Genomic DNA, 57,061 nt, shown 5'->3' on the forward strand with positions numbered 1-57,061 from the left:
TGGGTTTTGCAAGCTTTTGCTATATTCAAGAGGGTTTAGTGTTCTCCCATGTCCTCAATCAAATCCTCCAAGATAAGCCAAAAGAGAACTTGGGTATCATCAAACATAACATTATATTCTACAGAACTTAAATTTCAGCAGGAATGATATCCAATTTGTTTTAAAGGTTTGAAGAATCATACAATAGAGCCCAATAAATCAAGTACTAGAAATCAATAGGAAAGCTGGGTATTAGAGGCTTGATAAAATACAGGCGAATAAATCATGCAAAGGCAAAATGGAAATTTGGGTATCATCAAACATACTAGTACATTCTATAATTATAGAAAGAAAGAAAAAAGTTCTTTCATCAATGCTAAATCGAAAGAGAAGAATCATTGCCCTAGAAATCAATAGGAAAGCTGGGCATCTGAGATATAATACATTTGGGCCAAATAAATCATGAAAAAGTGAAAAAATAAAATCATGAAAAAGCAAAATGGTTAGTTTGGTATCATCAAACATAATAGCATACTCTACAAATATAGAAAGAAATCAAGTTTTTTATCCATGAGAAAAGGAAAATCATACAACAGAGACCAAGAAATCAAGCACTACAAATTAATAGGAAAACTGGGTATGTGAGCAATGAAAAGACTGTGCCAAATAAATCATGAAAAGACAAAATGGGGAGCTGGGTATCATCAAACATGCTAGAAAATTTATGGAATCTTTTACAGATCAGAGGGTTAGGATCATCCTATGGAAATGATTTTTGGGGTACAACCTATTTAAGTTCTGGCCTAACAGATGGAAGGTTTGGACCATCATATGGAGTGGGTGGTACCATACTTTCCAGACTTCATGTATTTTCACGGCCACCCATCATATAAATTCTCAAGCGCCTGGAATTTAGGAGACTCTTTATGCAAAAATCCCCCCCTCCCCACTACCGCTACAGTTGAAAGTGAAAGGGGCAAAGTCTTCTCCGACTAAGGGGGGTATTCTCCAAGTCCAACGTAGTACCCCGAAGTTGTACCCATTTATAATTCTTGATTTCCCCCTTGAAACAAGGTACGGCATATTTAACTGACCAATTAGAAAAATAAGATCAAACCCATTTTTTTTAATGATAAGATCAAAACCAGTTAAGCAACGAATAGGTTTACACCTTGGAGATTTACTTGGGATTCACATGTATATATCCTAATAAGGGCATGTTGGGCAACCATTCCAATAGTAGTTTTCGCCTATTTTGTAGACGAAAAAAATAGGAAAATCCCAAAAATCTTGTTCGGCCCACCTGAGGAGACTCAAACAGCCGGAGCAAGCCACTGTAAACACACCATCTCCATGTCCTACCCATTCATTCTATAGCACCTCACAAATAGTGTTTTCCTAACAAACCATCTCCATACTATAATCCTAACTATTTGATATACATGCGCCTAATTTGTACCCATCCATTTTAAACCTCTACAAATCATAACCATAACCTATAATCCTAACCATAATCCTAACTATAACCTATAGAATGAATGGGTTGGATGAGTCAAACAACTATGGGAGATGGTGTATTTAGTGCGTGTTTGGCATACCGTTTAAAACACTGTTTTGGGGTAAAACGGCCGTTTGGGAGTTTTTGGGTGCGCAGCCACCGTTTGAAACGCCGTTTGAAACACCGTTTTGAAGGTCCGTTTGCAAAACGCCGTTTTGAACGGAGTTTTTGGGCTACGGGTTTTTACATGTTTGCCCTCACCAAAACCCATTTTTACATATGTGTGTGCGATTTTATGCGTTACGTCAAATATAAAAAAAGTGGGGGTGTTAATATCATTCTTGAGGACACAAATTTGTTAAATTGTTAATATTTAATTCAAAACAAGGGGCTGCTGATATCATTATATGATCTCTTAATTTTGATTTTTTAAAGACGAAAGAATAAAAAGAAACCCTAGTTTCATACTTTCTTCATCTACTTTGCAAAGTTGCAAATCCTCTCACGCCTCCACTCGTCCGTCAAATCCGGCAAATCCGGCCGTTGAGAAGAAGAAGGAGAAGAACCCCAAACGTATAGCCATTTTTTTTTTTTTTTTTGGCAATGATGTTAAATTTTAATAGTGTTTGAATGAGATCCTAATGACCTTTTAATATTGGGCTTAATGAGAGAGTAGTTGAGTTACATTGAAGCCAACCAAACAATGCCCTTTTTTGGTCAATTTACCCCTGTTTGGTTGCCGGGTTTTTTTTGTGCCTGGGAGTTTTGTGGGAGAGTAAGTTAAATTTTGGTTCCATCCCATGTTTGGTTGCCTTTTAGCACTAGGTTTATTTTAATCCCACTCTTGTAATGATTACTTGTGGGGTGAATTTTTTAATCCCACTTTTGTAATGATTGCCTTTTCATCCCATCCCAAGATAACCCCAGGAACAAAAATAAACTCAGGAACAAAAAATAAGCTTGAGAAGAATTTTTTTCTACCCAACAGTTCAAGCAACCAAACAAAGGTTTTTTTTTCTCCCACCATATCTCCCAGGGTATTTTTTTCTCCCACATAACCAAACATGGGATTTTTATTTTACCAGGATACTTCCAGGACTTTTTTTTCCCCACCTATCTCCCAGGGTATTTTTTTCTCCCACTTAACTCCTGGGAACAAAAAAAACCCGGCAACCAAACAGAGCATAAAACTCCGTCTTGGAGCATTTGCAACCAAACACACAATACCTCAGTTTGCCGTTTAAAACGCCGTTTTGATCTGGCCAACCAAACATCAAAATGCCGTTTGGCAAAACACTGTTTTGCAAAACGGAGTTTTAAATGCTATTTCAAACGGTACGCCAAACATTAGAGGGCTGCTCAGGCTGTGCGAAACCTCAGAAACCTTTTCCTGTTATAATATATACCGGCATGTTTATTGGAAAAACATTTATCCTAAAAAACGGTTTATCATTGTTAAATCTGTTTCCCCACTTCTAATGGTGGTGCCACACCATTTTACCTCATGTTTTGATGAGGCGGGGTCCACCAGCGATCTCCACCAAAACTCATGCATAAGGTGGGTCGTATCATTTTAAGCCTCATGTTCTGATGTGCGGGGTTACATATTTTCCGTTCTGCCACTTTTCCGCGAAACTAGGTTTTTTTCCGCGGAAATCCGATTTTTTTGGCGTTTTCCTGTTTTCCGCTTAAACCCTAAAATATTCTTCGAGCAAAGGTTGCAAAACCTCTCTCATCTCTTTTTCATCTCCGATCGGGCCTCGTTTTCTCTAACGGAAAAACCAGGTACAATCTCTCTCTCTCAGAAGCTTCGTCTCTATATTTCTCTTCCTTCTTAACCATCCTTGAATCTATTTTTTATCAGATTCATTTTTAGGGTTTTGGGGGGTTAGGGTTTACTCAATCTTATCTATTTTAATCTGATATATCTAGGGTTTTGCGAGTTAGGGTTTACTCAGGTAATGTGATCTATTTTAGCTGCTTCATTTTTTTTAACCTTTTATTGTCGATTTTAAACTGTAGATCGTTTTTGTGTTCTATTTCGAAAATTATCAATTCTATTCTCATGTTATTTCGAAGGTTTGATTTGGTTAATTAGTTTAGGGTTTTAAGTAGGGTCTTTCTTGGATTGGAGACTTATATAGATCTTGACAGGTTTTTGGTTAGGGCATTGTTTTGATGCGAAATTTTGAAATTGGGGTTTTGGGTTTTCTCTTTCCAATCTGTATGTCGTGTTTTTATTTGCAAAAGATAATTGTAATTCATTCCATTAAGATTTTTATTTTCATCTATTCCCTTTATATGAAAGCAACGTTCTATCTATTGTTCTTTTTTTTATTGTGATCCATTTTTTTTGGGTTGAGGAATTCTAGACTGAAGGGAGCCCTTGCAAAACAGAGGTGAAAGGGCTCCCCCATTGGCTGCACATCACCATCATGTTTGACTTTTCAGCCACTATTAATGCATGATGGTGATGGTAGCCAATAGGAGAGCCCTTTTACCTCTTTTTTGCAAGGGCTCTCTTCAGTTTAGATTTCCTCTTTTGGGTTTTGCTGTGTGTTTTGCATTCTAAGAAACTAAATAGCTAGGGTTTATTTCCTGATTAGGGTTAAAAATTAGGAAATAGTGGATCCTATTTTGAGTAGAGTTTTCTATTTCCTGATTTTTAGCCACTTCCCACGCTAGTTTACTGTTTTTTGTTTCCTGATTTTTAGCTACTAAAAAAAACAGATCCTTTTTTATGCCTGATTTGAGTGTAAGATTTTCCAAATTGCGTGACAAAATACCGTTATCTCATGGAAAATTACCAAACTATCCCTATCTCATATAAAACAGCCAAAATATTCCTATCCCATTTAAAATGTTAATGGAAATGAGAAAAATACCCATATCTCAGGGTAAATTAGAAAATACCCCTAAAATGGGGTGGGGATACCGTACGTCATTAAAAAAAAATAGAAAATGCTTTTATCTCATAGAAACTGATATAAAGCACTTTTCTGAGAGAGAGAGAATTGCTATATGATCTATTCGAAGCTGCCCTAGGTATGCGAATGGTGCATAATTATTTCCGATTTTTCTTATGCCTCTCAAGGCTATTGACAAAAATGCAGATATCTCATGGAAAATGACCAAATTAACTTCAAAGAAAATGACAAAATACCCATATCTCATGGAAAACGACAAAAGTACCCCTATCTCATAGAAAATGACCAAAATACCGCTACCAAAATACCTCTACTCATGGAAAATGAGATAGGGTTATTTTTGAACTTGATACTAACCCTTTGATATATTTGGTATAAAATGGACGACTGATAAAGTTCAAACATTTACGGAGGTAAAATTTGTGGTCAAAGAAACATCATAAAAAGTTATGTCCTAATTTACACCTGATTTTACTATTCACGAAGAAATAGCCAAAAATAATTTTAGGGTTGGAAAATCTTAACTCCATAAATCTTATCCATTTAAATTTTATTGTTACCATTTTCCGTCGAAAGAAATGGATTCTAATTGTTGAACTAATGATTTTTCATTTTCATTTTAAGTTTTATCAGGTTAGAGAGATGGTGAAGCAACAAAAGAAGGAGAAGAAGGTCAATGTGTCTGGAAGGCCAAAACATTCACTCGATGCCAACCGCAACGATAACAACAAGGACACAAGGAGTGCCGCTACGGTGCGGCGTCTCAAGATGTACAACACTCGTCCGAAACGGGACAAAAAAGGAAAAATCTTGAGACATGAATTGCAGTCCAAGGAGCTCCCATCAACGCGGATCCAACCCGATCGGCGCTGGTTCGGTCTCTCCCTCTCCCTCTCTCTCTATAGAATTCATGGAAATAAATTTTGTAGAAAGATGAGCTGGGATCCCCTTATGGATTACCGTTTCTTTTTATTAGTATTCTGGAACTGATATTGACACTCCTTTGTTTTGATTTTGGCCCCCCTATATTTTTGAACTTCTATGTAGCATTTGTCTGAAGTGATCTCTTGTATTGTGGTGCATTTGGATGTAAAACTAAATTTCGATTTTGGCCTTTTTAGATTGTAGCTTATATCCTTATTAGCGGGCTATATGTGTAAGTCACTGCTTGAAAGCTTATCAAGTCATCATTCAGTTTCCCAAGTCATCTTGTTTTTTACCCCATCTAGTCAATAAAAAAATTCTTTTGCCTTTCCCATTAAATAAAAATCCTCACCATTCCAACTACTAACTTGCCTGAGTCAACTTGGTTTTATCTTGGGTGAGTTATTGTCAGTGTAAAAGTTTTTAAATGTGGAATAAACATCTGAAAAAGCTAAATTGCACCCAAATTCCAATTTGGGTCTACACCCAACTACATCATTAATTTGTCTCTGAAGTATCTTGGCAACCTCTAGTGAGTTATTGCCTTGTCTCAGTTTTTAAATCTCAGTTTTTAAATATTGAATAAACTGCGTTCTGAAAAGGCTAAAATTGCACCCAAAATTTTAATTTGGGTCTACACCCAAATGGATCCTTAATTTGGCATTGATGTATCGTCGCTTGCTGACTTTGTTACTTTTATCTGTCATTTTCAAATATTGAAGGTAATACCCGAGTCGTAGGCCAGAAAGAGCTCGAGTTTTTCCGTGAAGAGCTTCAAAATCGGCTGTCTAGCAACTACAATGTCATCCTCAAGGAGAAGAAACTGCCCATGTCCTTATTAAATGATCATCAGAAGGTATATGGTTTTTCCATGCGAGTCGAATTAATTTTTGTTTCATTTAAAAGTCCCACATTTTTATTATTGATTTGTGAACTTGTCTTCCATGGGAATTGAAGTAGAGTATACGTGTCCCAGTTATTCATTAACAGAGGCAGTTATTCCATTTTGCTGATCTCTCTCTCTCTCTCTCCAGCAAGCTAGGGCACATCTTCTAGATACGGAGCCATTTGAAGATGCTTTTGGACCAAAGAAGAAAAGAAAGCGTCCAAAGCTTTTGGCTTCTGATTATGAATCGTTGCTCAAGAAAGTTGATGGGTCTCAAGGTATTGTAACCATTTACTCATTATACCTGTTAATGTTCAAGAACCAGATTTGACCCAGAACTTGTCCTTTCAATTTGCATGCTTGGCTTCGCCCGGACTGACAAACTAGCTGTCTAGCTGACCTTTTAATAAATTGAACTTTGGACTTGATAACTGGGGCATTGCCAAACCTAGTTGACCCAGCTGTGTTCAAATTGGACCATTGCGTTTTTTAATATTAGTAAAATCAGTTATTTATTTGTTTTTTATTTTTTTGAACATTGGAGCTAATTTTCTGGGTTGCTGTCTTGTTTCTTAGACATTCTATGTCAATATTTTGCTATTGAATCAAATTGGTAAGTCCGTGGGCCATATAGAATTAAATTTCTTTTTAAAAGATTGACCAAGTTTAACAGAAAATACATCCGTAAACAAGTGGGGTGGCCAAATCTGCCATATCATAACTTTTTTTTGAATAGTACCATATCATAACTTTCACTTCAAGTTTTAATATATTTATGACATTCCATAGCATCGTTCTGTACTAATGAGCCGTATAAGGTATCACAGCTACAGACATGTAGAACAAGTCAATCTTGGGTTGTTACTTACGAATGTGATCGTGTTCCATCACATTTCATTAGATGACTTATAAATAACTCACCCAGCGAATTTTATGATTCATGTGCTGTTTTTGTAAATTAATAGTCAAGATGAATTGACCTTCTCAAAAAAAGAAGAAAGGAATTCAAGGGAAATGTGGGTCATTTTCCATGTGAGTTGGGAACTGAATTTGACCATAGGATTTGATTAATAGATAGTAAAATTTCAGCCGAAATGTTTTGCAATTTTTTTTTTTGAAATGGTAATGTTTTGCAATTATTGACTGATATTTAAGTGCAAATGGCATGTTGCATCAGTTTTCTGATGGGACTTTAGTGACCAATGTATGTATTAATCACTTCGTTTTGCTTCAGTTGTTTTTTCTTATCCTCAACTGCAAGTATTCTGAATGTCTTTTAAAAAATCTACGCCAATTTTCTTTGTTTTTTCGTCTTGCATTCTTCTTGCTGTACTGCATAAATAAGAAACAAGGTATATGACTTGCACTTTCATTTTTTTTGGGCAACTGTGGTACCTTGTTTAGATATTTAACTGAGTTAGAAACAGAAACTTTTTTTTGAGTGTTAACAACATAAACCTTTTATATAAAGCATCGGAACCAATATAGCAGCAGTTGTAAATGAGGGACGAGATGTTCCAGCCCTTATACAACATCAGTGCAACAGAAACAATCCAAGTCAGAATAATGATTCCACGCCTGCAGCCATGTAGCTCTTTCGTAACCCAAGTCTCCTTATGCATCAAGCACACACCCTTTCTTTATGAACTGGTCAACTAGAGTGGAACATAATCACCTATTTGTAGCTCTGCTCTCTATGCCTTCCTTTGCCTACAATTCCTTCATATCGTTTGCAGATCTAGGTTTGTGCCGAAGCACTGGTCGTATTTTACTAACACGTGTAATATCTACATAATGATTCACACCAATATCCAAGGTCCCCTTTATTCTCTTTGCTCCCTTCAATTATTAAATTTTCAGTCAACGATGATGTGGAAATTTGAAGGCGACATAGGAGGGCCTTTTCGTCCGCTTCATTTGAATCACGTTCACCAGCTGCCTGGGGTATGTCTTTAAGGCCATGCCACTTGAATCACGAAAGACAATCCCCACTCTTGCTCATCCTGGTTTGCCTTTAGAATTGTGGGGGTGGTTCTCATTTATGTTTTGAAGTAGACTGTGATCCTTTTTCCCAAATTATGTTCCTCCAACTCCCTAAGATTTATTGAGTTGGATGCAAACGTGTGGACCTCAGAAAGCCCAAAAGGGTCTTGTTATTGTTTAAGCTGGTTCTTATATATATATATATATATATATATATATATATATATAGAGAGAGAGAGAGAGAGAGAGAGAGAGAGAGAGAGAGAGAGAGAGAGAGAGAGAGAGAGAGAGAGAGAGTTTATACAAACAAAAAAAATGCAGAGAACTACATCAATAATTTATTAAATTTTTTTTCGAGTCTCCTCCTCACACACCCAGACTAAATATTATTGTTTATAAGAAATATAATTAATATATTAGTGTAAAAGATACATTGAGCTAAGTCCATAATTAATGTATTAGTGTAAAAGATACATTGAGTTATGTCCAACACATGTTTAAAACATGTGTAATCAGCATAAAGGTGTTCTTGAAATTTTGTTATCCTCGTTGCATCGGTTTACTATGATGCTTTATATAGTTTACAATATTTTCTTTTCAATTTTTAGATGCCTTTGAAGAAAAGTCTGCTTCCAAACTTTCTGTGGAAGGAAGTGAAGAAGATGGTTTTAGAGATCTGGTCAGGCATACAATGTTTGAAAAGGGACAGAGCAAGCGTATCTGGGGTGAACTCTACAAAGTTGTTGACTCTTCAGATGTAGTTGTACAGGTCATTACTCTTTACTTATGAGGTCCAATCCATGAAATATTGACTGCTAAAGCTTATCAGTTTGTTGATATATTCCCTTAACACTACCTTCTACGTATCGCCTTTCACATAGTTATAAGCAATTTAAGGAGCTAGTTTGAACTGTTAGAGCCTGTTGTTCTGCATTCAATTGCAGGTGTTGGATGCTAGGGATCCTCAAGGTACCAGATGTTATCATTTAGAGAAGCATCTGAAGCAGCACTGCACGCACAAGCATTTGGTTTTTTTGCTAAACAAGGTTTGTTGTCTGTAGGCATATGACCATTTTATTCCCATGGATATAGATTTTTATATTTGTTGTTCTCTATGTTCCTTACTAAGCTACATGGTATATCTGATGCCGTTCTTTTTTAGTGTGATTTGGTTCCAGCGTGGGCTACGAAAGGTTGGTTGCGATTGCTATCTCGAGAATATCCTACTCTAGCGTTTCATGCCAGCATTAATAAATCTTTCGGCAAGGCAAGTCTCTAAATTACCTATCGGTTGGGGCGTCCGTGTGTCATTCCTATTTCTTAGATTTTTTTTATTTCTATTTGTTGGTTCTCAGGGTTCCCTGCTTTTATTCCTATTCTTAGATTTTTTTTTATTTCTATTTGTTGGTTCTCAGGGTTCCCTTCTTTCAGTACTGAGGCAGTTTGCCCGTTTGAAAAGTGATAAACAAGCAATATCTGTGGGATTTGTTGGGTATCCAAATGTTGGAAAATCATCAGTTATCAACACATTGCGCACGAAGAATGTAACTATCTTCTTTCACTTTAAATGAAGATGTTGTTGAATTTCTTTTAGTTACTTTATTAAGTTTTGTTGGTGATGAAATATGGCATATGAAATTGGCCTGATTAACAAGAGGAATCTTGAAACACATTTTTACTTATCTATATTTATTAAAACTGATATCCATGGGATTCATTGGGTATCTAATATTGTCAGTTATCATCACATTGCACTTGAGTAATCTAACATTCCTCTGTCATTTGATATAAAAATACCATTGGATTTATTTTAGTACATTACTGGAGTTATGTTGGCGATGAAATATGGTTTATGAAAGTGGGTTGATAACCAAAAGGAAACTTGAAATATGTTTACTTTCTTTTTCTTTTTTTGAATGGTAGCTGATATCATTAGAAAAAGACCGAGATGGTCATGATACAAGGAGATAAAACAGAAATAAAATAAAGAAAAGAAGATAAAAGAAAGAATCAAGGAGGCATAAAATCAATATATCACTATTTCAAAAAAAAAGGAGGCATAAAATCAAAAAGCTCTAAATCTTCCTTCTCCACTCCCTCTTTAGCCAATCTATTGGCCACTCCATTTGTGAAACGATGCACATGCTGAAAGACAATTGAAGAGTTCCCTACCCAATCTTGAATCTCGTCAAAGTATCTAGCAAATCTCCAAGGATAGGGGTGGAGGCCTTTGAGCCAACGAACCACATTTAGGGGATCCCCTTCAACGATCACTTTGTCAAGGCAATTTTAATCTAGCAACTTAAAGCCTTGATGCATCGCTCGAACCTCCGCTTCATTTGAATCTGCTACGCCAATGTGACCCGCGAAGGCCCAAATCACTTCCCCTAAATCATCGCTCGAACTTAAAAGCATGTTTAGTTTCTATATGTTTTAAAACTAATGTACATTAGTGATGTTGAACAATTCCATAGAATTGTACTTATGCCTACTCTATTCCAACTTTTGTGCTTAGTCAGGCTCATCATTTGTTTTTTTTTTTTAGAACAGTAGCAGATTTCATTAATAAGAGGGCGACTGAGTAAGTACACCCCAAGAGAACATATAAGTAAGACCACAGACTAATCATTTGTATGATGCTTAGGTTTTGAAATTTGAAACTCCCGTGACCCTTTAGAATGAAATGAGAAGTGGACCCACATTTCAACTAAGTTGGGCCCACAAAGCATGTTGACAAAGATGAAAAATCTTAAATGCTTTTCTACCTCTGCAATTCGTATTGCCACCACTACTTGCATTATTTACATCCAAATGGAAATTTATCTATAAATGCATTAAATCAAAGATTAAAAACCAAGGTAAGTCTTAGTAAAAACTGGAAATGTTCCAAATGGAAAAATTGAGGGCCTTAGTAAAAGCAGATTAAAGAAACATTTTCTAAGCAAGGTATGAAATTTCGGTTTCTGCTTCGGCCTCAGCCAAAAACGAAATTTCGGTGAAAATTTCGGTTTCGGTATCTTATAATTTCGGCTGGAATTTTTAAATTTCGGTCCAGGCCAAAATTCGAAATTTCAGATTTCGGCCGAAATTTAAAACCATGGTTCCAAGGAAAAATTATAAACTTTTTAGAGTTTTCCAAAAAAAATTACATGGAAAAGCGGGAAAACACATTTCTTTGATTTGCAATGTTTTTCGATTTACAGTAGTTTAGGACAGGGTTTTTGTTAAAAAAATAGCTTTATAGGATGTAAACCATAACACCTTTCCATTTTTTATCGTTTTTACTATTTCAATCGAATGCCAAAATTTCGTTGGAAATAATGAAGTGGAACAAAACCATTGAGATTTCGTTTCGGTGGGAATGGAAACAGAAATATTTCGGGTTCGTGCCAGTTTCGGTGGAGATTTAAACCATGGTTGTGATTGATACAATCGTCTGTGACGTTGATGGGAAAACAACTAAATTGGCTTAGAACGCCGTAAGGAAAGATTATATGATATTTCATTTTGACCTTTGTAGATCTGATCATCAGTCAAGGTGCTTGATTGTGGTCTGATGGTCATGACACACACTTAAGTTCTTATCCTCCAGCAATATCGATTGTTTTATCATAAATTATTTTTTGAATATATTTATAGAGTTAAAGATATTTAAGTGAGTTTGTAAATTATCTGTTTACTCGATAAATTGGTTAGTGTGTGCTGAAGTGAATGGAGGTTATGAGTTATAAGCTCACATGGGATTGGAGCTAATTAATTTTGGTGTTAGGGCAGTTAGAGCGAGTTAAGATGTTGCTGTGTTGGTTAGATGAAAATTCGGTACGATGCTCTCGGTGTTGAGAATATGATTAGGTCTTGAAGGTCTCACCTGTTACTTTTCAGTATGAGAGATCAAGGATGGATGATTGGAATTATGCCTAGTCTCAATTTAAGCTTGAGTAAGAGCTGTTAAGTGTGCTTAAGAGTTTGTTCCTAATCAAACTCCAATTGAGATTAGGAAACTGTTATTGGATTGTTTATAAATGCATGTAGAGTTTCATTCGAAAGATACAACCTAGAAACCTTAATCCTTCGTCTTCATCTTCCCTTAAGATCCACCCCTGATTTTGCCCGTCCATGTTTATCGGTCTGATGTCAAATGGGTTTAAAGTTACAAGCACCCAAGAGGTGCGCATACGAAAAACTATTCGGAGCATGGATTTCTTCTGTTATATCAGATCATGGGTCTCGATCACAACAATCTTTGTGAATACATGTCCGGTTAAGAATATCTACTATTGAATTTTTTTTGAAATCCTCTTCCGCAAACCATTACCTTTGATGGAGGCCCCTAGAGCTAGAAAAGAATTCCCTAGGAGTCACATTGACTAGAATCGAAAGTGAAGGAGAAGTACACGCCTTCATCAGTCACCTACATCTATCACCAATTCCCATCGTTTTTAGTAGGAAGTCTACAAATGCCCAATCTACATGTCATAAGCCTTTCCATATCTACCTTGCAACTCACCCTGCGTTTCATCCATATCCCAATTGTCAGGACATTTGCTTGTGATGAAGACATCATCCATAGTTTGGTGACCTCCACAAAGGCACCTTGGTAAGGAGAGATAACCTCTTGCATGAACCTTTAAATCCTCTAGGCTAGAGTCTCTTATAATTTTATATATGCTGCCCCGCCAAACTAGTTAGACAAAAGTCTTTAAGCTCCCTGCCACCATCTCTTTTTGGGATGAGAGTAACAAATGTGACCTTATCTCTTTGCTTAGGATCCCTCTATCATAGAGTTCTCCCATAACCTTCATAAGATCATCCCTAACCTCCCACATTGCTTGGAAGAAAGCGAAAATGAACTCATCAGAGCTCGAGGCCTTGTCTTTGTCTATGGAAAACACTGACTTCTTCACCTCCTCTTCTCTAATTCAGCCTCCAAAATTGTTCCCGCCTCCGATGACATCTCTGTCAAAGGGAATTCCCTCCAGCAAAGGTTTTCGAACCCCTTCCTTTGTGTCAAGGTTGCTATAAAAATGAAGAATTTCATTCTTGACCTTTTCCCTATTGATCCTCTTTCATTTTACCACATTTTCCTCCTAGCGTATGGCCACTCGATGGGAAAAAGAACAATGTTCCTATACCCCTCTTTCATCCAGACATACTTGGACTTCTGTCTCCAGCTTATAACTTTTGATTGAAGGACCAACTCGAATTCCTAAGAGACTTCCATCCTCTTCACTCCACTTGCCTCATTACTATTGTCATTTTTCACGCCATCTTCAACCTTTTTAAAGGACTGCAATAACTCAGCTTTTCTTGCTTCAATAGATCTGAATTTCTCCTATAGTTTTATTTTTTCTTGATGGTGTGGATTTCACTGGAGATTTTCTTTTTGACATGGTAGATTTCACTGGAGAATTTGTCTCTAATCCGACATCAATCTTTGACCACCATAATTTAAGATTTTCCAATTCTAAGTGGAGTTTGCACTTGTTCCGTAGGGCTTGGGGAATCCGAATCAACTTGGGCTAGCTTTGAGTTGAAGTGTGAAATTCTAAACATTTATTTGAAGACACATGGTAATGCTGCTTGCCCCTCCACAATGTGAATCAAGTTGCTCCACAATGAAGATCTAAATAAGGTGGTGGTGGAAGGGGACTCTCTCAATGTGATTAGGTGGCTCTCCGATTGTTCCTTGGAGATTTGCTGCTCTATTTGGTGAGATTAAAGAGAGAATTGGTTCTTCTTCGATCTCCTTCATTCACACTAGGCGGTCAGCGAATGCAGAGGCGGACAAGCTGGCTAGTGAGGGTGTCTCTAGGGATAGTATCGAGCCTTTTGACTTTCTTCCTCCCTGGTTGCTTTGTCTTCTGTTTTTTTTCCTATTTATTGTTCCTCTCTTGTTTCTGTAATTAATGGGACCTCCTCGGTCTCCTTTTCAAGGAATTATCATTTGCCATTCAAAAAAAAAAAAAATGCTGCTTGCCCCTCCTTTTGCACTCTCCATCATACATGTGGTACATGCTTGTTGTGACTGGTAATGCTGTTGTGTTAACCACTCTATCAAGTAAGGGGCCTTGATTGAATGGACGGATTTTTTGTTTGTTATAGGGGCTGCGAGCGTCATGTGATGTTGTGGTGGCTCACCAAACCAACGATCCTTATCATGACACATGCTTCTGTGTATTATTTGGCAGTGATGTGCGGAAAAAACTGAACCTGATCATGCCCACATATTTTTGTGTATGATCTAGGATTTGACAGTGTTTTGAGTGGAAAACAGATCGTGGGGTGAGCAACAGTAGCGTTCTTCTTGATTGAAGGTTGTGCATATTGGATTTCTATATGGAAGTTGCTTGGTTAATGGTTACCATCATTGTGGTATGATGTTTTCATGTATCTTTAATCCTTTTGGGAATGACTAGATAACTAGGTAACTTAACCATGTATTTTTTGGTGAAAATAAAATTGAATGTCCATGGTCTAGGTTTATTTCCATTTAAGGCTTTGATTTAAACAGGCTGAGAGCATCTTTAAATGTTCCTCTATGACTTATTAGTACTGAATCCTTATTTATTTGCTAGTATCTGAAATTGAATTACTGGTGTGAAATAACACTAACTGCTAGAATGCTTGCTAGAGATGTTTTTCTCTCTATATGATGGCAAAACTCATGATAATTAAATATCCATCACCCTTATTTTTCCATATTTTATAGGTCTACTACTGCTTTTTATGACGCAGGAAATTCTGCTTACTAATTTGGTTTTGTTTCACCTTTTTTTTTTCGGTTTGCAAGGTATGCAAAGTGGCTCCAATTCCAGGAGAGACTAAGGTGTGGCAATACATTGCACTCACGAAACGAATATTTTTGATTGACTGTCCTGGAGTTGTATACCATAACAGTGACTCTGAGACAGATATTGTCCTTAAGGGTGTGGTAGGTACTTGCTGCTTCCACTTTTGTAAATTTTGTTTTGTTTTTTTTTTTCTGTAAAATTTGTTGTGAACCTTCATTTTTAATTTTTTGAATGGTTGTTTTGAACCTTTATTGTACATGTAAATTATTTTTTATTGTTTATTTAGGTTCTCATTTATGTAACTTGGACATGTATGTCACTATCAGATATGAATAGATATGAATACTGGGAGTTGACTTCAAGTTGATACACCCACATATTATATTAAAATAAAGATCTACTATTCATATATAAACAATAAAATGTATGGAAAATACAAAATGTTCGTAAAGGAAAAAATGAGGGTAGTTTTTAGTGCACAAAATGTTCAAAAAGAAAAAAAAATGAGAGCAGTTTTGATGCACTAGGACATATGTTGTATCACTATGGGTTGGAACGGCTAAAAACATATGCATTCTTTACATTTCAAACCCTTTCTGTTATTTTTAAATTTATTACAGTATTTGTAGTAGAAAGAAATAATAATTTCAACTATTTGTTTTCATCGTTGGTGGCATCTTTTTTTGCCAATCTGTTGACACAACTTCAACCATTTCAGAGACTATTTTAGGAGAACCTTTAGTTGGTTCTTTTGAAAAGTTCTTTAACATGGATGAGCTTGTGACTGAGATTGGTGGGATTTCAATTATTATACTCGTCCTAAGTAAGAGGGGGTGGTTGTAAATGGAGTTCTTGAGATTGGTAGGGATAAACCATGAAGGTCTTATGTTGACGTTCTTTACAATATTGTTGGGATGTGATCAAAACAGATCTTATGGAAGTTCTCAAGCACTATGGTCAAGTATTTATATAAGTGAGGGCCTAAAGGTATCTCTCACCACTTTATGGAAAAAAGAAGGTGCATTGGGTGTCAATGTAGGGTGGGTTCAATGATGTATGTAAACCTATCAAAGTTGGCGGCCTTGGTTTTCGAAACTTGAGAGTAGTAAATAAAGCTTTGCTTGGGAAGTGGTTGTGGAGACATTGAGAGGAGAGGAACCATCTCTGGATCAGAGTTATTGGAGCTTTGAAAGCATGGTGCCTGCATTGCCAAATTGATATTGGATGACAAATACATAAACTACGGTTTGACGGTGTGTAGAGATATTTTGATGCAAAAGCAGTTGTTCTATGGAGGGATCAATTGTAGAGTATACAAAGGGGCCACAGTTCTTTTTTGGTAAGACAGATGGTGCAAATGGGTACCTTTGATTGAGATCTTCTTTTATCTCTTTGCAGTGGTTAATACTTAATAATAAAGAAGCACAGGTGCAAGATTGTATGAAGAGAGTTGATGGGTAGATCATTTAAAAAATTAATTTTAAGCGGAACTTCGATAGAGAGATTGACAAGGTCGCTTGGCTTCTGGGCTATATTGATTCTCCTTACATCAAGAAAACTGTCAGGGACAAAAGCATTTGGATCTGAAACTCATCTAGGGTTTTCACGGTTAAGTCATGCCACCAAATTGTTCCTTGCCCGTCTTTGCCTTCTTTGCGACCTGGAGCATCCCTATACCGTCCAGAGTTTGTGCATTTGGATGGACGGCTTTCCAAGATAAGGTCATGACAGATGATGATCTATGTATTAGTAAAGCCCTCATTGTAGATCATTTCGCACCTTGTGTAGTGGCAGGAGAAGCAAGGGATCATTTACTGCTTCATTGCAGGCTAGCCACAAAGGTATGGAATCACATTCTAAATAGATTCAGGGTGTTTTGTGTGTTTCCCGCAAATTGATCGATCTTCTTTGCAGCTGGTCTTACGCTCCATGGCCAAGGAAAGGGAGGATCTTTTGGGGAGTAATGTTGTGTGCCACCATTTAGGTCCTCTGAAAGGAGAGGGCAACCATATTTTCAAGAATTGCTCAAAAGGCCCTCATTTTATCTACATGAAGATAATATCGCTTACCATCTTCTGTGTAAAGACTGTGCCTTGATTTAAGTTTATCTCTTGTACGGATATCATTCGGTGTTAGAGGGAGATATATGCTCAAGCAAGGAGAGGGATGAAACGAGGACCCCTAAGTGGACTCCCCGCGAACCAAGCTTTGTCAAGTTAAACTTTGACGGATCAAGCTTAGGTAAACCCTTGGCAACCAAGAATTGGGGTAATCCTTAGAGACGAGGCCGGTGTCATCGAGCGGGCCATTTCGAGCCTCATTTGGATTACAGATTTCAATAAGGTGGAAGTAAGAGCGGTGTTGCAAGGAATCATGATTATAGAGAGCCGGGACTTTGATAGACTTATCGTGGAAGGCAACTCCCTCAATGTTAAGATTGATGAATGGGAGCTGATCTCACCTATGTAGGTTTGTGGATAAGATTGAAGTGATTCAGGATCGAATCGAGGGGCATCCAGTTCAGTTTCAACACGTTCAGGGGTCGGCTTATAGCGAGGCAGATCATCTAGCCCGTTCTGGAATCGACAAAACTGGATTGGATATCTTTGACTTTTGCCCCCATGACTTTTTTTTCTGTTAGCCTTTTGTGTTGTCTTGATGTATCGACCACCTCGGTTGTGGATTTTCTTCTTTTTATCTTTAATAAAATCTCTGGCCCTTCAAAAATGAGAAAACAAATAAGGACTGATTTGTTAAGGAACGGTGAACTAGGTGGAATCCTAGGAGATCGGTAGAGATGTTTGAAAATAGCAATGATTTAGGACCGCTAGGGGTGTGAATATCAATCTTTATTACAATTTTAAATGTCCAGAAAATTCGAACAAGATCCAACGCTCAAACATTTTCTTTTACTACAAATTTGAATGATTCAGCAAGAAGGGAGGAGATCTAACTAGCTCTGACCGTAGTTCTGGCCATAAAATTGTTGAGCACACAAAATTGAAAGGAACACTTAAAAACACTCCCCAATTGTATGAGAAAGAACACCGAAATTTTCCAAGGCAAGAAACAAAGATTGGAAGCAAAAAAAACAAAAATTAGAGAAACTAGAAGAATCTTAATTTAGAAAAGAGAAAAGATCACTTACCATTTCAAAAAAAGAGAGAAAAGATAACTCACCCGGGCATCACACAGAGGTACCCTAGGGCATCATGCCACTAGGTTTGAACAAGGCATCACACCAAGATCCAAGATCCAAAGGAGGATATCACATCTAAATGCACATTTGCAAGTTTAAATTTTTATTTACATTCCATGTGAAGAGAATGGACATCGGCCTACATATATAGAAATCCACTCGATTCTAGAGGCTTCCCTTAGCTTGCGTAGGGACTAGGGAGCTGAGTTTCTAATTTGGAAACAAAAATCCGCACCAACTTTCAGTTGCCTACTTGCCTTGGATGTCTAATTAGGACTCAAGAGTCAAGAACTGAAATGGAAACTAAAGACTCTTCAATTAATTAAAATCCGAAATAATTGATATAGAAACTAACTGTAACTTGACTTCCTATACTTGGTTTAGAAACCTAACTTTCTAATTTTTATTCAAAACTCAAAAGCAGCTAAACATGGAATCCTGACACAAATAGAACAAAGCACAATCTTTCGACTAACTCAAGTGCCCCCTCCCCTTGGCTATGAACACTCCAAAGAAGGTGGAAATTGACATTAACAGTTTGACCAAAGTCAAGCATCTCACAACGACAAATTTACTCCTCACTTCTCTTGTTGCTTCACGCTGTGGTCTAATAGGGAGTGGGAGTGGGAGTGGGAATGGGAATGCCACATGGCCCCCACTTGACTAGGAGTCGTCCCAGCTTGACTTGGCTGTCGACTTCTTGTCGTGAATGCCCCCATCAATCAAGGATGTTACGTTGATTAGCTTAGTGCATAGCATTTGCAAGATTATAGTCGAGTCATTTTAGGTTTCAGATGGTCTTGGGTAGTAGTATTTTATCATTTCAACGGTGTTTTTGGGCTTGTGTTTATATATCTTATTTCTTCTTTGTTATGTTTATCTAGTGGTTTTTTTTCTGTAATTATGGAGGGTTGCAGCCAGGGGATCCATAATAGTCAAGGAGCTCATTAGAATTGTTATGAATATAGAAGACTACAAACTTTATATGGCTTTAAAGGATGTGACCCAAGGCTTTGTACACTTCTTCAATTCATGGATGATTTTCGTCCCTTTTTTCCCACCTCGATCAACTTAGCTATAAACCTCTGGTATATTTAAATGTGTTATAAAACTTTGTTGGACCTCAACTTGGCTAGGAGCCTTGTCGTCAGTTCAAGTGGAGGAGAATGTTTTGGGTGAATGATTTGCAAAATATAGGAAAGTTCCTAAAATGTGCCTTGAGCCCTCTTTAGGAGTGCCCATCCTTCCAAAGCCCTTTGGACTCATGTGGCGTATCATTTTTTTATGGAATTGATGTGGAAGTATGCAAGTAGAGTTTCCTTAGGGGGCATGTTATCTTAATTAAGTTTACTATGGCTAGCCTCCTAGTTTGCTTCATGCCGTTGTTCAGGATTCCCAAGGTAGATCAATTAGAATTGATTCCATCTAAGTAGGACGTTCACAATTACAAGAAAAGTTTCAGGGTTGTGGAGAATTAAAGAGAGAAACTTAGCTTCGTCGGGCAAGTGGTTGCTGAGATTCGGTGAGGAAACATAAACCTTGCGGAGGAAGGTAGTTGCCCTACGGTATGAATGTAGAAGGGTTGGGAGTGGGCTGCCATTCCATTCGTAGGGGAGAGATTTTTGGGTGTGGGGTCCATTAAGAAGCTCAAGGAGTCTATTGGTAAGGGAATTAAGGATAGGGTAGAGGTGGGTGATCGATTGAGTCTTTGGGAAAACTTTTGGACAGAGGAACTAATGGGTGTTTTTATATTATCTAGTGTCTAGTAAGAATGTTGATTGGGGAGAGTTCTTTGGTAATGGGATATAGCCATATAGGGTAGTCTATGGAATTTAGTTTTGAGCATGGTTTAAAATTTCGGTTTCGGTACCCGGTTTCGGACCCTGAAATTTCGAAATTTCGACCGAAATCCGGTACAACAAAGAAAATAATATTTTATTCAATATTAAATTTCGGCTGAAATTTCGGTAATTTCGGTCGAAATTTCGGTGGAATATTAAATTAATTTAAAAAACAGGATTTTTGGGTGAAATTTCGGAAAAATCAAAATTTCGACCGAAATTTCAGATATCGGTCAAAATTTAAAACCATGGTTTTGAGAAGAAATATAAGGGAGTTACACGGAGCTGATGACAAATCAGACATCAGACGGGGTGTATACTATTAGAGCAGGGTGGATAAAACAATGTGGAGGTACGAGTCCCGATATGATTTTTCCTCCGACTCTTTTTTCAAGCATCTTTAGTTAAGAGAGGGAAGATGGATGAAATTCTCTTATCTTTAGCATAGGAAGCCGAGGTATCTTTAGTTAGATAGGGAAGATGGATGGAGTTCTCTTGCATCATCTTTACAATAGGAAGCTGAGGTTTCTTAATATGTCCATGACGGGCAATGTGGCTAGGGGGGGATAAAACAATGTGGAGGTACGAGTCCCGATATGATTTTTCCTCCGACTCTTTTTTCAAGCGTCTTTAGTTAGATAGGGAAGATGGATGGAATTCTCTTTCATTATCTTTAGCATAGGAAGCTGAGGTATCTTTAGTTAGATAGGGAAGATGGATGGAATTCTCTTGCATCATCTTTACAATAGGAAGCTGAGGTTTCTCAATATGTCCATGACGGGTAATGTGGCTAGGGGGCTACTTTTATCTCCGTCTATTGTGCACTGGCAAAATGGCTTTGGAATCAATATCTAAACCCCTTTGGCTTATTGTGGGTGTTCCAAGATTTGGTAGTGGGGATTTTCAATGGATAGGTTTTAGGGGTTGTGGAAAATTATTTATTTTGTGATTGTGAAGTATTTAGAGGTAAAAGAGTGAGATATCTTGTGAAGAAATGGCATTGGAGGAGAAGATTGTGCAAGGCATATAAAACTCCATTATCCATTGAGCCTTTATTGCGAGAGGTGGAAGAAGCATCTATTGGGTTCTTTTTAGCCGAACTCTGATCAGAGGTTCGATGGGAATGTATGGCCTTCGGGATTGGTGGTTTCATTTCTAGTAGTAGAGGTTAGTGGTTTTTTCCTTGATGGCCTTAAAAAGTCTAACGTAGGTTATGATTAAGCTTTGTTGGAAAGTTTAAGCATTGTCTCTTCTTCCTTGACAGATTCTTATCTTGGAGGGAGATTCACTCAATGTAATAACCGTTAAAGTGAATATTTTCCAATGATCTTGGCCCTTAGGGACTGGCCTTTATTTTCGATGAAATACTAAATGCAGATGCGGTGTTTATTTTCTGATTAGTGACATTTTTATTGATAAATCAATTGTAAGCAATTTAGCATTAGACTTTACATTATTTTTGTGTCAAGAGAAGTGAATGGCATTGATGATCTTGATAAGGAAGAGATTTTGAGATATATTCTCTTTTTATTTTGGTGCTCACCACCCTTGATGTATTTGACTTTTTTAAAGTATAAAAGATTAAATAACGCCTTCTGGTGTAAGTGGTCGTTTGACATGGTATCAGAGCCAAAGGTTGTGAGTTCAAACCTCCTTGTTAGTAAAAAATCCACAAGCAATGGCCAAACCCAAAAGAGAGGCCACATGTGCCACGTGTAGGCCACCCCAAAAAAAGAGGGGCCACACGTGATGTAACGACCCGATTTCCGTCGTGTCGCTACGAGCAAAAGAAAGTAAAAATCATGGAAATATTTTTTTTTTTTTTTATACAAGCATCAACGACGATCCCGATAGAATCTTATTACAACTTAAAAATGATACATGACGTAAGACGTCAAAATGCAAGGACTCCAGGAACGAACTCTCTGATCACACAGTCCCTTATCCCATGGTTCCTTCATTTGCAAATGCTCCGCCATCTAATGCCTCAACCCCTGTGGTGGAGGAATCAACGTCAAAGCAGGGTCATCCAAAGACCGAGCAAAGTAAAAGAGACAATAATAACAGTGCATACAATAAAATCCACATTTCAATAATGTCTAGAATAAAGATTACAATGCCCATGGCAATATAAATCAAAGGAGTGACAATAATTTCAATGTATGCTATGTATGCATGTATGCAACAATTTTATAAAATGAGACAGCACATTCCCCAGGTACATCCGGCTTTTCCCCCATTTATTTTTCTGTCAGTTCTTTTCTGACTTTTTCATTTTCTTTTATTTTTTTCTGCCGGTGTCCTTGCCGCACGGCTAACCACTACCCCTGTCTGAAGGTAGTGACGTTATGGACTTGGATTACGGTCTCGCATTTGCCGAGCCGGGGATACTATCCCTCGGGGATACTTTCCCTTTTTGGTTGGTTTGCCAACGAAAGGCAGTACACGCTTCTCGCGTTGGCCTTTGGACCTTAGGTCCCAGGATGATTCCACCACACCCTTATGTTCCCCTTCACTCTCCCCCATGTATGCAACATGTATGCAATTACTTACCTTTGCCTTTCTTCCTGCATTCATTTCAATTCATTTGATTCCAGCATTCATTTCAATTCATTTGATTCCAGGCAAGCGAGTATAAATTCACTAAGCAGGTATTTATCAGGCAATTTATAAGCAGAGCTACATTGCATAGACAATTATATTGAATACCATTACAAGACAAGGTCTAGCTGTCACCTGCTTACATTGCATAGACAATTATATTGAACACCATTACAAGACAAGGTCTAGTTGTCACCTGCCTTTTCTTATAGTCGCAGTAGGACGAGATGGCTCCTGTAGGCAAATAAGTGAAATAGGTCAACTTATTTTAGTCTAGGTCCTTTTAATATCACACAGACAACACTTGTCCTTTTTGTGTCCATTTATGTCCTAAAATAAGGTTCCCTGTGTTCACTATTCATGTGGGCCCCACATGCTACTATTCATGTGGGCCCCATCATGTCACTATTTATGTGGGCCCCGCATGTCACTATTTATGTGGGCCCCATCATGTCACTATTTATGTGGGCCCCATCATGTCACTATTCATTTCACCATAAGTTGATAAAGTTTACTTTACGGTTACTATGCTAGTATTTCACCGTTAAGTATATAGGTGGTAGAACCAACCATTACTTTATCCATATAGGTGGTAAAACCAACCATTACTTCAAATAAAATATAGGTAGGTGGTAGAACCAACCATGAAAGAGATCATTAAATAATTTAGGTGGTAGAACCAACCATTGAAAGAGATCATTAAATAATTTAGGTGGTAGAACCAACCATGAAAGAGAGACTATTATAAAAGACTTACTTGGTAGTGGATTTTCTTTTTCCTTCTTCTCTCTCTCTCTTCCTCTTTCTCTTTCTTCTCTTCTCTTCCTCTCTCTCTCTCTCTTCTCTTCTCTTCTCTTCTCTTCTCCTTTTCTTCTCCTCCTCCTCCTCTATTTATAGACATTTTTTTGCATAGTACTTTTTGCATAGTAAAGACTATTTACTATTTTAAATTATTATTTCTGTCGGTCAATAGTATTTTTGCATAGTACTTTTGCATAGTAAAAACTATTTACTATTTTAAATTATTATTTTCGTCGGTTAACAGTATTTTGCATAGTTAATAATATTTTTTTATTATTAATTTTGTCGGTCAATAGTATTTTTGCATTTTTTTATTATTATTTTCGTCGGTGCGATGATATTTTCGTTTCCACTAGGGATGGGTCCCGCTGGTGGTAGGACCCGCTGGTCGTGGGGCCCGCTCGTGTGGGACCCGCTGATGTGGGACCTACTTGTGTGGGGCCCGCTGATGTGGGACCCGCTGGCGTTGGATCCGCTGATGTGGGACCCGCTTGTGTGGGACCCGCTGTATGGGGCCCGCTGATGTGGGTCCCACTTGTAAATAGTACTCGGTGGGTCCTACTGTGAATAGTAGTTTTGAATAGTATTTTAAATAGTAATTCTAAATAGTAATCTTGCATAGTGACTATTTTTAATATATATTTTTAATATATATTTTTACCGGTTATTACATTCTACCCCCCTTAATGAAAATTTCGTCCTCGAAATTGGACATACCTTATATATATATATATATATATATATATATATATATATATATATATATATATATTTTACCGGTTATTACATTCTACCCTCCTTAATGAAAATTTCGTTTCTCGAAATTGGACATACCGTTAGATGATGATACTTTTGTTTCATCTCCTCCCCTGGTTCCTCTTCTTGTGGCTTTCTCGCTTCAAGTTCTTGTTCTTCAGGTTCTTCCTCGGAGTCAGAGGAAATTTCAATCATTTGCTGCAATCCTTTCTCTTCTTGAAATTTCTTCTAGCTCACGACAAGGTTGTCAGAGGTTGTAACATACTATATAAAATATCACCATTCTTAAGGAAAATCTTCATAATTCAAAATATCTTTGTTGATAAAATCTCAATGTATTATGTCATCATCATCTTCAATTTTCAGACATCTTCAAATTTCACAACATACTCATAAATCATCATCCCAAAATTCAAAATATCTTTGTTAATTATTATCCCAACGCATGACAGATTCATGATCATCTATTTTTTTATGATTAAAATCGATTCCTCGTGAAATCCATCTAACGATCATTTTTCCCAAAATCCATATCCTTTTTCCCATAATCCAGGCTTTTAATGAAATTTCCAACTAAATATAGCTGTCAATTGTAACAGGGTAATAATTTTATAATATAAATTTCTGACCTTCAGTCGCTCCATCCTGTACCTCAGTGTCGGACGATTCTGAATATAAGTTGCTGCCTTAGGGCAGTCCCTCTTCCTGTGATTAGGGTCTCCGTAGTTTAAACAAACTGCCATGGTTAGAAGGAAATCTTTTTATTTTTCAACTAAAATCTTGAGGTACCATGAAGTCTCTAAGCAATTGTTTACTTACTAAAGTTTTTAGGATAGTTCTCCTATCTCGTTCGAATTTTTCGGTTGACCCATGAAATGTGACACATCATATGTCACCTATCTAACCCAAATTAACGACTCAACCCTCAAGCACCAGATTTTCCGTAAACCCGGGAATGGGGTCTACAACATATAATCCAGGAACTTTCTCTCTCCGCTTCCGATGTGGGACTATTACAATCCACCCCCTTAAAGGGCCCAACGTCCTTGTTGGCAGATCGTACTAGAGGAGGTACGGCTCTGATACCACAACTGTAACGACCCGATTTCCGTCGTGTCGCTACGAGCAAAAGAAAGTAAAAATCATGGAAATATTTTTTTTTTTTTTTATACAAGCATCAACGACGATCCCGATAGAATCTTATTACAACTTAAAAATGATACATGACGTAAGACGTCAAAATGCAAGGACTCCAGGAACGAACTCTCTGATCACACAGTCCCTTATCCCATGGTTCCTTCATTTGCAAATGCTCCGCCATCTAATGCCTCAACCCCTGTGGTGGAGGAATCAACGTCAAAGCAGGGTCATCCAAAGACCGAGCAAAGTAAAAGAGACAATAATAACAGTGCATACAATAAAATCCACATTTCAATAATGTCTAGAATAAAGATTACAATGCCCATGGCAATATAAATCAAAGGAGTGACAATAATTTCAATGTATGCTATGTATGCATGTATGCAACAATTTTATAAAATGAGACAGCACATTCCCCAGGTACATCCGGCTTTTCCCCCATTTATTTTTCTGTCAGTTCTTTTCTGACTTTTTCATTTTCTTTTATTTTTTTCTGCCGGTGTCCTTGCCGCACGGCTAACCACTACCCCTGTCTGAAGGTAGTGACGTTATGGACTTGGATTACGGTCTCGCATTTGCCGAGCCGGGGATACTATCCCTCGGGGATACTTTCCCTTTTTGGTTGGTTTGCCAACGAAAGGCAGTACACGCTTCTCGCGTTGGCCTTTGGACCTTAGGTCCCAGGATGATTCCACCACACCCTTATGTTCCCCTTCACTCTCCCCCATGTATGCAACATGTATGCAATTACTTACCTTTGCCTTTCTTCCTGCATTCATTTCAATTCATTTGATTCCAGCATTCATTTCAATTCATTTGATTCCAGGCAAGCGAGTATAAATTCACTAAGCAGGTATTTATCAGGCAATTTATAAGCAGAGCTACATTGCATAGACAATTATATTGAATACCATTACAAGACAAGGTCTAGCTGTCACCTGCTTACATTGCATAGACAATTATATTGAACACCATTACAAGACAAGGTCTAGTTGTCACCTGCCTTTTCTTATAGTCGCAGTAGGACGAGATGGCTCCTGTAGGCAAATAAGTGAAATAGGTCAACTTATTTTAGTCTAGGTCCTTTTAATATCACACAGACAACACTTGTCCTTTTTGTGTCCATTTATGTCCTAAAATAAGGTTCCCTGTGTTCACTATTCATGTGGGCCCCACATGCTACTATTCATGTGGGCCCCATCATGTCACTATTTATGTGGGCCCCGCATGTCACTATTTATGTGGGCCCCATCATGTCACTATTTATGTGGGCCCCATCATGTCACTATTCATTTCACCATAAGTTGATAAAGTTTACTTTACGGTTACTATGCTAGTATTTCACCGTTAAGTATATAGGTGGTAGAACCAACCATTACTTTATCCATATAGGTGGTAAAACCAACCATTACTTCAAATAAAATATAGGTAGGTGGTAGAACCAACCATGAAAGAGATCATTAAATAATTTAGGTGGTAGAACCAACCATTGAAAGAGATCATTAAATAATTTAGGTGGTAGAACCAACCATGAAAGAGAGACTATTATAAAAGACTTACTTGGTAGTGGATTTTCTTTTTCCTTCTTCTCTCTCTCTCTTCCTCTTTCTCTTTCTTCTCTTCTCTTCCTCTCTCTCTCTCTCTTCTCTTCTCTTCTCTTCTCTTCTCCTTTTCTTCTCCTCCTCCTCCTCTATTTATAGACATTTTTTTGCATAGTACTTTTTGCATAGTAAAGACTATTTACTATTTTAAATTATTATTTCTGTCGGTCAATAGTATTTTTGCATAGTACTTTTGCATAGTAAAAACTATTTACTATTTTAAATTATTATTTTCGTCGGTTAACAGTATTTTGCATAGTTAATAATATTTTTTTATTATTAATTTTGTCGGTCAATAGTATTTTTGCATTTTTTTATTATTATTTTCGTCGGTGCGATGATATTTTCGTTTCCACTAGGGATGGGTCCCGCTGGTGGTAGGACCCGCTGGTCGTGGGGCCCGCTCGTGTGGGACCCGCTGATGTGGGACCTACTTGTGTGGGGCCCGCTGATGTGGGACCCGCTGGCGTTGGATCCGCTGATGTGGGACCCGCTTGTGTGGGACCCGCTGTATGGGGCCCGCTGATGTGGGTCCCACTTGTAAATAGTACTCGGTGGGTCCTACTGTGAATAGTAGTTTTGAATAGTATTTTAAATAGTAATTCTAAATAGTAATCTTGCATAGTGACTATTTTTAATATATATTTTTAATATATATTTTTACCGGTTATTACACGTGAGGGGGAGTGTTAAATTATAAAAGATTAAATAATGCCTTCGGAGTAAGTGGTTGTTTGACAGACTTCATTCCGTTGTGCCATCTATCAATAAAGTTTTTATGCTTTAAAAAAGCCTTCTTAACCTGAATATGTAGAGAAAAGGGTGGGCTGCTTCTATACATTTTGAGCTTTACTGTTACATTCAAAACCTAGCTTTGTAAGCTTGGTGCAAGTACAAAAGCAGCCATATCAATCATACTAGTCAGGTTTTAAGCTAGAAAAAATATTATTTCTTCTTTAAGTACTGCTGTCAATATTATTATGTAATTCTCAAACCAGTGCCCTGAGTAATCTGAAGTTTTCTGTAAAGAAAAATACAAGTTGTTTGCTGCCCAAATGATTGTAGAATTCTAAAATGACCTGAATGTTCTGAAGATCTAATTTGTAGAAACTTTTAATAGCATGCTTAAAAAACTATAAAACAAATATCCTTTGTAAATTTATGAATTCACATTCATAACTTGCAGAAATGGTGTTACATCTAATAGATTGGAAAATAAGATTGTGTTCTTATCATTCAAAAAAAGAAAAGAAAAAGAAAAAAAGTTTGTGTTCTTGAATATTCCTCCAAACTCCAAAGCTTTTAATAATCTGTTCACATGCTTCTTGGGCTTCATGACTAGGTACGTGTTGCGAACTTGGAAGATGCCTCTGAACATATTGGAGAAGTTCTGAAGCGTGTGAAGAAGGAGCATCTGCGGAGAGCATACAAAATACAAGATTGGTATGATCTCACATTTTCCAGTCTCTTTAATCTCTCTACGGTGCACACTTGTCATGCTATTTGTTAATATGGTTTAAGATCTCATTATCACTCAATCAAGATCTATCCTAGAAATCTTCCTTTACATGCATTTACAAATCTGGACTTGTTAATGCTGACGTGTCTCTGTAGCTTTAGCAAGATTTTTTTGGATGCCTGGTCTTTTGTTTCCCAAACAAAAACAGTGGTTTCCAACGGAACAGTAGATTTGTGACCATGGGTGGGTCATCATCATGGTGGGCACAAGATTTTATGGCTTACCTCGAAGCCATCGCATTCAATTTTGCAAGATCACCTTGAGATGGTATAAGGAAACATGCCAAATTTTTCAAGAAATTCTCGTAACGTGCCAATAAAAAGTGTTCAAATATCAAAGATTTGGTATTCAGTATTTCATCTGTTTTGCTAGGATGACCCAGTGAGTCTTCAAAACTGCTTGTTTAGAGGGCTTTTGAAACAATCAGTTGACTAAAGCATTGGATTACCTGTCAAGTTTACGATAGGTGGAAAATGAAACTTTATTTCGTTTTTTTTTCCCATTGATTGGGAAGGCTATTTAGTAAGTTTAAAGATTTTTGAGGCCCCTCTCTGTTCAGAATTTGAATGCTTATCCATCCAAAAAAACCTATTTCACGGTCTTAATCATTGTTTGAGTGATATACATCCGTTACTCCCCTGAAATTTGTTTAATTTTTTTGTTCTTTTTCTCTATCTTTCAATTTCTTTAAATAACGGTTCTTACAAGTTTTTCATCGACTTGCCTGGAAGTGGAACTTTTTTCATTTTTTTGGAAAAAGACAACCATTCCCAATCCCTGACTGATTTCAATTACTTCAACAATAGCTAAATTTTGTAACATGGGGTATTCCTTCACTATAATTTTTGTCCTTGTCAATTTTTGTACATTAAAGTTTAATTTTGGAACTTCAGGTTATGATTAAAAAAAAAAAAAAATGGAACTTCAGGCTCTTCTCTTCTTGACTGAGAGGCATCAAGGTTTCGATTTACTTGACTGTATCTAACGCAGTACCTTTTGTCCTGTTTGTTCTTAATGTATTTTAGTCTTGAAAAGTCACATGTTTTTGGATGGAACTTATGCTGGGCAAGTCAATTTTAATTTTTATTCACAGTTGAATGAAGCTTTTGTTTATGATGCCACTCACTATGGAATCTCATGATTCCTTGTTGATTAGGGTCATTAAAATATCTTACTATCTGTTTTCTGTTGATGCTCCAGTTTTATGCCGCTGTGGTAACTATATCTTACTGCTATTTGCAGGGTTGATGACAACGACTTTCTTGTTCAGCTATGCAAATTATCAGGCAAGCTTTTGAAGGTATGCTCCCGTTGTATGGGCTTCAGCAATTATACGGAACAGAGTTTGAAAATTGGATTGTGTTCATGAAAAACATGTGCTTGATGACTTGGCTTAAAATTCAGATTGAGTTTCAGGAGTAAATTCAATTTTATAGAATCTGAAAAAAAAGGACTTGGATCAAGTGCTTGAGATACTCAAGCACTCCAAAGACTTGAACCTCTTGATTGGGTGATTGAGAAACTAGAAAGGACAGACTACATCATAAGCTTTTCAAACACCGAACTGTCAATTGATTAATTCTTCAATATTTCGATTTTCATTTGGTGTTTAGATTGCATGTGCAATATTAATTCGATTTGCTATCCACATTTTCATTCTAATACATTCTGTAGTTATCTCAAGTCTGCTGATTATTATTTTTCACTTTCTCCTTATTAATGTCAATATGACTTGCACTAACATGTGTCTGAGTCAGACATAGATATAATCTGTCAAACATAGGGACCTCATGAAACCCAACATGCAAATTGTAAATTCTGTAAAGTAGAAGATCAAGATGGAGATCAAATCGTGGGGTTTATATTCTTATTGATTTGACTAAGAGCTATAGTGTTATTTTTATATTAACGACACATAATTACTAAATATGCATATTTACCCATGAAATCTCTAGCAGTCTCCTTCAAGCTGGTATGTCATTTTCAGCTTATCAATTGAGTCAGTCTGGTGCTTTCCAGTCAATCCTTTGGTGCACACATCTGCTACTTGGTCCTTACGGGAGACATGCACTGGGTTTATCTCAATATTCTCTCCCTTCTTACAAATAAAATGAAAGTAACTCATTGTGCTGAGTTCCGGCATGGAACACTGGGTTTTGTGACATCATAATGGTACTCTTGTTGTCACAGAAAAGGGTATGCATGTCTGATCTGTGATGGTTGCAATGATATTGTCCTCTGCTTTTGCATTGGATTTGGCTACTGTCCTCTGCTTCTTGCTACCCCAACAAACTAACCAACTGCTCATCTTATAACAGAAACCTACAACGGACTGTCTAGGGTTTGGATCTTCTGCCTAGTTTACATTTGAATATCTTGCAACAATGACATCTTCATGGAGACGCCTCTCACAGAAAAAAGTCAATACCTGTGGTTCCTTTGATGCGTCTCCTAATCCTCATTGTACTTTTAGATGTTTCTCTGTGATCATGCAGATGCTAACGGTACAGATTTACTGCATATTTGATGTCAGGTCTAGTGAATGTGATACTGAAGAGCGCCTACGATACTAGTCACAGTACATAAGAGGATCTCTTTATCTTTTCTCTTTCCTTACCAGTCATCTTTTTATATATTTTTTAAAGATAAGGAAGGAGAAAAGATAAAGAGATCCTCTTATGTACTGTGACTAGTATGGTAAGCGCTCTTCAGTATCACATTCACTAGACCTGACATCAAATATGCAGTAAATCTGTACTGTTAGCATCTCTGCATGATCACATAAAGAAACATCTAAAAGTAACAAAGAGGATTAGGAGACGCATCAAAGGATCTACAGGTAATGACTTTTTTCTGTTAAAGGTGTCTCCATGAAGATGTCATTGTTGCAAGATATTCAAATGTAAACTAGGCCGAAGATCCAAACACTAGACAGTCATCTTTTTATTATAAACAATAGGGGTACTATTTGACTTGCAATTCATCATTCCAAACTTTTTAAGATATGTGATGTATTATTTTCTTTGGGTTGATGCCACTCGTTCCTTCGTTCGCTTAATCTCAGCAGAAATTTCAATTCCGTGAGATCCTTTTTATTTGAAATTTTGAACCAAGCTGTCTTTCACCCTTTCTATTTCTTGAACATCACTCCCCATAATTATAGTCTAGTCCAGTGTTGATTATAACCTTTTGATACATGACGTGCTTTATACCTATCATATAATCAAGCTTTTGTTTTAATTTTTATACGGGTATGTTTCCATCCTTTGAAAAAAACTCTAAAGTCCCATAAACCACAAAAAAGGGGCATGGATGGATATAATGGTGACTGTTCCTGCGCTTGAGCACCTATAGCTTATCTGCTCTCAAGCTTAAAAAGTCATGTGGGTCCACTTGTTTTTTTAAATGTTCCAAAGCATTCATTTGGACGGTCCAAAGATGGATAGGGTGTGTACAAAAAATCAGCCCTATAGGATGATCCTAACCCTTCCATTTGTGGAGGTTAAAATGGACAGATTTAAACATCCACAAAGCTGCCCATTTTTAACCTCCACAAATGGAAGGGTTAGGATCATCCTATGCAGCTGATTTTTTGTACACACCCTATCTGTGTAAGGGCCTTTCAAATGAATGCTTTGAATCATCCAAATCATGTGGGGCGCACATGATTTTTCACGACGCTAGCGCAGATAGCTCATATGCGCTCGAGCGCAGGAACAGTTTTCTATATTGAGTTCAAGGACCCTGGGTCTTCCTCTGCATTTTGTTTTGTTTTCTTTTCAGGGTGATGGGTGATTGTTTTTGCTGTTTCTCCCATGTTCCTTTCATTTTTTTCCACATGCCTTCATGATCGAAAGCACAGCTTCCATCCCTTTGCATTGTCTAGCCTCAATCTTCTATGTTGTCCTGCTGTCATTTCCCATAAGATGAATTTAGGGTATATCATAAATGTGTCCATTTATATTTGCAAATTATTAGAAAATAAACTGCCATTGCTACAGCTTATATATAAGATCGACCTTGATAGCGCAACTGCTATATTCTTTTTAAGGTCCTGCTGAAAATAATAATACAACTAATTAATATAGTACCAAAGGATTTGAAAATCTTTGTTTACTCTCTGTTGTTTTTTTTTTTTTTTTCTTTCAGGGCGGCGAACCTGATTTGATGACTGCGGCAAAAATGGTCCTCCATGACTGGCAGAGAGGTAGGATTCCCTTTTTCGTCCCCCCGCCAAAACAAGAAGAAATCATCCTGCCTGAAAATTCTGAAGCAGATGAAGATCAATCACTGAGCAATGACCGGGCATCTGCAGCTCTGAAAGCCATTGCAAATGTTATATCATCTCAGCAGCTAAAACATGTTCCCGTTCAGAGAGACCTTTTCCAAGATGATGAGTTAAAAGGTGAGTCAGAGGGCGAGTCACCGGAGTAAATGATATACTAACTATAGTTTCTAGTTAAATCAAAAAGAGGGAAAACAAATGTTGTGAGTGATCTCACAGTTTTGAATGTGATGAGATTAGTATTTTAAGCTTCTGCTTGTATGAATGAGACTGTATAATGTTGGGCCTCCTCTCTTGCGCCAAATGTATACTGTTTGGTTACTTAACAATCACTTCCTCTGTATTAAACGATTCTAGCCATTGATCTAAACCGTATCTTATCAATGGGATGTCCATTCATCATGTGATCAGGATCACATTAGTCACCTTATGATGATCTACTAGATCAACGGTCTTGATTACAACGGACTTGACTTACTTTTTATATTAAGGAAACGAGAATGTTTATACTTCCACAATAGAAACTTGGACAATCACAGGCTTGAGTCGTTCATCTGCTTTACCCTGTTTCAGTAATGATATACTATTTATTTTAAACTTTTGACTGGCTGGTATTCTGTTAATAGCTTTTGCATAGTACCAGCCAATGAGAAAAGTACGAAACTAAGAGTGGGTGCCAATATCAAAATAACGGGTATAAATATCGTGTTCTTTCAAAGCAGTTTCATTACAAAACCCATAACCATTTCCTCTTATATTTGTTCTGTTTCGACTTTTCTCTTGGAGCCTTTGATTGAGAACATAAGAAAATACTGAACCCTCCTGAAAATAGCAAATGCTTCCAAAACAAATTCATTCATAATTTGAATCACATCATCACAAATGTACAATAACTCATCCCTCCTCTCTTCATCATGTAGCTTAGTGTATCCAATTAGAAGAGACCATAAAAAATCGGGTCGAATTTTCGGAATTCGGGTTGAGCTTTTACCATAAAATCGGGTCGGGTTAATTCCAATTCATTTTTTAGCAAAAACTCAAACCCGGCCTGGCACAAATCGCACCCCTACAAAATACCTAATTGGTCATAACAATATCCTCCCCACCTGCCTTGGCAGCAACCATGGCTTCCAGTCTCTTCCATGTAAGTTCCCTTTGTTCTTCCAACCCTTTGGCCAGCACTTCTTTCTCTAGATACTTTCGTTCGCAATCTTCGAATAGTTCACTGTCCATCTCCAGGAACATTTTTCGAACATTCGCTGTTAGCCCATTAACTACTTGATTCCAATGAGAGTGTGTATTCTTCTCCAGCGAATCAAAGACGATGGGGAAAATGACACTTCGGTTTTGGGCGATCAAGCTTACAATGTGATCATTGTTCCAAAGGAAGAGAGCCCTTTCCGCGACCTGCCATGAAGATATATGCTTTGTTACTAAAACACTAAAGAAATATGCATAGAAGAACCAGAGTAGTGGGTGCACATTAAAAGGCAGAATATGGGCAGAGGCGAAGTTCATTCCAGAGGAAAAATCATTCTGTGATTGCTTATTTGGATCATGCAATGAAGTTGGTATTGCTAGAAGGTTTAAGATGAATACTAACATTGGTAATCAGATGTTTATGTCTGGAGATAAAATTTTAGGATTTATGTTTCTGGGGGTGTGATTCATGCATCAATTTCCATATTGGAAGGAAAATAAAAGCATTTTTTGGAGTTCAAAGCAGGTAAGAGAGTGAAGTTTCACCCTATTAATTATCATATGAAAAAACTGACTCAAACAGGATGGCATCAAGTGAAAATATTATGAATAATAGTTGGCTAGAGAAGCATTGAAGGAATGCATTACAAAGAAAATATAAAATATAATTGAATAAGAGGTTGCCACCAAGAAGCAAGATGGATGAAAAAGAAATATTCAAAGAAAAGATAAGGCAGCCAGTTAAAAACCATTACTATCAAATTAGAAATGGAAAAAGCAGAGACTGCTAATCTCAGCCGAATTAAAAAATAGAAAAAGAAGAGAGTAGAAAGCTTCCTAAGAGGGAGAACAAAAGGGTTCTATGCATAAGAGAACAGGAATTACAACAGGAACCCTCCTTTGTCTGATACACAAATCTAAATCCGATTATGTTCAAAGAGCAAAGATAGCAACTTAGCCATAGACAAGAAAAAACAAAGACAGGTTGAATAATACATTCTATAAAAAAATTCTACAGCCTTTCCATTTGTAAACACAAAGAAATGCATGCAGGCACAAGTGAATGTGTAGACAAAACCAATCTCATTTCTGACATTTTGATTTGTTTTTGTCTTTTGTATGTTCATAAATTTTCAACGCCGGCCACCCATTAACACCTCACTAACAAGTGGGAGATTATTTTCCCTTTTTTTTTTTGAATGGCAACAAGTGGGAGTTAAAAGGCATCAAGCTATAGCCACTCACCCATGATCAGCAAAACATCAAGAAACAAAGAATATCACATCCTAGAAAACAAACATATTAGCTGTTCAAACTACGACCCTAAACCAAGGACTATAAAAAAAATGCTTCCAGAGAATTTCAATTATATTGTCAGACTCAAATACGCCCTGCTCGGATCATCTAGAACACCAAATATACTGACAAACAATTTTAACAAGCAGACGCGCACAATCTAACAAGATCATTTCCCTTTCATAAAGGAAAACCACCAATCACAATGACATTGATGCAGATTGTAGGCCCCATAAGAGGCATCTTTGCCCATTTGGACAGTTTAGGAATTTATTTCCATGTCATTTAGTTTCTAGGATATTTATTTCCAAGTTTTAGTTTTTAGGGCTTTTATTTTCCATGTTATTTTATTTCCAAGATATTTCAATTGCCTATATAAGGCCCTCATGTATTAGGGATTTCAGAACTTTTGATAAATTAATGAATTGAAAATACAGATTTCTTCCCCATCTCTCTCTTCTTCCTTTTCCCTTCTTCCTCTCCTTCCTCCTCTTTATGTACTCTTCTCCTCTTCTTCTATTCTTCTTCTCTTTCCCCCTCTTTCCTCTACCCCTCCTCCCCTGGGTTACATTAGCCATCCAGCTAAATATCAATGATTCATTATTCCCAACTCAGTAAAGAGTCTTAATAAACATAGGGATGTCTTTTAGTTTCTTTGTATGGAATTAATAAACTGGGATGCTGCATGAGCTATGGTCCTGAATTCTGGTTTCTTACTAGATTTGGAAGCCAATTGGTTGCTTTTTACATTTCAGGTCACGACTGTTCCTTCTTACAAAGGTTTACTAAAGTGAAGTAGGTCCGCTATATACTGGAGAACCGATCCACATGACATCTAGAACTTGTCAAATATGATGGCGCCATAGAATCCCCTCTTGCAAGTCATAACTTAGGATATCTCACAAACCTCTGAACAGCCACCAAGTGAGGAATGTCTGTTTGTATGCATAAGTAGGATCACCACTCCCATTCCATATGGAAAACCAGAGCATATAAATTAAATTACCAAGCTGTCTCCGACAAGCACCTAGATCAAATAATGGTTCCTTTACATCGGTGTTGAAATGGTTGGTTAGTTCTGTAGAAGAACCCATGGGTATTGTACTCAAGTTTCCAGTTTCCAACAGTGTGCAAGACATACTTAATGGGATATTGAAGATTCCATTCTTGGAATGCACTATGCACTATTTGAATTGACGAGTACTTTAATGGACCAACATCCTTAATATCTAAAGGCACTAGTTAAATGTCTCTTGAGCACTATGACGCACCTGGTATCAGCACTGGTTCGGACATGACATCAACATACAGAAAAAGTGGTATTTTCCTTTTGTTCACAAACAATAAATGCTCATCAGCATACAGAAAAATAGTGGTATTTTCCTTTTGTTCACAAACAATAAATGCTTTGAATAGCTAAGATCATAGCTTTTGAAGCCTAATTTTCAGCACTGCACCACTAAATCACTCATACCACCCTCTTGAGTTCATAAAGTTGCCTTCTTCAACCTGCATGTTTATCCTTCTCTACCCAAAACTCAAAAGCATTATTTATCAACTCGTCTTCTATTACCAGAACTACCTAAATGCTAGAATTTTCCAATGGTATAATAAATAACCGTAGCTCTTGGCTCATCAATCAACAAACCAAAAGAACTTGCTTTGACCAATACAATAGCATTAACAGAAAAAAAAAAAAAAACTGACCAGACAACTAACATGCAATCAACGATCAACTCATAGCCAACATATTCCACTTCTACAGCCAAAATTAGAGAAAAAAAGTGCTGCTAAGTACGGTGGCTGCGGCAGCCGGCCGGCGCCTGTGTGTGCGTGGGGAGGGGGGTTGTCCCAATGACTCCAATTGCAAAACCAGGCTTATTGCAATTCCAAAATTCTTTTGAGGATACGTTACTGTCTGCAGATTTTGTTTTCGTATTTACCAGTGCAGAAAAAAAGAAAAACTCACGAGGATAAGTTCCAAGGGAATTGAGAAAATTTGAAAGTAATAAGGATAAAGCACGATTCACAGTGAATAGTCATGCTCTGATTGGGAAGGGTAGTGTTTTATTGCACAACTGCTGACATCAGCCATAAAGCAATAAAGTTGATTACAGCAGACTGGTGATAAAAAATTCAGATATTATAACAGACTTCTTAAAGGCTCAATATGTCTTCTGTTCTCCCTTGCTTTGGCATTTGGGAGATGGTGGGTAGTCTTTAGTCAGGGCTTCAAAGATCTATTGCTCACAGACCGTGGAATAGCAAGATAAACAGGAGAATGGAAGACAAGATGAGCCCAGAAGAATGTGAAATAATAATTCCACACCTGATAATCGCACATTAAAATGCAAGTTTTTTTTTAAAAAAAATTACAGTAATGCCCATATCATTATGGATAAAGTAAATTACACTAAGTAATAGTTTCTCAACATATCATTCATAAAAATAATAGTTTCTCAACAACTAATCAACCTAAATAAGCTAATTCCTAGTACCTCACAACAGGGAAAAGAAAAAAACTGGAACAATATCACTTCTCCTTCGACAAGATACACAGAGGATGTCAGAACCTAATATGGCTCTAGATAAAGTGACACTAGTAAACCAATTTCATAAGCATACCGTCACAACATCTTGCTATTACAATTACATGACTGGCAAAGATGACTATTCAGCACCTCATAGACTCCCAATGAAACATAGCTTTAAAATTTGCAAACAAAGCAGTGTAGTAAGTTTAGAAACAACGTAACACACGGATCAGTTGAGTCATGTGGGTGTCAGCAGCCTAAGTTTCAGCACAGGCGGCGCTCGGCCAATGAAGATGCAGAAAAGCGAGCTAAAAACAACACGGATAGGGAGGATATGCCAATCGTCCACGCTGACTGCCGAATGGATGGAAAAATACAGATTCTGGTTCTTTCTTTTTTTTGCATCTTGGAACAGTTGAGAGAAGGATTGTTGATCTGTTGCACTTTTATGTTTTCAGTTTTTTTGGTTTTCTAGAATTGGTAGCTTGCTTGGGGGACATCTTGTTCCCAGGGTCGCGACCGCTATAAACTGTGACTTCAAGAGTTCATATTTTTTTATCACTATCTTTAAAAAAATGGCGTTGGCAGCCGATACACAGCTCCATTAGACAAAATACGCGAAGGATGGTAGAATATAATGATTCTAGGTAAAGAGACTCAACTAAATGATTTTTGTACCCACACCATCACAGTCACTGGCTTGGTGGAGATGACAATTCAAAAATCTGTACTCGCCACAAGGCAACTGAAATTGGCTTACCAAATTGCAAATATATCAGTGTAGCAATGGGAAATAACTCAACTGATCAAAAGCTTGAGTGGCTTTCTCTGACCTCATCAGAATCAAGGATTTTAGTAATGCAAAAGCACTTGGCACGCTTGAAGGTCTCACGCTTCAAGGTCCTAAGTTGGCGAGGGGCCTTAACTTTAGTTCTTTGAACATGGAAGGTGGCCCAAGGAATGTCATTAAGTGGGTGGCCCAAGAGTCATCTTATCCTTGAAGAATGGAAGATATTTTTGCAATTAAGGGGCTGTTTTTTTTTTTGAAAGATTAAGGGGCTGTTTGACACTAAGGGGCTGTTTGGATACGTGGATTTTAGAATCCGGGATTTCTTCAAAATTGTAGCTTAGAGACGAGAGAAGAAGTGGACCAGCCGTCGTTTTTTACTTCTCGCCCTTCTTTCCATCAGCAAGAGAGCAGCAGATCCTCCCATATTTCAAGGTTTTAGAAATCTCAGGATGCGGGAGAGATTTTTAAAACCTGAATTTCTCACTTAAAATCCAAGAAACGCTGTCAGGACAACATACAGCAGCTTGATCAGGAACCCTCTTTTACACTGTTTTCAAACTAAAAACCTGGATTTTGAAATCTGCGTATCCAAACAGCCCCTAAGGAGCCGTTTGGATACGACGATTTTAGAATCCGGGATTTCTTCAAAATTGTAGCTAAGAGACAAGAGAAGAAGTGGACCAGTCGTTTTTGACTTGTTTTTGACTTCTCGCCCTTCTTTCCGTCAGCGAGAGAGCAGCAGATCCTCCCATATTTCCAGGTTTTAGAAATCTCAGGATGCGGGAGAGATTTTTAAAACCTGAATTTCACACTTAAAATCCAAGAAACGCTGTCAGGACAGCAGACAGCAGCGTGATCATGAACCCTCTTTTACACTGTTTTCAAACTAAAAACCTGGATTCTAAAATCTGCGTATCAAAACGGCCCCTAAATGTTTTGTTCAGCCATGTTTGGAAAGAGGCTAATTCTATGTAGGACCAATTGGCTAAGGAAGGTGTCCCTAGGAACCCATTAGTATTGGAGATCATGTTCATCTCTAGTTTGTTTCTTTAATTGTAATTCTTCTCTATGGCCACCTCAGTTAGTTGTTAGTATCTGCTTTCACTAATCATTCAAAAAATCTGCATTAATGGTTCTAAAAAGTATATAATCTAAAGTGATGGCTAAAGGTTTGAACAGACTCGCACAGAATGGATTTTCTAGAGCAAATTCTACAGTAGGAATCAATGAATCAATGTGTGGAAATAACAATTGTTTAAAACTTCCACCATGATCCATGGACTCTACGAAGTCAACTTGGTTTTGAACCCACAGGGTCAAATCTGACTTGTCTAATGAATAGAAAACTCGGTGCATCAATCATTGACTCACTTGAATCGATTTGATTTTACCTTCAACAAGTTCTTGTCGAAGTATGAATTTTTAAACACTGGATATAAACACTTCGAATGGTAAATTTGGTGTTCTGACTACGAATTTTTAAACATTGGATATAAGCACTTTAAATGGTAAATTTGGTGTTGTGGACACCACACTTTTGCCAAATGTCCAGGCTCATCTTATGTTGGATATGTGTTTAGGATGCAAGCAATCAAGAACAGGTCCCACCATAAGGAAATAGTTATGCCACAAAAAAAAATATTCACCGCAAAACTCGCTCAAAAAGAAATGGATGATTAGCAACAATTCACAATAATATATATTATAATCATGGTTTTAAATTTCGACTGAAATCCGAAATTTCGGGTTTCAGTCGAGACCGAAACTGAAATCACACATAGTCGAAACGGTATTTTATTTTGACCGAAATTTCAAAATTTTGGCCTAAATTTTAGGGATTTCACCCAAAAATCTCGATTTTTGTTAATTCTTTAATATTTTCCCGAAATTTCAGTAATTTCGGCCGAAATTCTATACATGATAAAATACTATTTTATTAGATTTCGTCTGAAATTTCGGTTTCGGTGAGTTCCGAAACGCATTCGGAAACCGAAATTTGAAACCATAGTTATAACCAAATTGTTAATTCCAAATACTCAAATTTTATCAAATGGAGAGGTCAAACCTAAATCGGTTGTTACCTAAACCTTACACTGATTAAAAAAGTTCAAGTGAATGGAGAAGGTACAAATAATAAATAAATAAATAAATAAAAACATAAAAGTCCCCGACAACATCAATAGGGACTAATTTCTAGTACTTTCCCAATCGAAAGAAGAAGGGAAAAGGCAATAAAGGAATCATTATTGCCTTTTAGATGGACTAATTTCAGGCATGCTTTGTTTCGTACACATTGAGCCTATGATATACTTATGCTACACTGAACTATCCATGTACGTACCATATAATAGAACAAACATGTAGACAAACACAAGATTTTGGACATGACCTTTAACCTAGAACCAAGAATCACTATAGTGTGCCACATAACGCTCCATCAATGTGTAATTCTCTATATTTCAAAAGACATGGATTATTTAAGTTCCACAGCAATTCTAACCACAAGCTGACATAGCAGCTTTATAAAAACTATATCAGCCCTGTCTACTAATAGAAGATGGAAGGTTCGTGCAGGAAAAATAGTTTTCCACAAAAGAAATCCTTCCATCACATACTTCTATCTGACTACAAAATTATCACGAACCTCTAGCGACTCCAATGAACGGTCAATCATAGACAATTTCTCTGAGCATATGACAAATATTGGACTGAAATGCAAGCAATCAAAGTTCCCCACATAATTCAAATTCAGTTAAGTTCATAGAAGCGCAACTCATCATCGAGCTAAACTCAAATCCATGACCAGTAATGAAAATGGAGAAGGTTTACAATTCAGTGGTCCAATTACAAGCAGGGGCAGACTACCAAATGGAGGCACCGATACTTTCACGGTTTAGGCTGCTCCTATTTCGCTTGCCGCTACTATGGGAATCACTTTTGCTTTTCCTCGGGCTACTAAAAAGTCTCAGTTAGTAAAGTTGTCTCTTGCCTACCCATGGATTCGACAGCAGTTTTAAAGGTTGACCTATTTGGGAATCTCCAGATTTATGCTTATTTTCAACTCTTTGAATCATCAATGTACTGGATGATCTTAAAAAAAAATCACATAATGACTATAGCAGAAAGAAATACCGCCACAATACTATCAGCTACATCAAGCAATTTAAAACAAACAAGATAATTTCTTCACATCCATGTCGCACAGTTCGTCATTATTATGCCAAAACAGTCAATATGTATTCTCACTTCTCAGTGAACCATTTTGGACAGAAAAAGTTTCTATTTTTAACAATGCAACAAGACAAAATTCGCCACTTTAAGTACACAAAAAAGCAGCAAAATATATGATAAGAAAATGAAAACAGACAATTTGATCTCAAACCTGGAAATGGGAACTATTGAGGCACCGCCCGATTTGTCGGAAAAGAGGAACCATGCACCGCTGGAACTCTGCAGACTGTGTTGCCTCGAGAACTTCCTCCAACTCCCCAAGAAAAAGAACCTCCTTCTGACAGTTGGTGATAGGCCAGTACTTCAACAAACGCCTTATAACAGTATCTGCCAGCTTGAAATCTTTCTCGACAAACTGGGTAATACAATATGACAACTGCAGATGATACAATGCAACCGATTTAGGCTTGTGGAGAGGAATGAGAACCCGAACAAGAAACAACTTATGCTCTTCTTTCATTGGCAATGCAAATCCATTTATTATACTCCCAAGAATCTCCAGCAGCTCCCCGATTCCACTATGCCTCTCCGTCTCAAAGATAAACCGAAAAAAGATATTGTTGATTGCTTTCCTTATGAACGGACGGTGTACCATGAACCTCCCATATATGCGATGGAGAATGGTCTTCAAATACTCTCGCTCGCGGGGATCCTCAGAATCAAACAAATCGAGCAATCTTAAAACGAAAGAATGATCGATATATCGCTTAGCGATCTTAGGATCAGTGTCCGATGACACGACATACTTCAGAAGCAACTCGTACACGATTTGCAAGTGTGGCCAAGCGGGATCCAAATACGGGTCATCATCTTCAGGATCAGTGTTTTCAGACCCAGTGTTCTCGTGGGAAGCGGGGGGAAGACATCGAAAGATATTTCTCGAGATCATACGGATTAGTTCCTCCTGAACGGTCTCGGTAATCTTGCCTATACAAGATTGTATAAAATCGACGAGCTCAAGAAGGGTCTGGCGCTTGGCTTCTTTCTCTCTGACGGATTTCAAAGTGTCTGAGAAATCAAACAGGATGGAGCAAATCTGAAGCTTGAGAAGGAACAGGTTTTGATGATCAGACAAGGCCACGTCACGTAGAAGGGGGACGGTTTCGATAATTGAGGAAGATCCAGAGCCGGGGAGGGCGGAATTGGCGGCCGGGGGACTGGCCACCATAGGTTGTTGCTGAGAATTGGCAACAGATGAAGAGAGAGTAGTACGCGAGGCATGGTTTACTGTAACATTGGAAGTGGAAACAGATCCAGAATTTCGGTAACCCGAATTGTACGAATACACGTTGGGTTCGTTCGCATTCGATTTAGAATGCTTGCGACTCCCACGCTTTATAATCTTGGTAAACATCTCCACCTGATAAAACTCTAACTCTAACCCTAACTCTAACCCTAAACCTAACTCTCCCCACTTTCCCAAACAATCAAGTCCATAGAAATTTCGACAGCTTTATAATCTTGGTAAACATCTAACCCTAACTCTAACCCTAACCCTAACCCTAACCCTAACCCTCCAAAACAATCAATTCCATAGAAATTTCAATAGCTTTATAATCTTGGTAAACATCTACACCAGATTAAACTCTAACCCTACCCTCCAAAACAATCAAATTCATAGAAATTTCGATTGAATATCGCTCATATCATCATCAATAACAACAACAGAACCAAAACCTAACTAAATTTGGTGTTTTGTTTTACGTTTCTAGGATCTCAATCAAGCTACTGGTTCTTTTCTGTTAAAATCGAGATACAAAAATATCTATGGATCTAAAAACACGAATCAGAGAAATAAAGTTACCGTTATCGAATCATTGAAAACTGAATGTTGGAGGATCGGATCACGAATTTATGAGAGAATTCTCAGAGAGAGAGAGAGAGAGAGAGAGAGAGGAAAAAAAATAGTCTAGAAAATTGGAGATAAATTGAAAAGGGAAGAGAAAGGGAAATGATTTTAAGCGGTTTTAAATTTTAATCAAAGTGTGATAAGGAAAATGATTTTTTCACCCAGCTGTAGGATAATGCGCTCCCACTTTAACGTGAATGAGGGCAGACTTTAGCGCTTTTTTGACGTCAGATCATGTCACCAAGGGGGCGCATAATCCTACATAGGGTGAAAACATAATCTCCCATTTGATAATGACTTTCATTTTATTTTGAGGCGAAATTACAAAAAAGGTGAGGATTTGTGAAGTTACTACGGAAATGCCCTCTCGTGGCTTTGGTTACGACGTTATCCGTTTGTTTTTGTTAGCTTAATTGATTGTGACATCCACTCTCGGTTGGTGATCCAACCGTTCGTTTTTAAGATCTATCAGATGATAAAAGACAAGCTGAGCATTGAAAGGAATGTGTGGATTTGTGGGCGAGAATTGCAAGTGTAGCTAATGCCATTGTTTAAGAGTAGAAGCTCCAATTTCAGTATTTACGATTAGTTTTGTTAAAGATTGAGCCTCTAGCTCAATGGTCAAGTCTTTGTTCTTCAAACTAGAGGTTGGAGGTTCGATCCGAGCTTACGAACCAAAAAAAAACAAGCTGATTTAGTGCAATTATCAAAACATGGTAGCTTCTGTATGTGTGTGGAAAACACTTCAAAGACCAATTCCGAAAAATGATCTAAGATCTAAGTAGATTTTGGATCGGTTTTCCCGACTTTTGGAAGACCACCTTTCTCCATCCAGAGTCTCCTCTCGACGCTGTATCTGTCGGGCGGAGAGCTGTAGATCCATGGATAATTATCACGATAAGAGTATTCTTGTCATTTTCATTTAAGCAAGATTAAACTTGACTAAACTAAGGCTCGTTCTTGTCTTTTTTGTACACATATACCTATCATATGCTCCTTGTTTTAACAAAAATGAATCTTATTTTACTATAAAAATAGAGTTTTGTTGTCTTAGGTAGTAAAGAGTTGATGTTGCCACAGTTTTGTTTGTAAGAGTATTATTGATAGCACTTTCATACATATTTTAATTTCTATATATAATTAAGCCAATAAAATATGAGGAGGAATATAGATAAATCATGGGTTATTCTTTTGATGGGCCACAACATAATTAGGTTGCCCCAAAAATCGGATGATCTCAACCCTCTGATCTATAGAAGTTTCCATAATGTGAAGTCCCTCTATAGAACAGAGGGTTTGGATCATATCCTATGGAAATGATTTTTGAGGAACCACCTACTTACTCTGTGGCGATCCAAATGGACGGTTTGGAACATCCTATGATGTTGGCCGTACTGTAATTTTGGGGAGTTTGCATTGGTAAGCTCCTTATGCAAACTCTTAGCTCCTCTTTTCCCATGTATGTGCGTGTGTGTATATAGAGTATAATGTCCGCACATGGTGCCACTATTGATATTTGATCCAACGACAGCTGACTTTTTAAGAGGTTGTCATTGGATCATATATCAAGAGCGGCACCTATGTTGTGCCACTACCAGCAGCTAGTTGCTCGGTCTGTCTGATCTCACACTTCAATCAACCCCTTCGTACTTCGATCCAATCAATCTATCAAGAGGCTAATCTCTGGAGTTTGAGCCCAGAGTCGGAAAGAACCACTGACGTTCGAGTTAGGTGTCCTGTTCAAGTGCTACGACTTGGTGCGAACTGATTCTGTCAATTGGTATTTTTTCTATGCATAAAAAGACATGGTGTCACTACATGGGACTTCGTCTTTTTCAAATTACCAATTTTGACTGTTTCAATATGTTTAAAGCACTAGAGAAAACAAGTACCCAAAAAGAAAGGGTTCATTAGTAGGAGAAATTATATGGTGCCCGAGCGTGAAGTCCAGTTCAGTAGCACCACTCTTGATATTTGATCCAACAGCAGCCGACTTTTTAAGAGGCTGCTGTTGAATCAAATATCAAGGACGGTACTTCTGTCGTATCGCATGCACCGGACTTCACGCTCGGGCACCGTACAGAAACTTTGTTAGTAACTATATAGTGTTTTTTTGTTCTTTCTTGTGAATCTGGGAATTTTAAATAAATTCTTTTCTAGATTTAAGGGGGCTAATATTTACCCCCTTTCCTAGCATTTTAAGCCCTTTGACAATTAATTTTTTTTTTTAAATAACCAAGTTATCCTTTCACTTTCTCCTAGGTTTGCTTGCATGAATTGGAGTAGAATGCACTTGTCTTATTTTCTTATGTGATTGCGGACTTTCTTCTTCAATCTGAAGAGGGACAAGAAGGCACTCAATTGAAAATTCTTTTAAGTAGTATGAAGAAGAATTTTTTTTAACTATTTCTATAAAGGAGGTAACTTGTCAATCACGGCTGCAACTTGAAATTGTTCACTAATAATCATTCCTCCTACTAGAATGTGGTGAACTAGTTTTTGCAACTCGTGAATTGTTAGATGACAGTTTTTTCGTCTATCATGTAATAACTGAAGAATTTGCTAGCAACATACTCCTTATATCCAACCTCTAACATATCATTTTTCTTTTCGAATGCATTCTAAAGTGATTTGGACTTTTTACAATTACCGTAGAAATCATACAACTCATTAGATAGGCAGTTCAAAACGTAATTATGACATTAGAAATCAGACCCTTTCCCATTATTTTTCAAAACCGATCGAATTGATTCAAGTTTTGATTTCCGAGGTTTTACATTCATTAAAACACAGGTTATCTTTTTTCATGGATAAATATAAAAACATCCTCTTCTTTATCTCTTAAAATTAGCACAGTAAAATCGAATGGAATATTCGGATTAGAGGGTTCCGACATAACCCCGTCATGAGATGTCTCATTTGAAGCTAGTGGAAAATCTTAACTAGAGGGTAAATAAAAACGAAACTCACTTTAAAATTATTGATGGTTTTTCCTAAAAATAAAGTATGGACTACATGTTTCTATGAAAACGGAAAATATATGATTTTAGAATAACCTTTTCAATACGGCGAGATAAGGCACAAACTAGGCTGCTCTATTTAAGGTGAATTTGTGCCATGCGGAAGAAACTCCCAAAGCAGCAGATCCGAGCGTAATCACCCCCATGATACTACAGCCCGATGCAGAAAACGAAGAAGGTAAGAGAGAAAATAGAGAGTTTTTAACAGAGGGTTGGAGAACACATTTTCATAGAGTGTGTTTTTGTCTTTCTATTGTAGGTAAAAAAGAAGGATATCCCCCTCTTTTTATAGCTGAGAGGTGTCTTTTGAAATCACTCTTTAGCCCATTGAGACACCCTTTTTCAGAATTGCCCATTAAATTATCAAAACCATTTTTATAAGTTATAGTGCGCACTGCGCACACGCCTGGTTAACTAGTTTCTGACCAGTTAAGCCAAATCCCTCCTATGGGCCCCACAACTGCCCATGTACAGAGGATCCCTTTCTCCCCTTCTTTTTCACTTTATATACCCATGAACTTCTTTCCCGCTTTGAAACCCGGAACTAAAGATTGTTTTTACGAGAGAAGAGTGAATACAAACTTTTTGAATTTGGGCGGCAAAACTTTAAATAAAGAGAACTTTAAAAAAGAAATTTTTAAATCATTATTTTTATACTGGGAATATGCTAGGGTCTTTTTGCGACGGACTGTTGCATGAGAGAACGAATTAAATGAATACGACAAAATCAGCTAAAAAGTGAGCATGTGTGGCTACTCTCTCATGCAACAGCCAACCAAAAAATGCCCTTCTTCAAAAGTCCTTACCAAATCTCTTTATATTAAAATACTAAGAGTGGGGCCCTTCACTACTTCCACTGCAAATAAAGAGAACATGAGACCCACGTCATCAAAACAAGAGGTAAAATTGTGGGCCCACCCAATGGGTGGAGATGGCGAGCCCTACCATATTAAAAGGGAAATGATAAATGCGCCCCTTTTCATTACTAGGGACACCCAGCTAGAGTGTATCTATGACTGCAAAGGGACTGATGTACTTCACATTTGAAGGAATGAAGTGACATGATTGCCACGTACAATGCAGTTGGCCAGTTTGGTGTCCCATGTGATGAAAAAGGGCGCATTTGTCATTTCCCTAAAACATTGGGTGTAAAATGATGGGCCCCACCCATGCTATGCATGGGTGTAAAATGATGTGCTTCACCTTATCAAAATATGTGTTGTTAAATGACAATCTCCGCTGATATATATATATATATATATATATATATATATATATATATATATATATATACACACAGACACACACACACACACTAGTGGGACACCCCGTGCGATGCACGGGGAGTGGGAAAACATTATATTTAGATTCTCATGATAGACAATAGAGAAACTGCATATTACGGAAAAACCTTATAGATCGGAGGGTTGCGATCATCCCATCGAAATGATTTTGGGGGCACAACCTATTTGCGTCGCGGCCCATCAAATGGACGGCTTGGATCATCCTATGGCGTTGACGGCAAACTTCATTTGAAAAATCTAGGTGGGGCTTACAATTTGGCCTTAATGTTAATCCACGACCCACACCATAGGATGATCGAAACCATTCATTTGATGGGCCAGAATGTAAATAGGTCGTGCCCCAAAAATCATTTCCATTCGATGATCACAACTCTCCAATCTATAGAGGTTTCCGTAATATGCAGTTTTTTCTTTAGATCGGAGGGCTATGATTATCAAATGGAGGGTTTGGATCATGGGGTGGTGTGTACAATGCACTTTGAAAAATACAGGTGGGGCCCACCTCGTTCAAAGATTTGAAGAAATTATTTTTTGGGCCCACAAACTGTGGGGGATAGACCAGTGCAAAGAATCGAAGAACTTAATTTCTAGACTCATCAAAAAGATTTTGAAAAATATGGGAGGGTTTGACCCGACCCGTAAGGGTCCGGGTGACACGGGCCAGGTCAAAATGACCCGGGGAAATTTACAGGTCACGAATCTTGGACCCGTACCCGGCCCAAGAACTGTTCGGATCACATCACAGGTTGATCCAAACCGTCCATGTGATGGAACACAACATCAATAGGTTGTGCCCTAGAAATCATTTCCATACGCTGATCCTAGCCGCCCAATCGATAGAGGTTTCCATAATATGTTGTTCCTCTTACATCGGATGGTTAAGATCACCCTATATATTCTTTATTACAAAAGCATAAAGGAGGGGGTAAGATTGAAATTATGTGGCTTTCTTGGGTGCCTTTGTTAAAAAGCATAAATGAGGGGGTATGATTGAAATTAAGTGGCTTTAATGGGTGCCTTTGTTATAAAGCATAAAGGAGGGGGTAGGATTGTAAATATGTGGGTTGAATGGGTGCCTTTGTTAAAAAAGTCAAAAAAGTGATGTGTAATTCCCACAGTTTCTCCCTTAGTTTCCTCTCTCTCTCTCTCTCTCTCTCTCTCTATATATATATATATATATATATATATATATATATATATATATATATATATATATATACTAGTAAAAAACCCCGTGCGATGCACGTGCCGACAAAGAACTGTACGGACCACATCATAGGTTGATCCAAACCGTCCATGTGATGGAACACAACACCAATAGGTTGTGCTCGTAAAATAATTTCCATAGGCAGAGCCCTCCAATCTATAGAGGTTTCCATAATATGTTGTTCCGCTTAAGGTGCCCGGAATTCGTAAATATTTTTACAGGTGTGCTGAATGAATTCGTAATATCCTCAAAAAATTACTAAGGAAAAGTAGTTTTTTTGTAATTGTCATATTTCGATACCTCTTCTTTGTAGTTTTTTCCGTAATTGTCATATACAGGTACCCGTTGTCTGTAATTTCCCTCCAAAACTATACTATGTAATGATTATTATTGCTAGCTTCTTTCGGTACTTATTATTGCTAGCCACCTTTCAAAAAATAGTATTTTCGTGCAATTTTTCACCACGTCTAATAAGACAAATCTCTGAACACATACAATTGCAAAGGATGGGCGAGATATAGCCTTTGTTAAAAAGCATAAAGGAGGGGGTAGGATTGAAAATATGTGGGTTGAATGGGTGCCTTTGTTAAAAAAAGTCAAAAAAGTGATGTGTAATTCTCATAGAATTTTGGGAGAAATTCAAATAATTCTCTCATTTTCTCTTCTGCTATATAGTATATAGATATATACAGGAAAAAAGTTTCTGAGGTATCGCTCACCCTGAGCAGCCCTCTAGATACCCTATCTCCGGTTGACTCATCTACCTCGTTAGTTTTGTAGGTTATAGGTAGGATTATGGTTAGGGTTAGGGTTAGGGTTATGGGTTATGGTTATGGTTATGATTATGGTTATGGTTATGATTAGTCGAGGTTTTCGAATGGATGGTTAGAAACTATTGGGGTTATGGGTTATGGTTTGTTAGGGACACCTAATCTATGTGAGGTTCTATAGAATGAATGGGTTGGATGAGTGAAGCAATATATAGGTGGTGTTTTATAGAGGGTTGCTCACCCTATGTGATATCTCAGAAACCTTTAGCCCATATATATATATATATATATATATATATATATATATATATATATATATATATATATATATAGAGGAAAGTGAAGCTACACCGCCGGCTTAAAATACAATGGGCCCACATTGTTTTGGTGATCCAAAGAATTCATTTGATTGGCCCTCACATAGATAGGGTGTCCACCAAAAATCAGCTCCATAGGATCATCCCAACACTACGATTTTTGGAGGCAAAAATGAACGTGTAAAAACCTTCAAAAATTTGTCCATTTTTGCCTCCACAGTTTGAAGGGTTGGGATGATCCTATGGAGCTGATTTTTGGTGGACACCCTATCTATGTGAGGGCCAATCAAATGAATGGTTTGGATCACCAAAACAATGTAGGCCCATTGTATTTTAAGCCGGCGGTGTAGCTAAGTTAGCTACACCGCCCACCTCACTTTCCTCATATATATATATATATATATATATATATATATATATATATATATATATATATATATATAGGGAAAGGTGTGCGTACTCGGTCGAGTAGATAAGCTTATCTACTCGGTCGGGTTAAAAACTGTGGGGGCCCACATTTTTGGGGTGATCCAAACCATTCATTTGAAAGGCCCTTACCTAGATAGGGTGTCCACAAAAAATCAGCCCCATAGGATCATCCTAACCCATCCAACAGTGGAGGGAAAAATGGGCAGATTTGTGGACAAGTTGTGTTTGTCCATTTTTCCCCATTTTTCCCTCCACTGTTGCATGGGTTAGGATGATCCTATGGGGCTGATTTTTTGTGGACACCCTATCTAGGTAAGGGCCTTTCAAATGAATGGTTTGGATCACCCCAAAAATGTGGGCCCCCACTGTTTTTAACCCGACCGAGTAGATAAGCTTATCTACTCGACCGAGTACGCACACCTTTCCCATATATATATATATATATATATATATATGAGAATAGAGTTCCTAAGGTGTCACCTCATATAGCTTATATGAGGTGGCGCTTAAAAACATAAGGGGCCCACTTTGTTTGGATGATCCAAAGCATTTATTTGATAGGCCCTCAAATAGATAGGGTGTGCCCAAAAAATCAACTTCATAGGATCATCCTAACCCTTCCATTTGTGGAGGTTGAAATGGATGGGTATAAACCTCCAAAAATCTGCCCATTTTTAACCTCCATAAATGGAAGGGTTAGGATGATCCTATGGACCTGATTTTTTGTAGGCACCATATCCATCTAAGGGCCTTTCAAATGAGTGGTTTCGATCACCCCAAAAATGTGGGCCCCTTATGTTTTGTGAGCGCCACCTCGATAAGCTTATCTACTCGGTCGGGTTAAAAACAGTGGGGGCCCACATTTCTGGGGTGATCCAAACCATTCATTTGAAAGTCCCTTACCTAGATAGGGTGTCCACAAAAAATCAGCCTCATAGGATCATCCAAACCCATGCAACAATGGAGGGAAAAATGGACAAACACAGCTTGTCCATAAATCTGCCCATTTTTCCCTCCACTGTTGGATGGGTTAGGATGATCCTATGGGGCTAATTTTTTGTGGACACCCTATCTAGGTAAGGGCATTTCAAATGAATGGTTTGGATCACCCAAAAAATGTGGACCCCCACTGTTTTTAACCCGACCGAGTAGATAAGCTTATATATATATATATATGAGAAAAGTGTAGCTACACATACGTGTAGCTAACTTAGCTACACCGACGGCTTAAAATACAGTGGGCCCCACATTGTTTGGGTGATGCAAACCATTCATTTGATGGGCCCTCACATAGATAGGGTTTGCCCAAAAATCAGCTCCATAGGATCATCCCAACCCTACGATTTGTGGAGGCAAAAATGGACATGTAAAAACCTTCACAAATCTGTCCATTTTTGCCTCCACAGTTTGAAGGGTTGAGATCATCCAATGGAGCTGATTTTTTGGGCACACCCTATCAATGTGAGGTCCTATCAAATGAATGGTTTGGATCACCCAAATAATGTGGGCCCACTGTATTTTAAGCCGTCGGTGTAGATAAGTTAGCTACACGTATGTGTAGCTTCACTTAACTCTCTCTCTCTCTCTCTCTCTCTCTATATATATATATATATATATATATAGAGAGAGAGAGAGAGAGAGAGAGAGAGAGAGTAGTGTTTCTGAGTTAGATAGCTTATCTGAGCTAGAGCGTCAAAAATTCATGTGCGCCCATGTTTTTTGGAGGATCCAATGCATTCATTTAAAAGGCCCTATCATGGATAGGGTGTACCAGAAACCAGGTCCATAAGATCATCCTAATCCTTCCATCTATGGAGGGGAAAATGGACAGATAATGTTAAGAAACAGTATCTGTCCATTTCTCAATAGTATCTGTCAATTTTTCCCTCCATAGATGGAAGGGTTAGGATGATCCAATGGAGTTTTTTTTTGTGGACACTCTATCCATGATAGGGGCTTCCAAATGAATGCTTTGGATCCCCTAACAATGTGGGCCCACACCTGTTGCTGAGCTCGAGCTCAGATAAGCTTATCTGAGCTCTAGCTCAGGAACACTATTATCTCACACACACACACACACACTAGTAAAACACCCCGTGCGATACACAGAGCAACAAAAAACATATGCTTGAAAGCTTCTTGAAAGAAGAAAATATCCATAAAAAAACGATGAAAAAAGGATTGTCAGTTCTTCCCAATTTAAACTTTGAAAATAGAATTGAAAATGGGAATGCTATCTCAATCTCTCTTGTTTTTCTTTTGCTAAAAAGCGGAAAGGAAATGTTTACATTGAACACAAGTAACATTGATATAGGAATTTGTAGAATGCTGTATTTAAACATGGGCCAATTAGCAATATCTTCAAAAACTAGAGAATGTCGGCACCATCTTTAGGAGCTATACAAAGTGGCATACAAAACATAAGCACAGATCAAGATAATATAGGTATGCTGCAGCATGCAGAAACCTACGGATCTGAACTCTGAGCAGCCATAGTGTATCTTTTGACCACGACAACATTTTTGTGCCATATTTTCAACCTAGAATGAATTCTCTTCTTGATGACCTGCATTAGCTACATCAAGCCATATGGGTCACAGCAAAACGATATTTGTGTTTCTATCTCTACAAGGCGAATCTCTATGTTTCGCCTAAACCCCTCTTGTTTGTAGATAAATCAAATGAGAAGATATATGGCCCATGGGAAGGAAAGAGACAGTTCTGGATAGAAAGAGAGAGACTTCTAGAGACAACTCTCCTTTCATCAAAGAAATTCCATCAACGGTTCTTATTCAGTCGAAACCATCAAACCCTAGAAGGTAAAACAAACCCTAACTCGTCGCAGTGGAGAGCACAGAGAGATGTGAAATACACGTACGTCTCTCGAGAAATGAGAGAGGTTTGGTGTACACCATAGAGACACATGGGTCAATCTTGAGAGCAAAGCAAATCGTAATCCCTAAGCAAAGCAAACCATAATCCCTAAGCCCTATTTTGGAATGTAGGAATTTTATGGATAAGTTTGGAAAGGAAAACCAGGAGCTGAATGTTGGTCTCTCTCTCTCTCTCTCTCTCTCTCTGCATGTGAAGACGAAGGGGAGGCTGACACGTAATTTTTAAAGTTTTTTTTTTCAAATAAGCGAAAACCCAAAAAATATATGTTAAGACGAAGGGGAGGATGACACGTTAGCATGAACAGTAAAAAAGCCTTTCCTCTTTATAATAGATAGATAGATATGAGGGCAATGTATCTGAGCCAGATAGCTTATCTAAGCTATCAACTATAAATAAGCATCAACCATGTTGTCTGACTCATCCAACCTATTCAATCCATATGAACTAACATAGATAGAGTGTTCCTAAAAAATCATCTCCATAGGATCATCCTAATCATTTGCTTTGCGGAGGCACAAAATAGACCCATTTTATAGCCGTCCATTTAAACCTCCACAAATCAAGGGTTAGCATGATCCTATGGAGATGATCTTTAGGAACACCCTATCTATGGTATGTCCTATGGAATCAATATCTAACATCATCCAAACAACATAGCCATCTACCCTATTTCAACTCAACATCTCAGATAAGCTATCAGAGGATACCTGAGGTATATGTATATATCTATCTACTACTATGGAGGAAAATAAGAGAATTTTTTGATTTTTTTGAAAATTATATGAGAATTACACATCACTTTTTTGACTTTTTTTAACAAATGCACCCATTCAACTCACATATTTTCAATCCTACCCCCTCCTTTATGCTTTTAACAAAGGCACCCATTAAAGCCATATAATTTCAATCTTACCCCCCTCCTTTATGGTTTTTTAATAAAAAATCTATAGGGTGACCTTAACCATCCGATTTAAGAGGAATTATGGAAACATCTATAGATTGGAGGGCTGGGATCAGCCTATGGAAATGATTTTTGGGGCACAACCTATTTATGTTGTGTTCCATCACATAGACGGTTTGGATCAACCTATGACGTGGTCCGTACAGTTCTTTGTCGGTCCGTGCATCGCACGGGTTTTTTACTAGTATACTATATAGCAGAAGAGAAAAGAAGAGAATTTTTTGAATTTTTTGAAAATTCTATGAGAATTACACATCACTTTTTTTGACTTTTTTTAACAAATGCACCCATTCAACCCACATATTTTCAATCCTACCCCCTCCTTTATGCTTTTTAACAAAGGCACCCATTAAAGCCACATAATTTCAATCTTACCCCCCTCCTTTATGGTTTTTTAATGAAAATCTATAGGGTGATCTTAACCATCCGATTTAAGAGGAATTATGGAAACCTCTATAGATTGGAGGGCTAGGATCAGCCTATGGAAATGATTTTTGGGGCACAACCTATTTATGTTGTGTTCCATCACATGGACTGTTTGGATCAACCCTATGACGTGGTCCGTACAGTTCTTTGTCGGCCCGTGCATCACACGGGTTTTTTTTACTAGTATATATATATATATATATATATATATATATATATATATAGAGAGAGAGAGAGAGAGAGAGAGAGAGAGAGAGAGAGAGAGAGAGAGAGAGAGAATAGAGTTCCTTAGTTCCTAAGGTGTCACCTCATATAGCTTATATGAGGTGGCGCTCACAAAACGTAAGGGGGCCACATTTTTGGGGTGATCGAAACCACTCATTTGAAAGGCCCTTAGATGGATATGGTGTCTACAAAAAATCAGGTCCATAGGATCATCCTAACCCTTACATTTATGGAGGTTAAAAATGGGAAGATTTATGGAGGTTTATACCCATCCATTTCAACCTCCACAAATGGAAGGGTTAGGATGATCCTATGAAGTTGATTTTTTGGGCACACCCTATCTATGTGAGGGCCTTTCAAATGAGTGGTTTCGATCACCCCAAAAATGTGGCCCCCTTACGTTTTGTGAGCGCCACCTCATATAAGCTATATGAGGTGACACCTTAGGAACTCTATTCTCATATATATATATATATATATATATAGCGAGAGAGAGAGAGAGAGAGAGAGAGAGAGAGAGAGAGAGAGAGAGAGAGAGAGAGAGAGAGAGAGAGAGAGAGAGAGAGAGAGAGAGATTGTGCACTCGAGCGCACCAAGCTTATGGTGCGCTCGGGGGCCCAATCACATGGGTTTTTTGTGGTGATCCAAAACATTCATTTGCAAGGCCCCATCATAGATATGGTGTGTAACAAAAATCAGCTCTATTGGATCATCTTAACCCCTCCAAAAGTGGAGGGCAAAAATGGGCAGATTTTGTGGCAAACGGTGTCTGTCCATTTTGCCCTCCACTTTTGGATGGGTTAGGATGATCCTATGGAGCTGATTTTTTTTACACACCCCATTCTATGTAGGGGCCTTTCAAATGAATGCTTTGGATCATCCTAACAAAGTGGGCCCACATGTGATTGGGCTCTCTAGCGCACCATGCTTGGTGCGCTTATATATATATCATCCTCCTACACTTCAAATCATTCCCCTTTACTTCATTGAATATCAATGAAAAAATCTATCAAATAAATGGTGGATTAATTAAAATATACAATCACTTATTTCATAACAATTAACTACTCTTCATGTCCCAATGTTCTATAACCGATTTCCCATGGATTAGGCATGCTAAATATTCCATGATAGTACATGTGTTTTACATGGCAAGACTACTAACAGAGCAATGTAGATAGTGTGATATATAAACAAGATAAACCAAACTAAATATTTTTGCACGAGTAGTTCTTGTAAAAGGGTCCACGTCTCTTTCCATTTACTATTACTCAAATGAAAGAATGCAAGTAATTGTTAAAGTAATCTTGTTAAAGGATCAATTGATATACTGGAAGAAACCTAAAGTAATCTTGTTAAAGGATCAATTGAGATACTAGAAGAAACCAGTGGAATGTATGCAGAGGGAGGGAGGGAGGAATTCAAAAGAGAAAGAAAGGATACAAAGGCCAGAGGAATGGCTCTCTCTTTCTTTCTCTATTGATGTCATGACCATTATATTAGCTATTTTCCCTTTCTTCTTCTTCTTTTGTTGAAATCATGTAACTGACTTCTCTTGATTAATACGTGATACTTCTTTATTCCCCTTTATCTACCGATCTACGTTATTTTCATTTTATCATATTTTTTAATTTTCGTTCTTTATCGTCAGACCTTATTTTACTACTTCTTCTTTTTTTTCAATCTTTTGTTCGTTTTGATGGACGATTGTTATTTCTTATTCCTTTCTCGACTTTATATCGACGATAAGATGCATGATTCTATGGTTTCTTTTATTCTCCTTTGTCTTTGTTATTTTCATTTTATTAAGGTTTTTATTTTTGCTTTTTTGTTTTGTGTTCATGTTCTTCAGGTTTTTATCTATTTGTGTTCTTTC

At 37.6% G+C, this 57,061-nt stretch overlaps 2 protein-coding genes across 4 annotated transcripts; one reads left to right on the plus strand and one right to left on the minus strand.

Annotated features, from left to right (window-relative positions):
• The first annotated feature begins 3,052 nt into the window (after positions 1–3,052).
• Positions 3,053–33,115, plus strand: LOC143854460 (nuclear/nucleolar GTPase 2-like). 3 transcript variants are annotated; one of them, XM_077364450.1, is made up of 12 exons: positions 3,053–3,262; positions 5,029–5,281; positions 6,051–6,184; positions 6,363–6,492; positions 8,806–8,966; positions 9,142–9,243; positions 9,360–9,464; positions 9,613–9,741; positions 14,988–15,128; positions 28,270–28,370; positions 29,689–29,746; positions 32,596–33,115. In XM_077364450.1, the coding sequence occupies exons 2-12, from the start codon at positions 5,047–5,049 to the stop codon at positions 32,878–32,880; spliced, it is 1,581 nt and encodes a 526-aa protein (XP_077220565.1). In that variant the 5' UTR covers positions 3,053–3,262; positions 5,029–5,046; the 3' UTR covers positions 32,881–33,115. The 3 variants fall into 3 exon arrangements, with proteins under 3 accessions (XP_077220565.1, XP_077220564.1, XP_077220566.1); XM_077364449.1 differs by having other exon boundaries at positions 5,038–5,281; XM_077364451.1 differs by lacking the exon at positions 3,053–3,262 and having other exon boundaries at positions 5,078–5,276.
• Positions 33,116–33,391: 276 nt separating this feature from the next.
• On the minus strand, positions 33,392–43,731 carry LOC143854461 (serine/threonine protein phosphatase 2A 57 kDa regulatory subunit B' beta isoform-like). Its single transcript, XM_077364452.1, has 2 exons — positions 41,934–43,731; positions 33,392–34,138 (listed from the first exon to the last, which is right to left on the minus strand). The coding sequence occupies exons 1-2, from the start codon at positions 43,134–43,136 to the stop codon at positions 33,809–33,811; spliced, it is 1,533 nt and encodes a 510-aa protein (XP_077220567.1). The 5' UTR covers positions 43,137–43,731; the 3' UTR covers positions 33,392–33,808.
• Positions 43,732–57,061: the final 13,330 nt, after the last annotated feature.

This window comes from Tasmannia lanceolata, unplaced genomic scaffold, assembly GCF_043159265.1.
Source record: "Tasmannia lanceolata isolate RefF3 unplaced genomic scaffold, GAP_Taslan_0.1 ptg000020l, whole genome shotgun sequence".
Lineage (NCBI taxonomy): Eukaryota > Viridiplantae > Streptophyta > Magnoliopsida > Canellales > Winteraceae > Tasmannia > Tasmannia lanceolata.

What these genes read in the sequence shown, in the direction of transcription:
- LOC143854460 (XM_077364450.1), top strand. Translation starts at nt 5,047, where the DNA reads ATGGTGAAGCAACAAAAGAAGGAGAAGAAGGTCAATGTGTCTGGAAGG. An exon ending in ACCCGATCGGCGCTGGTTCG is followed by an intron (nt 5,282 to 6,050) that starts GTCTCTCCCTCT and finishes CAAATATTGAAG; the next exon opens with GTAATACCCGAGTCGTAGGC. An exon ending in ATATTGTCCTTAAGGGTGTG is followed by an intron (nt 15,129 to 28,269) that starts GTAGGTACTTGC and finishes CTTCATGACTAG; the next exon opens with GTACGTGTTGCGAACTTGGA.
- LOC143854461 (XM_077364452.1), bottom strand. Translation starts at nt 43,136, where the DNA reads ATGTTTACCAAGATTATAAAGCGTGGGAGTCGCAAGCATTCTAAATCG. An exon ending in TCAATAGTTCCCATTTCCAG is followed by an intron (nt 34,139 to 41,933) that starts GTTTGAGATCAA and finishes TCTTCATGGCAG; the next exon opens with GTCGCGGAAAGGGCTCTCTT.